Here is a 72089-nt window from a genome sequence, read left to right as displayed (position 1 = left end):
CGTCGTAGAAACAGTGATTTCATGTTAATCACTGTTTGAAATATAGTGTAATTGAGGTGATATTAAAAGAAAATTCTCTGTCATGAATAAATAATTGTCCTATATATTAAAACAATACATACCAGTGACAACTAACAGTACGACCTTCGTTGTATTCGGCAGGCTGTACTACTTCTCCTCAGTCATTTATAACCACTACCACTTTTTTAAGTCCCGCTGGCAATAACTTAGGCTGTAATACTTATTCGGTTATGTTTCATTGTTATTATTCTATTTCCCTTGGTAGCATGAAGTTCAGCAGACTACCCGTGAAATTAACAGAAAAAGACCTTCATCTACAGAAGTCATCCACCACAGCCAAGAGGAGTTACGATAAGCTGGCAGGTCACACGCGTGTAAGGGCAGTAGTTGGAACTGGTTGATTTCGCACACCTCCATTAATTTGCTAATGGCATTTCTGAACTCAGTGAAGTCAGTTAAATCTCCACGTAAATAGCAAATTACCTTGAGAAGTTTTACTCCTAATGTATCGAAAGATAATCAAAACGCTTAGATATTCGTTAAACACAATTTAGACAGAAACTTGAAAGTGAGATGTTGTTTCTACAAACAAAGCTGAATTTTCCAGTAAAACAAAGTTCAAATCATGGTGGATATTGATCATGCATTTCCTTCATTTTATGAATAATATTTCTACCATTTAGATTCATGGAAACCATCAGATAATTTCACGGAATTAGAAAATCACTTTCCTACAGCCCAGTGTATTTGGTACAGGTAGCTGCCAATATACAGATAGTTCACCAAAGCAGTTACAACCTACTGGGGCCTTCGTTATGGCCATACAAGGAGGAAACGTTGCGCCAATGGTTTGCTCTTTAGAAACGGAGCATCATTTCAGTCTAAAGAAAAGGAACTAAACGTAGCCTAGTCATAATAACCACCGTAGTGAAACTACGAAAATAGTGAATTCACGTGGCTGGACGAGCATGTGAGCATCGTCCGTGCATTAGTTACTGAACCAGTTTGCATGTCTCCACTGGCTGTCAAATGCAAAAATTATGCAGATTGTTCTTCATTCTATATCGTATTATTGATTTTGAGCATTAACAACCTGTGCTTTTCCTGCTAGACAGACATACCATTAGTTCCATTTATCTGTACTTAAATCTCCTACAGTATAGAAATTTTCGATGTAAGAGAGATCGTTTGAATAAATTCTTTGTATTTAAAATAAGTTATTACAGAGCATTGCCTTTCAGGTTCATTAAAGCAGTTTCCACAGCTCGTCGATCCTATTGGCCTCTGTAGTTTATGTTCAGCTGTTGTTGCTTCTGACGAACGTTAATGACAACGAGAAATAAGGATGAACACCGTCAGTCTTGTAAATTCTTCATGTCTGAGCATCCTATCTAACACAGTTTCTATCATCTACAACCTGACTTCACTATAGCTACGTACCCAGCACGAGTAACAGTAGCCATATGGAACTCGTTTTTCTTGTTCCATAAAATGACATTATTGTCAGTTTGAACACAAAACGTTGATGAATATCGTTAGATAGGCCCAAAGACAGCACAATAATTTCACTTACATGTCTTTTCATTATACCAGGTCAAGTTTTAATATTAGGGCTTGTTGAAAAGTAATAGTTCCGAATTTTTCATGTGCAAACTCAAGCTTTCTAATTAAAACAAACTTTATTAACGTTCTATATGTTTATTCTTCATATCTACACTTTTACTCCTCAACATAGTCGCCCTGACGACAAACGCATTACTCGTAACGGAAACCGGGATGTTGATACTGTCACTGTAGAATGTCTGACATTGTCGGAGTTATTACAATTTTTCCTGCACCACTTCATTGCTATGAAAGTGAAGTGCACAAAGATGTTCCTTTGGCTCTGGAATCACATGAAGACAGGATGGGACAAAGTCGGAACTGAATGTACGATGATCGATGACAACGAGCCCGAGGCGTCGGCATGTTGCAGACGTCGCTACGCTCGTGTCTGGTCTGGCACCGTCACGATGAAGGGGAGGGTGCTCCGCGTGTCGACGAACACTTGGAATTTGTGATTTCATTTTTCTGAATTGTTGATCAGGCACTGACGAGGTTATGTCAGACAACGCCCTGTTACACATCACACTTCTTTGTCCTCTAGGGGCAGAAGGATGTGATTTCCATCAGCGAAGAGGAAAAGTTGACTAAATAGTATTCGTGAGGTGTATTTCTTTAGCTGATGTAGAGAATAGAATAAAAATTCTGGGAAATTACTTTTCAGCATGCCTTCGTAGCTGAGATTTATTGTCCATCTAAAGAAGGGTTACCATTCTGAGACGTTCTGCACTAGTTGGGTTGAATTTCGTAAATTCATTTTTCAATTTATAGCGCGACTTCTAATACAGTCTTCGAATACTGTGTACTCTCTCTGGGTTTCTTGTCTGTTTTATATACCGAATAAATCAAAACTGTTAGTAATCTGTCTTACATATGTTCAGCATTTATCTCCGACAACATTACTCAGCACGTGTTTAGCCAATTAGTATCTTCTTTCATTCATGGATTACAGCACTATTTTTAAACGTGTATTTCTGCTTTCTAAGTCTATAATTCAGGTCTACTTCATTTTTGACTGCTTTTAGTTATGTCTCACTCACATTAGAAACAATTCTTCACATACAATTTTCCACCTGTCATAGAATGCTGTGCTTTAGTCATCCAGTTTATGACTGTGATGCAGCTGTGATTGGTTCCGTATTTGTCCAATGGCCTTTAATTAAATAACAGCTGAAGAGTTGACAGAGATCCGTTATAAATACAACTGCATTTAAGTTTTCGTTAATTTCATAAACTGTCATTTAAGTATAGTACTTAAACACATGTGAAATGTAAAGAGAGAAATGCTAACTGGACCGCGTTCCCTGCCAAGGATGGGGGATGTGGAGAAAAGAAGAGGCGGGTCCTGTTGAAGATACAACGACTCTTTGTTAGATTTTTACTAATTCATAGAGCACAGACATTCTTATATATATACGCTCCATTTTCTGGCATGGTCCGGCGTTCACTCGAAATATTCCGGCATCTTAGCTGCATGTGTATACGTCTGCAGTTTGGGAGGCGACTTCTGATGGCAGGATGTGGCCACGTTGCTATCACGGGTGGCGACCAGGGGTTCTGTGACGCTGAAGATGGCGGCGTTCCAGTGGCACGGCGATGGCGTTGCCCAGAGTGCAGGTCTGGCCATCGGTGAGGAGCAGGAGCAGTCGGATGGCCGCCCAGAGAAGACACCATTTTTCTGGCTTTCAACTATTTCATGTGTTATCCAGGAAAGGCAAGGCCAAGCCACTGTGTCAGTCATAAGTCTCTGCTTTGACCATCGGCGTCATCGTTCCAGTCAACGTGTGAAGGCAGGAACCGGGTATCACATCCAAAGAAGTCATAATATCCCTGGTTGTAATTAAAGACAAGAGCAGTAAAAATACCATGCAATGGAAATTCTACCCCTAAACACAGAGAGAAGAGCGGGTGATGGAAAGACTATATTTAACCCCCGAGCAGGTGCGCCTATTTATAAAGTGTGCAAGGACAAATAATATTGTTTTGTACGACCCATTCTTGTTTTATAATTGAGAGCCCATACCCTTTCCTTCATTATTGCTTCACATAACACAGTGATAAACTATGTTGTCCTACGTCCAAGAGTGGGATTGAAATTTAAGACGAAACGATATCAATGACAATATTCACCAATTTCATTGCTATCCTGAGTGAAAGAGCAGGGGATTTACAAGATCAGTTGAACGGAATGCACAGTCCACTGCGTGTAGAATATGGATTGAGAGTAGACCGACGAAAGACTAAAGTAATGAGGAGTAGGAGAAATGAGATTTGCGATTATTTTCACATCAGAATTGCAGACTACAACGTAAAGAATCTGAAGGAACTTTGTTATGTGGAAGGATATAACAAACGACAGACAAAGCAAGGAGGACATAAAAAGTTGAATCGTATAGGTAAGGAGGGCATTCCTGGCCAAAAGAAGTCTACCAGTACGAAACATTGACCTTAATTGGAGAAAAAATTTCAGAGAGTATATATCTGGATTACAGTAGTTTATGGAATCGAATCATGGAAGATGAGGAAACCGAAAAAGAATCATTTGAGACTTGGTGCTGTAGAAGCACATACAAAATTATGTGTGCTGGTACGGCAAGGAAAGGAATATATGGAGATGGTTCAAATGGCTCTGAGCACTATGGGACTTAACATCTTAGGTCATCAGTCCCCTAGAACTTAGAACTACTTAAATCTAACAAACCTAAGGACATCACACACATCCATGCCCGAGGCAGCATTCGAACCTGCGACCGTAGCAGTCCCGCGGTTCCGGACTGCAGCGCCTAGAACCGCGCGCCACCGAGGCCGGACGAATGTATGGAGAATGCGGACATGAAGGACGATAGGAGATCCGCTATTACATCAGGAAATAACTTCCGCACTTCTAAACTCAGAGAGTAAAAACTTTAGGGGAAGGCAGAAATGTAAAATACAAAACTTCTAATTGATAACTTTGTATGCAAGTAGTACTCCTCAGTTAAAAGTTTGGCATGGGCTATAGAAGGTAAGCATCAAACCGGTTCTAAGACTGATGACCACGAATATACATATGTGTGTTTCGTTAACCGCTGTACTATACATGAAAATGGGTAGTTCGTACTGTTATCGTATCTGTGGTTTCCTATTGCAAGCTAGGGAGAAATGAGAATATTCCCTTGTAGGCATCGCCGGTTTTATCTTGCCGTTATGGATCCTACACAGCTTATATGATGGGGGCCAGACGTACTTCATTGTCTACGTTAGGTATTAGTACAAAAAAAATGTATATCAGTTACGTGGAGTAGTTAGAAACCATATTATGACACTGGCCTGCCCTCTGCCAAGTACACCATGTTCTGCTCAAGACAATTTTATGGAGCAGTATCAGGACATCGCTATAAGTTAACCAACAGTAGTTTACGAATATACCACTGAGTTCCTCATGCGTCCTGTGTATCTGCATATCCTCGGTATGGATTGTCAGGAAATCAAAGACATCCGTTCGTATTTTTTTACGACAGGCCTCACATACACATTCCATTTCAGATATAGATATTACGGTACAGAAACAAGACTAAGATGCCTGAGGCTAGACGCTATAATATGATACGACAGATTTTTTACCACTCCGTTTCCCTTCAGGTATTTATAATTAAGCCGAGATGCCACCAACTCCACAAAGTCAGTTCTTGTTTATATCGATCTGACGTTGTTTATATTATTGGATGGCACAGACAGCTGAACACTCAAAAAACGCTATGAGAGGGTTCTTCACATTGTCTAATGGATGGTTTATGAATTTTGCATTCACACCTCAGTCCTTCGAGTGTTTTGATGTCTCCATAGCTTCACCGTCTCTGCTGCTTATCGCTGGAATCTACCACAACCACACTTTTTATCCTGTTCTGAAACCACTGACATAGACAACAGGCGTGCGCTAAATCTCTGTTCGTTAGCACTGTTACTTTGGGTACAAGTAAGGAGCGTAACTCGCATCGTCCGCTCCCAGTGATCTGTTTTGTCATTAGGTTCTAACTATCGCTTCACTGAGTGTGGCAACTTCAAGTTTTACGTCCAATGTAGAAACAGTCATTTCATGTTTATAGCTGTTTGAAAAGCAGTGTAACTAAGAAGATACTAAAAGAAAATTCATTGTGGTAAATAAACAATTGTCCCATATATTCCGACAATACATACAAGTAAAAACTAGTAGTACGACCTTCGTTCTATTCGGTAACTTCTCCCCAGGAACTTATAACCACTACCACTATTTTAAATCGCTCTGGCATACGTCTACTTTTTTTTCATTGTTACTATTCTGTTTCCCTTGGTAGCATTAAGTGCAGCAGACGAGCTGAGAAATAAGAGCTTCAAACAAAGATGTCATGCACCACAGCCTAGAGCATTTCTGTTGAGCTTCCATGTGACATGCGTGTAAGAGGCCGTAGTTGGAACAGGTTGGTTTCGCAAAAATCGTTAAACTGCTAATGGCATTACTAAACGCAATGAAGTCAGAAGTAGTAAATTATCTTGAGAAGTTTTACTCTTACTGTATAGGAATGATGCAAAAGCTCTTTTTACGATTAACCATTGGTCGCTTATGTTGTCAGCACGTTATATAAATAACTGGGAAATATCCAGCCACTGTTTAAGCCTTATTCATATAATCAGTTATGGAGACTGGGCCCCTCACAAAAAGTAAACAAGAAAAAATGCTATTTGTAATTGAAGCTTTCACCCAAAATTACTGTGGAATGCATAAAAATGCTTTTGATGTCCTTGCACTAACCACACGTATTTGGAACGCAGTTACAACCTACTAGGGCCTTCGTTATGGACATACAAGGAGGAAACGTCACGTCAATGGTTTTCTCATTAGGAACGGAGCGTCACTTCAGTCTATGTTATAAAGGAATGGAACTGAAAGTAGCCTAGTCATAATAACCGATAATAACCACCGCAGTGAAACTATAAAAATCGTGAATTCGCGTGGCTGGACGAGCATTTCAACATCGTCCCTGCATTAGTTACTGAACCGGTTTTCATGTCTTCCACTTCTTGTCAAATGCAAAAATTGTTATGCAGATTGTTCTTCATTCTGTATCGTATTAATGATTTTGAGCATTAATTACCTGTTCTTTTCCTGCCAGACAGAAGCACCGATAGTTCCATTTATCTGTACTTAAATCATCTACAGTATATACATTTTAGATGTAAGAGAGTTCGTTAGATTAAAGAGCGTTGTCTTTCGGCTTCACTAACCAGCTTCCACAGCTCGTCGATCCTACTGGCCTCTGGAGTTTACGTTCAGCTCTTGTTGCTTCTGAGGAACCTGAATGACAAAGAGAAATAAGCACGAACATCGTCATTCTTGTGAATTCCTCATGTCTGAGCATCCTTTCTGACACAGTATGTATCATCTAATACCTGGCTTCCAGATTCGGATTCATTTATTTTACGATGACTCATGGTCCTCTGGAAGAACGGAGTTGACGGCAGGTAATAAGATTTACCCATGTCTTTATTGTAGAACTCGGCGATGCGAAATGTCCGATAAGCGATGATGTCCCGGCTATTAAAACTTTCTAGCCCTGGAACTTTGTCCACTTTTAGTTTACAGACGAGGGCCACGGTAACCAGCCGTTACCATGCTGCAGGTTATCATTGCTGCTAATGGTAAAGTTAAGAACTCCAAGACCGAAAACTGTTGGACCATGCAGGACGACTTGTGCTCCTACGTGGTTAGAGGTATTAATAGCAGTATCGTCTATTGCTTTATAGACTGTAAGGTGCATACGCCCTGTCCTCCAGTAACAGTAGCCATATGGAACTCGTTTTTCTTGCTCCATAAAATGAAATTATTGTCAGTTCGGACACAAAACGTTGATGAATATCGATAGTTAGGCAGGAAAACATGGATACAGCTCAGTAATTTTACTTGTAAGTCTTTTCATTATAGTATATCATCAAAACTTTTAGTATGAGGGCTTGTTAAATAACAATGGCTCCGAATTTTTCATGGGAAAACTGTTAAGCTTTAAAATGAAAACAAACTTTAGTAACATTCTACATTTTTATTATTCATATCTAAACGTTTACTCGTCAACGTAGTCTCCCTGACGACGACCGCATTACTCGCAACGAGAAACCGCTATGTTGATACTGTCACTGCAGAATGTCTGACATTGTTGAAGTTGCTACAATTTTGCCTGCTCCACTTCATTGCTATGAAAGTGAAGTCCACAAAGGTGTTCCTTCGGCTCTGGAAGCAGATGAAGACAGACTCGGACAAAGTGGGAACTGAATGTACGACGATCGATGACGATGAAACCGAGGCGTCGGCCTGTTGCAGACGTCGCTACGCTCGTGTCTGGTCTGGCACTGTCACGGTGAAGGAGAGGATGCTCTGCGTGTGGACGAACACTTGGAATTCGATTTTTCTGAGGCACCGACGAGGTTACGTCAGACAACGCCATGTTACACATTACATTTCGATGTCTTTTACCGGCAGTTTGAATGAGCGAAGCGGAAAACTCGACTAAAGGATACCCGTGATATGTATTTCTTCAGGCGATGTAAACAATAGAATAACAAATTCTGAGGAATTACTCTTCAGCAAGCCCTTGTAACTGAAATTTATTCTCCATCTAGGGAACGGTTACCATTCTGAAATGTGCCGCACTAGTTGTGATGAATTTCGTAAATTCATTTTTTTATTTTTCATTTATATCGCCACATTCACTAAAGTCATAGCATTCTGTCTACTTTGCATGGGTTTCTTGTCTGCTTGATATACCGACTATATCAAAACCGCCAGTAGTCTGTGTGACTTTTTTTTCAGTTTTTATCTCCAATAACATTACTGTCGACGTGGTTCACATCTACCTGAGCGTGTGTTTAACCACTCAGTATCTCCTTATATTCATGGATTGTTAGATGTTTATTTCTATATTCGAAGCTTGTAATTAAGGTCTACCTAATTTTTGTCGGCTTTCAGTTGTCATAAAATGCCTTGCGGCAGACAGCCAACTGAAGATTGTGGTGCAGCTGTGACTGCTTCCGTATTTGTCCAATGGCATTTAATTATATAACAGCTGAAATGTTCACAGACATCCGTTATAAATACAACTGCATTTAAGTTTCCGTTAATTTCATAAATTGTCATTTAAGTGTAGTACTTAAACATATGTGAAATGTAAAGAGAGAAATGCTAACTGGACCGCGTTCCCTGCTAAGGATGGGGGATGTTGACAACAGCAGGGGCGGGTGCTGGTGAAGATACGACGACTCTTTGTTAGATTTTTACTAATTCATAGAGCGCAGACATTCTTCTGTATACGCTTCATTTTCTGGCACTGTGCGGCGTCCCCTAGAAATATTAAGGCATCGCAACTACAGGTGTATACGTCTTTAGTTTGCGAGGCGACTTCAGATGGCAGGATGTGGCCGCGTTGCTATCACGGGTGACAACCAGGGGTTCTGTAACGCTGCAGATGGCGTCGTTCCAGTGGCACGGCGATGGCGTTGCCCAGAGTGCAGGTCTGGCCATCGGTGAGGAGCAGGAGCAGTCGGATGGCCGGCCAGAGGAGACACCATTTATTCTGGCTTTCAACTATTTCATGTGTTATCCAGGAAAGGCAAGGACAAGCCACTGTGTCAGTCATAAGTCTCTGCAGTGTCCATCGGTGTCATCGTTCCAGTTAAAGTGTTAAGGCAGGAACAGGGCATTTCGATGGTCCATGGTTAGCATGAATGGATGTAATGTATTGTGTATAATTAATACGCAGTTATAGTTTGCCACTATTTATGTAAAGCTACAGATTAGGAAATGTATTCTACAACTGAAATATAACAGTTGACCACATGAAAGTACAGTTTTATTGTGTCAGAATAAAACTATTACAAGGCCAACAGAAAGATAAAACAGGCAAAACCATGTTTCAAATAATAATTTTTCCACTCAGTTTCTAGCCTGATTGTAAAGCCGAATTATTACATATCGGGTAGCAATCAGAAAGTATCATAAAAGAAGATAAGTTCATTCCACCGGTCTCTGTTACTAGTGAAAGAGGTAAGTTCTAAACTCTCGGAATTTCTTTCTTTCTGTGAAAGTTGTTGATGTCTTCAGTCAGCAGCACAGCCATCTCTCTTCACTCAAGCCAGACGTGTCAGCTCCTCCAGGATGAGCCGACACACTTGCAATACTTCTAGTTCTTGGGACAGTCTGACAGGACTGGTTTACATAGACTCTTGGGTTTCACCACATAAACTACAATAAGCAGAAGGAATATATTTTAATAGAGTTAGAAACTATTAATAGAAATATATACTATTTCACATTTACTACTGATAACACAGTGATAAGTCATTAACTTTTTATGTGGCATGAATTTCATTTTTCGCGCCGTTATGGTCGCAAAACATTGAGCTTGTGGAAGACCTCTGTAACAGATGCACTACAGAGAATGTCGTTTCCACATGTACGAGTGATAGCTCGGTGGGGTCTCGTATTCGTTTAGATGTTCCCAGAACATTAAGTACCTCTTCTTGTCCATGCGTTTTTAATAGGCTTTCTTTCAATGGGCTGGGAAGTAGCTTGTCTGTTCTGAACCCAAATATTTATGAAGACATCTTTTAATAGGCAGCGACTGTTGTTACGAGTACTATAATGCTGGAACAGGTGTCCTAACTGCTGACAAACGCCCTATGCAGCCGCCATCCTATCCTTACTGGCATGATAGTAGAAAGATCTTTGGTAGGTGGACCCTGCGTGTAAATCTGAAGCTTGGTGCATTTCGTGAGAGTTAGGATGTCACTAGAATCAAGTTCTTCAAGGACGGTAATGGACCCCATGTGCACGGCATTCAATAAGATACAAGTCTATCCTCCAACGTGACAAGTCATCACCAAAGCTGGGCCTCAGTTTTGCATGCAAGTAACGGATTTCGCAAACCCGGAATTTGAGAGTTGGGAAATGGTGAGCAGCGACAGCCCCTGCAACCGTACTGCCATGCACTACGTGCTCAACCTAATGTAAGAACCGCGCAGGCTAAGGCTTCACTGACGTTGAAATGAGCCAACGTGTAGCGGTACGAAGCGGTTACTCTGATCTACACATGCAGCACAGCTATTGAATTCCCCCGGCCACACATCTGCCCACCTACTACAGTGTAGATGGACTTAAAATATTTTATATGCAAAATATGTACATAAGGAACATGGCCGACGAAAAATATGTGTAACCAGTAATATATACCTGGAAAAATTTAAGCGTAAAGAATTCCTACTTTCTCTTAACAACTGAAGTGTCACTCCTTACTATTCAAGGGGCAAATTTATTTTCACATGGATACAATTACAATCCAGCAATCTCAGTTCGATAGTCTCAACCTAGTCAAAAAGTGTTTAACTGGACGCTTCTGGATCTCTATAGCTCTTCCCCCTCTAGTCCAAGCGTATTATGATAGTCAAGAGATTTCAGGCATGATCGTTAGAGCATGTGGACTAATCGGTTTTAACATTCCTTTCCCAATGAGGCTGTCGAAGGTGAACGTAATAACTGGCATTACCTTTGACCACGAGTCTCATATTAACAACAAAACTTTTACGCGATTTGAAGACAGTCTCTATATATACGGACTTTTCTGGAAGAGCATACTGAATACCATGTTAACAGAAGTCTGGCAACAGCAGGGCCAAATGTTAAAAAAGCGAAAATTGTCAAGATACTGGCAGTACTCCCGAACTGTTGTGCACAGGAGCTCTGGGTGACATTCCATGCTGAGTTTGCTTTCAATGAATGCTGGATTTTCACATAACTGCTGCCATTCTAGTAGATCCAACTGGACAGTTCTACGTTCCTCACTTCATTAATGACTATAAACTTGTTGTATGGTTCTACTTCCACACTCAGACCTCCTTTTTCTTTTGCTTGGGGGTTGCATTGTTGTACTTGATCTCGAACGACACCTGTCCATTATCCTAAAGATGTTGCAAGAGTCAGTCTGTAGTAAGAACAGTGTCCTGTGCGTGTAATTGTGAGCACTTTATGAGGGAGCTAAGTGAGATTTCTATTTATTTATTAACGTATAACGAGTATTTTTTTATGTACACTACTTATGCTGGAAGTACAACAAGCTACACTGAAAAGAGTGCCTGGTACCAACCAGGCAACACAATTACTGTCAAAGTAAACCACACAGCACGAATATCTGTTGCCTATCAAAGTATCTCTTTGCTAAATGTTGAAACTAAAGGTCATGAAGAACTTCATGTCGCGATATACAACAAAATTCAAATAATAGAACTCAGATTCAACATTGCAGAAAGTTAAAAAATGCAGCACATATTAGAGTCCAATAACAGGAAAAAGAGAATGAAATATATCAGGAAAATGCTCTGAATAGTTTTGGAGAAGAATCTTGATGAGTTGCAATTTCGTTAGTGCAGAATCTTGCATTGTTCAAAGAGAGGCAACAATTTGCCGTTTAAGTGTGAGGTAATGGTAACCACTTTCCCTTGATGTTGTGATTTAACTCATATTCTCACATTCACTTTGGAACCCTTCATAACATATTATACTTAACAGTCTGTGATTATCTTGTGCACAGCAAATGGTGCTATTAGAAGTAACTTACCCTTCGGTAGCAGGTGGTAGCAAGAATACAGCTTCAGTGAATTAGCATACAAGTAGAACTTGTTGTCTGCCTGGACACAAATGGTATCGTCATCTTCTTCCGCGTACGACGCAGCCACCAATGATCTCACAGCCGGGATGGTGGCGGACGGTGGCTCCTCATTCTGGATAGTGACGGTGGTCGACTCTTCTAGTTGTCCGTGGACCACCGCAACTGCGACAAGTGCTATTGAAAACAACGAACATTATTACAGATTGCAACTTCTTCTACTGGCTGCTGGTGCAACTTTACCATCTAGCACTCTAATACTGCTGTATGTCAATGTGACTGTTAGCTTGACAACCCTGAGATATAGTACAATTCAAATGACTAGTGCCACAACTCTGCCACTTGCTAATGTGTCTCCTCTGGATGGTAACGGTACTGAGAGTCCGATAGTCTTTAAATTCGACATGAAGTCCAATGTACTGATTTATGAAAGCTATGGCATGAGGTTACCGCATATTTGTGGCATATGTGTAGAATGTTTTAAGACGTGCTGTACCACAACATGTATCTGTTTTCGGCACGTAATTGCTGATATAACTCAACAAGTCGCTCTTAATGGAACAAAGTCGATACTTGGAAAGATAATGTCAAGCGTATGACGAGGAAGTGTCACATGCCCACTACCGATCGCAATATACTCGCTATAAAACAAAAAGTACTGCATATTTTGAGAGGTTGTAGTTTAGATCAAACCATGTGAAATGTCCAGCACAAGTGGGCTCAAAAACGCTTACCTTTGAGCAGTAGTGGAAACTGTAAACCATATTCATAGTTCTGGGTAAGTGGAGCACATACATTAGCCATAACTCAACCAGTACGTATTGTGAACAGCTTGTGAAAACCATTTACATTGTAATATTTTCTCTGCATTTGCCAGCATAATGGGAGCCTCTCATCACAAAAGGTGAATAGCAAACATCATATTGAGCACATCCTTTAGCGACGACTCACAAATGCAGGTCATATGTGATACCTGATGTCTCATGTGTTTTTCAGCTACTTCCATTCATGAGTTTGGAACCATTTCTCGTAACTATGTATTTATGAATTTTGTCATGAATTAAATATCATCCAAATATAGATTATGCCGAATGAATAAATAAGAAATAATTATGCTGATAGCTGTAGTAAATACGCCGTCAGTGACAAAGAAATTATGTTCAACTAACATAAAGAACATATTTCAAGGAGAAATACATCGTTGTCGCGAACCCATGCAGTCCTAGAACAGAGGGTAGAGATGTGTTGCGAAGCGTCTGTAGTGTGGTAGAGACACGTGTGTCGGCCCGCTAATGCCAAATGGAGATTGTTGTCGAAATGGTGTTATCATATACAAGTGGTATGGCAAAATAAATATACTCCAGGACATGTATGGACACGGAACATGATCGAAAGAAGATGTTGGAATTAATGAAAAGAGCTGTGAGCATAACTTTTATTTAACCTCTTGACTAATCAAGAAGAGCCTACCACCAATAATGAATGTCTTACTAAAGATTACATCGAATCAGAAGCAAAACATATCAAAGTAAGATATAACCAGTATTTTCATAGCTCCGTGACAGGTATGCCACCTTAACTGTAAATTTTTGGGACATTCTTCAGAGCATACTTCCCAGATCCAGTTCGTTAGCCATCAAGAGTGTACTACTCTCAAACCATAGCTTCCGAGAAAGTCGTAAGTAAAAGAAATAATTAAAAGAAATTCGATCCAGTTAGTGTTACAATTGATTTTCAATAAAATATCAGTGTAATTAAAAGCTGTAGTATCTACGGTTGTTCATACAGTTTTCCACAACTACCAGTCACTAAAAATTAAAAGTGATTCAAATGCAACTCATATTTTATTGACAAAAGAATGCTGGCTAACAGATAGTCAAAGAAAGTTTACGATTTTATGTTGCGTTCCGTAAATGCCTTTATTGCATATGTCTAAGTAGCATTAGTATTGGCAAATAACAGTTGCCATAAATGACGGTTGCTATGGCATCATTTGCGAAGTAACCAGTAAAGATTTATACTCTGTTCTGGTCACAATTTAACATATTTTCAAACAGGCAACATTAGATTTAGGTACGTAATACAGTATAGTTTCTATGGAAAGTTCATAGTAGTTGGAGATTTATAATTAACATTATCTCAGGCTAAATTAACGTCTTCAGTGTTCGTGCTACACATGTTTTCGCGACTAAACTGTGTGTATTTCATTAATTTGCCCCATTACCTTTCTTGCCCAGTATTTGCGTGATTAAGTACTTACCAAATTTAATTTTTGGCCGTTTCTGGAGCTGAAGACCACTCTATTCTGGAATCTAAATTCGTTCAGACGAAATTGGCACACCCAACTACGGCTAACGACATCTAAACTTTATTTATTACCATTCTTTTACATTTATATCGGTGTTGCACCCAGTAAATACTCGTGTGTTAACGATCAGGTCGTAACTACCTGCACCTTACCAGTAAACATTTATATGCGGATTACGTATCTCGTTTCCATTTACTATGGAACAGTAGCTACGCGTGTCACAAAAAACGTTTATTTAGTCCTGGGATAATATGAGGAGTACATGCTGCTATAAAACAACAAAATAACGCGATCTCATTTGATTACTCATTACTTTATTACATTATGTGGATGATTCGAGATAGCAAACAGCTTATGTATATTTGAAGTATTTCAAAGTAGTAACGATGAACAAGTGCTCACGCCTATTAAGGTGTGCATTTCATAGTCCATGCCTAAAAGAATTTTTTCTTGTTTCCTTCCATATAACCATCTCTCAAAATTGTGCCAGTGACCAACTCTTCGCCGAGTGTATAAACAGATTTTCACGAGGATAACTATCTCAGAAATCATGTAAAAAAACGTAGCCAAAAAAATGTTTGTGGTGAACGAAAATTTATATATCCTGCCAATACTTACCAGCAACAAAGAACAGAGCAGCCTTCATTGTACTCGATAAAAAAAACTACTGCTCTTGGTCTTACATTTTCATTTATATATGTTTAAACACCCGATGACTTCAACGTATGTTGTCGTACTGTTCCTTTCTGATTTTCCGTTCCAGGAACTGTGTTTGCAGCAGATTGACTTTCCTTGTTTTTGGCAAGATACATTATCGTTTACTCTGTCATATTTATTACCAACGCTATTTCAACAACTACTGTCAAAAAGACGGGTTATCATACTGCACCGGTCACTTTCTTCTTACTCGATGTAGCCGCGCTGGGTAGCCGCGCGATCTGAGTCGCCTTGTCACGGTCCGTGCGGCTCCCCCTGTCGGAGGTTCGAGTCCTCCCTCGGGCATGGGTGTGTGTGTTGTCCATAGCGTAAATTAGTTTAAGCAGTGTGCAGGCTTTGGGACCGATGACACAAGTAGTTTGATCCAAAAGACGTTACCACAAATTTCCAACTTTCATTCGATGTCATTGTAAGAAGACGGGTATCCTTAACCCTTCTCTTATTCGGTGTCATTCTAGTAGGGCCGAGAAAACAAAAAGAGGTGTGTCCACGTAAGACAACTTCAACAGTTCACCAACACAGCTGAGTAGATATCTGACACGCATCTTACAGGCAGTACTTGTTAAATGTGCAGTGAGAAGAAAAAGCTCTAGTAAAAAAGTGAGTTCCTACAAATAACTCATAAAGCTTTCTTTTAAATTAATAATACATAGTTTAGGCACAGGCTCGAAACGAAGATTTTTTTCTGTCAACGAAGCTTCTGATAATGCAGTACGGCTCAAATCCTGAAGAAATTAAATGTACAGATGCCACTGATCGTGCACTTTGCGATCAAAACAGCTTTCCATTTTGAAGGTGAGAGCTCTGTACCTAGAGGATAGTACACCTACGACTGCGCTGCGCTACGATATTAAATACGTACAGTAAAGCGCCAAAGAAACTGACGTAGGCTTGCGTATTAAAACACAGAGATATCTTAGCAGGCAGTACGCAGCGCTGTGGTCAGCAACGCATGTATAAGCCAACAAGTGTCTGGTGGAGTTGTCAGATCGGTTACTACTGTAAAATAGCAGGTTAGCAAGATTTAACTGAGTTTGAAAGCGGTGTCATATAGCCGGCGCTTATGCGGTGGGACGCCGCATCTCCGAGGTAGTGATGAAGTGGGGATTTTCCAGTAAGACCATTTCACGAGCGTACTGTGAATATCAGGAATCCGATGAAAGATCAAATCTCCGACATTGCGGCGACCGGAAAACGGAAACTGGAACAACGACTGAAGAGATTCTTTCAGCGTGACGCCACACTTCGGCAAATTGCTACGGATTTCAGTGTAGGACCATGAACAGGTATCAGTGTGCGAAACATTCAACAAAATTCATCGATAAAGCCTTTTGGAGCAGAAGACCCTTTCGCATACCCTTGTGACTGCACGGCACAAAGCTTTACGCTTTGCCTGGGACCGTCAAAGCTGACATTGGAAGGTTTATGAGTGGAAAAATGATGCTTGGACGGACGAGTCTCGTTTCAAATTGTGTGGAGAGAATCTCATGAATCTATGGAAGCTGCATAACAGCAGGGGACGTTCAAATTGGTGTAGGCCGTGTAATGGTATGGTACGTGGGCAGTTGCAGTGATATGGGACGCCTGATACGTCTAGAAACGACTCAGTCTAATGCCGTGTACTAGTCACCTGCATCCATTCATGTCCATTGTGCATTCCGATGGCCTTGGGAAATTCTAGCAGGACAATGCAACTCCCTACACGTCCAGAATTGCTACAGCAACGCTCCTCTGAGTATAAACACTTCCACTGGCCACCAAATGCCCCAGATATGGATATTATTGAGCATATCTGTGATGTCTTGCAACATGCTGATCAGGAAAGATCTGAACCCTCTGGTACTCTTACGGATTTACGGACAGCCCTGAAGGTTTTACGGTGTCACTTCCATGCAGCAGTACTTCAGACATGCCATGTCGAGTTGAGGCACTTTTGCGTGCGGGGGGGGGGGGGGGTGTCTCCACGATATTAGGCAGAGGTACCAGTTGTTTGGCTCTACACTGTAATATATATATATATATATATATATATATATATATATATATATAGATTAAATCTGTGAGCACTCTGTCAGAGTGTTAGATTCTGTCAGAGTGTTAGATTCTTTTACACACCTATTTTGCCTGTAACGGGAATGAAACAGACGCTTTCTGTCGACACTAAGCGTCGCATGTAAGTAGAGACGAGTACCACTCGTTTAGGCTGATTCCAAGTAAACAATCAAAAACGTAATTGCAAATATCAGTAGAAAAGCCGTAGATAATACTCGTCTGAGATCAGTTACATACAAATTTTAAGCGGCGAATCGATAGAGCGCTCCTAGATTTAATCTAGTGCGACACCTTTTTTAACAATATGTGTTAACAGGGTCTTTGAAACTTGAAGAACAGCAAGTGCCTGAGCAGCGACAGCATGGCCCTGTCATGCTTGCTGGCCGCGGTGGTCACTGGAATGAACGCTCGTAAGGAGACTAGGTTCCTGACCATCGTGTTTGGCGTATGGCTGGGGTATCGAACTGTATGTGCGTCTGCAGCAGCAATTTGATAGTTGGTAATGCAGTGGTACAACGAACTGTTAAAAATCAATTACTTAAAGAACAGCTTCGAGCTAGACGCCCTCTGACGTACATTCCATTGAACCCAAAACACTGTCATCACCGAAATCAGTGGTGTGAAGCGAGAGATAACTGAAAGCAGGATGCAGGTCTATTACGTTTTCTGACGGTGAATGCCGTTGCCAACCGGTATGCATACTAAACGCACTGGGTCTATACTGGGGGTTATGGTCAGGGGTGCGAGTTCGTGTGATAGCGGATGCACTCTCACGATTAGAATGAAAACTTGTAAGTAATTTGTTGATTCGGCCAGTTGTGCTACCATTAATGAACAGCATTCCAGTGTGTGTTTTCCAACAGAATAACGCTCGCCTAGATACCGCTTTTGCACCACAGCATACTATACATACTGTCGTCTAGCCCTGGTCTATCACCATATCCGTCTCCAATCGGGCACCATGAGACACAAACTCCGGCTTCATTCACAGCCAGCATTAACCGTCTCTGTACAGACGAACCAAGAGCATAATGCAAGCACGTTTGCGTATTCGCATTCAACATTCTGGCTGTTACACCGCTTTTTAATGTACCAGCAATGGCATATCTCGCGCTTACGTTAACCTGTGATCATACGAATACAGTCACTTCCATACGTTGTCTATTCAAATGTATTCCAGAATTTTATATACTCTACTTTAAGATTTCGGGGGTTGCGATTTAAGTGTATTCCAGAGTTTTCGATACTCTACTTGAAGATTTATGGGGTTCCGATTTTTTCCCTCACTGTATATTAGATGTTACTCCAATAGTAGATCATTATTTTGTATATAGTTTGGAAAAGCACGGATTTTGTTGATCGCTTATATAAAGGTCTTTCGCATTTCATTTATCGACGGAGCGTAGGCGGATTATTGGTCGTATGAATCTCTGCCAGCAGACACGACCTGCACTTTATGCTCAAAGTATCTGCGGCGATACATATAGGGATGGCAGACATTCACAGATTCTTTTCTATCCCTACATAGGAGTGACTAGGTTTCCACGGAAGTCCTGGCGTCATTTACAGAACATTTGCCAGCGGAGACTAGTGCAGGAGGGTTCTGAAATTCACTGATTATTTACGCCACCTTTCATTTATGTATTATTGACAAAACTCTACCACCTGGTGAGCAAGATGTATGAGACAGGCGAAATACCCTCAGACGTCAAGAAGAATATAATAATTCCAATCACAAAGAATGCAGGTGTTGACAGATGTGAAAATTACCGAACTATCAGTTTAATAAGTCACAGCTGCAAAATACTAACGCGAATTCTTTACAGACGAATGGAAAAACTGGTAGAAGCAGACCTCGGGGAAGATCAGTTTGGATTCCGTAGAAATGTTGGAATATGTGAGGCAATACTGCCCTTACGACTTATTTTAGAAGAAAGATTAAGGAAAGGCAGACCTTCGTTTCTAGCATTTGTAGACTTAGAGAAACCTTTTGACAATGTTGACTGGAATACTCTCTTTCAAATTCTAAAGGTGGCAGGGGTAAAATACAGGGAGCGAAAGGCTATTTACATTTTGCACAGAAACCAGATAGCAGTTATAAGAGTCGAGGGACATGAAAGAGAAGCAGTGGTTGAGAAGGGAGTGAGACAGGGTTTTGGCCTCTCCCCGATGTTATTCAGTCTCTATATTGAGCAATCAGTAAAGGAAACAAAAGAAAAATTCGGAGTAGGTATTAAAGTCCATGGAGAAGAAATAAAAACGTTGAGGTTCGCCGATGACATTGTAATTCTGTCAGAGACAGCAAAGGACTTGGAAGAGCAGTTGAACGGAATGGACAGTGTCTTGAAAGGAGGATGTAAGACGTACATCAACAAAAGCAAAACGAGGATAATGGAATGTAGTCGAATTAAGTCGGCTGATGCTGAGGGAATTAGGTTACGAAATGAGACACTTAAAGTAGTAGAGGAGTTTTGCTATTTGTGGAGCAAAATACCTGATGATGGTCGAAGTAGAAAGGATATAAAATGTAGACTGGCAAGGAAAGCGTTTTTTTAGAAGAGAAATTTGTTAACACCGAGTATAGATTTAAGTGTCAGGAAGTCGTTTCTGAAAGTATTTGTATGGAGTGTAGCCATGTATGGAAATGAAACATTTCGATAAATAGTTTGCACAGTAAGAGAATAGAAGCTTTCGAAATGTGGTGCTACAGAAGAATGCTGAAGATTAGATGGGTACATCACATAACTAATGAGGAGGTATTGAACAGAATTGGGGAGAAGAGGAGTTTGTGGCACAAATTGACAAGAAGAAGGGACCGATTGGTAGGACATGTCCTGTGGCATCAAGGGATCACCAATTTAGCATTGGGGACAGCGTAGAGGGTAAAAATCGTAGAGGGAGACTAAGAGATGAATACACTAAGCAGATTCAGAAGGATGTAGGTTGCAGTAAGTACTGGGAGATGAAGGAGCTTGCACAGGATAGAGTAGCATTGAGAGCTGCATCAAACCAGTTTCAGAGCTGAAGACCACAACAACAACATTTGGTTAGACGTCGTCTGGTAGGACGACCTGATATGAACAAGTGCTCATGCCTATTAAGGTGTGCATTTCATAATCCATGTGCAAAGGAATTTTATTATTGTTTCCTTCCATATAACCATCTCTCAAATATGTGGCAATGACCAATTCTTTTCCCCATTTCCTCCACTTGGGAAATACCGCAGACTTCCTGTATACCCCTTCACATACCCCTCTTGTCTCCAATCAGGATATTAGTGGGAAAAAGACTCACTTTGTCCTGAGAGAGGGATGTAAGATAGCGTGTTTATTTGTTTGCTTTATTTTGGGGGTGTTGGGTTGTCATCCACAATCCTCAGCCCCTCAACCCCATCCTCACATATTCCAATCATTTGTGTATCCGGAACCTCAGATATGAATGCAACACCCCCTTCCACCACCACATGTGAATAGGCGGTAAATTGGATGGAGTGGAAGGTACTGTCTTTACTTTTGGTGGGAAATGTGTTCAGTTAAGATGTTGGTGATGGACAGAGTGGATTTTAATACGTGTATTACCAGTAAGCATACAACTGCATTCTAAAGTCTTCTACGGAACGGATGGAAGGAACCGATAATGAATGAATATAGTGGGAATACCTTTCAAGAGGAATAGGACGATAGACTGAGAATGTATTTCGCAACTCATAAAGAATACTGACTGTGCTAGAACTGCTCGTGTTTTTTAAAATGGCCGGTCAGTTCACAGTGTTTAAGACAGATTTGTCCTTTTCCACTACCACAGACTGAATGAAGCTCGGGTGCTCACCTTGGAGTGTGGGCTCAACTGGGGACGCTTGAAACGGATTTTCTCTCAATTTCGTGTGAATATACGTTCACTTTGCTGTGGACTCTAATCCACAATACTAGTCGAAATTGGCGGGGAAGTCAGAATAATTATCTCCAAACGATCTAAAAATGTGTATCGCCTAGGGAAGTTGTATACAGACCCATACATACGTGGTAAGATCGGACAGGACATCAAAAAGCCACTAAAGTGTAGGAGAGTAGCTTCCTACCGATCTACAATTGTATAGCTACTCAGAAACTTGTACACAGACACATGTTAAGAAGGGATAGAATAGCTGACTATCATTGAAGTGTAAGAACGCCAATACACACTACCACAACTCTTAGAAATAGTTCACTTCTCAAATTACTAACAGAAATTGTAATAAAAAAATCGTCACTTGTGAACAATATGTCATAGTGCAACATATGCACTAATTGTTGAGTAAAATCGTTGCAATAACACATCTACTATAATAACTGAGCGTAAAATATATCGCCAGGACAGATACGGTTTAGTTGCACATGTGTTCACCCGAAAGTGTTCATACAATCCAACCACCTGTGCTACAATTTTCCTGTTGCTGAAGGTACACGAAGATGTTGCAGTGAGACTCTTTATAAATACGTAATGTGTGAATACCCAAGCACAATCCAACACTCCCATTTCGCACGTCAATCGACCGCAAAGCTCCAAGTGCTAAATATATTCATGATGTTGTAAGGATTGACATTTGAGAATTGAAGCGCAGTACACACACCTCACATACGAGCTTCTGTCGCTGCACAATCAGCATACTTGCTAGATCGCTATTCAGCTATCCAGAGGTCTCTGTGAGCACAGCCGAGAGGATTTGACACCAAAATTGCACCCAACAGCCGACTAGCTGGATTCTCTCCTTGTACCCGTCTGTTGCACGACATTAAGCACAACTTCCGATCGCATAATACGTGAAGACGACTTTGGTCCTCTGGCCATGGCACACTGCATGACAAGCAGGTGTGTCATGCAGTTACACCCTGGGACAGACCCTCCAGGAGATGCTCTTTTCAAGGAACACTATGGAGAACTGATATTTGAAGATGACTACTAAATGATTCTACTTGTACCAACACATATTTCACGTAACGACCACAAAGACCAGCTACAAGATACTAACGCTCCCATAGAGGTTTATAGCAGTCTTTTTCTCTCTCGCTGTTTTTGCAAGTGGGATCGGAAAGGAAATGCCTAGTAGTGATACAAGCACATCATCTGCCAAGGCTTGCGAAGTATACCGATATAGATGTAAATTTAGCCTACTTATTAAGATGTCGGTCCCACCATTTATAGACAGACAAACCTCATGTTGCCCGTTATTTGTCAAGGAAGCAAAAGAACTTCTCCTGCTGATTGTCTCTCTATAAAAACCTTTGGGTTATAATATTCATAACAATACAGAAACATAGCACCTAAATTTCTTTGCTATCTAATGATTGTCTATACATATTCCCAGCACTTGTCCTACACTGCTTTTTCACAGTTCTACGATTACTGTGCTAGAGATACGAAAGTATAAGGGTGTCAGAATCATTTATGACAGCATAGTGTTCCGTGAGAGAAATGTCACTTTTCTTCAATTTGTGCATAACTCCATAATACGAATCTATCAGTAACACAGAGCTTCCATTAAACTGTTGCACGAAAACTACAGTATCACACATCATACACTGATCAGCCAGAACATTATGACCACCTAGTTAATAGCCAACTTTATCATGGATAACAATTGTTACGTTTCATGGCATGAAAGCAGTAAGGCGTTTGTAGGTAAATGGATAGAGTTGGCACAACTTCTGCCCATACAAGTCACCTAATTCCTGCAAATTAGGGTGATGGGGGCAATGAGATCTGACGCCTTGTTCAGTCACGTCCCAGACTTGTAAGATTGGTTTCAGACCTGGCACGTCGGTGGGCCGGCACTTCAACTTGATCTCGCCACAGCGTTCCTGAAACCACTCCATCACACTCCTAGCATTGTGACATGGCGTTTTATCTTGTTGAAGTGTGCCAATGCAGTTGTAAAACATGATCGTCATGAAGGACTGTACATGGTCAGCAACCAGTGTGGTTACTCCTAGGCCATCATGGTGCCTAGCACGAGCTCCACTGAACCCATGGATGCCCACGTGAATGTTTCCCAGCATAATGGAGCCGACACGGCTGGGCTCCAGCCCACAGTACAAATGTCAACGAGCTGGTACTCTCGAAGACGACTGATTCGTGTACTTCCATCAACATGATGAAGGTTATCGGGATTCATCAGACCAAGCAACCCTCTGCCACTGCACCAGCGTCAAGTGCCGGTGGTCACATGCCCATTTCAGTCGTAGACGCTGATGTAGTGGTGTTAACTCTGGAACATGCATGAGTTGTTGGCTGCAGAGGTCCACAGTTAGGAGCTTGTGTACAAGATCGCCAATCTAGGAGATCTCGTGTTCCTTTAACTTTAGCATGCTTTTTTCGTTGTTTCTGCAACAGGGTTCTAATTCGTTTTATCTACCAAGCGTTATCGGCACCGTCCTTTGTTAAATTATTTGGCACGAATTTTTAAATTTCTCTCGAACTATTTCTTTGAATTCAAGACACATCTGGTCTACACTTACAATGTTAATTTGGAACAAGTGAAGATCGACTCTGAGGAAGGCATTGAAAAAAGGTGACATATTTGTCATGAGACACCGTGCTGTCTATGAAAACTCTGTCACCATTACACTGTCATATTTCTGGCGTAGTAACCATAGAAACATAATAAAGGAGATTAGGCCACGTACAGGGTGACATTTGCAGGCACTCATTCGATATCGATGAATTGTAGGTGCTATGTGTCTGAATTCCTTTGTGGAGTGCACATATAATTTACATGGCTGTGACTATCATCCTATAAGACAGTGCAGTAGTTTTCTAGTTGTGTTAGCTTTCTACATAGTCAGTGATGGGCAGAGGACTAGACAGCCTGCTGAAATGGTTCAAATGGCTCTGAGCAATGTGGGACTTAATTTCTGAGGTCTTCAGTCTCCTAGAACTTGGAATAACTCTTACTCGTTTACTCGTTGAAATCAGGTGGATTCAAACGTTATATATCAAAGACAAGAAGAAACTTGAGCTCTATACCGCGAGAAAACTGGAGGTTCACATAACGTTTTCATTGAGAGACGATCTGCAGCAGGTGTTCTGTCTTTTGTATTCTTGATAAATAGGAGACAATATATTTCCATTGGTTTCTATTGATCTGACGAAGACTTAGGCAATACTTCCTTAATAGGTTTTACAAACACAGCAGGATGATTTTTTCATGGGTTGTGATAACCTCGAACTGTCGCTGCTTCAATAGACATTCTTCTAACAAAACGGCAACTCCCACCCTGTATGGAACACAGCTATGTGACACATTTATTTCACCACTTTGCATTCTTTCAGACAGCGCCAGACTAATATAGTCACCACGCCCTACTAACTGATAGCGGCATGTCATGAACCATTTCTTTGACAGCAGACAATACTAGCTTATATCACTAATTTGAGAAGTGGTATTGAAAAGCCATTCAGGCAACTCTTTACTTAAATTAGCTTTGATTTCATTTAACTTTGACCTGAGTGGTTCATCTGAAGTTCCTCTCTCAGATAACAGATCAGAAGAGGACCTTTGCCCAACAAGCTGTAATTCTTAATATAGTTTTTCATTCATCTGAGTGCCTATATGCAAAATCAACTTTTAAAAGTACTGTGAATAATTTTTCCCTCTGCATGTGAAACTGTTTCTTTAACTTATAACTTTCCCTCTACTGTTCTAACTGTTTCTTTAACATAACGTCTTTTCCAGAAGTGAACTTATCGGCTTTTCCATTTACCTCCTGAACATATCCTTTTATATAACTTATTCCACCTATTAATTTTCGTATGGCCTTGGTATTGCCATGGTATTCAAAAATCGTTTTCACCATTGCCTTTAAACTTCGACATATTGCCGTAAATGGGTACTGAGTATGGCTAGCCAATTTGTTCTCTCTCAGCCTTTGACTCCAATTCATGCCCCTGACGAGACAATATTTTTGCCGGTCGCATCAACGAATTCACTTCCTTCAGGGTATGATTCTATGTGATTATGTTTTTCAGATTAAATTTTTATTTTTTTTCTATTTTTACCATAATACGGAGATGGCTATAATTACATGGGCAAATTACATATATTAGTGTAATAACAGCACACAAGAGATGTTAATTAAAAATGGGCACCTTTCACTAAGAATTTCAAACAATGTAACAGCACTGTACCATGTTGCATATTCGCTACACATAGTCAGCTAATTTGCACAACATAACTATGTAACAGTGGCAATTAATTCACAAATAACTCAAATAATCCAAGTTTGATTGAATATGGGCTGTCAATGATTAATTATATAATTAATTATATGCATAAATTAAGTAAATAAGTAATGTTGTCCTTACCTCGAACGTTTTGACGTAAAGAAAAACACATAATTTCAAAAAATTATAACATCTTTTTCTTCGACTTCAGTCCATTTCCGCCAATATTTTAGAGTTTTCGTTCAGTACAAGAAACAGAGAAAAACAAGTTTTAATAACGTAATGGCAATAAAAATTCGTATACATAATATTTATAAACTGTGCTGTAAGACGGTCGACAGTGTAATATATCACCTCTCTTCCCCCCCCCCCCCCTGGGTATTGTTATTTTAAGATTGTTCGTTAGACCTAAATGTTAATAAGAATAGCATACATCACACTGCGAAGAAGAAAAGAGAAAATGCAATTATAAAATTTAGGAAGATGACGTTGATTCTTTCACTTTTTTCTTACTGTCTAATAGATCCTGTAAGATATTGCGAGTTTGATTTCATTTTCATGAACAATTAGCAGCAGACCAAGAAGTAGTCGATGGAATGAAAAGAGTTTGATGACAACATATCGTCTTGGTGTTAACTGACAAAGTAAAGTGATAGTTTTTGTAATAATAACGAAACTTCGTTTACAAACATAGATTGCAGTTTCAACTTACTATGTTGAGTTCACAATACGATAGAGCGCTTACTGGGTCCAATCGTCATGTTACTAAACAGGCTGCTTCAATCTGAACAGAATGCAGGACTATGCACTATACTGCAAAGTAAATAGGAAATAAATCAAGTGGAATTACTGTGTCACAGTATAACTCAAGTTACGGGAATGACACAACCCTCTGGCAGCAAGGAAGAAAGAAACCACTATAATCTATTACTTTAGCAAAACAAAGTATCAGAATGTTTTTCTCAGGCAAAGTGTGTACAAAGATGACATTTATCATCACCGATTTCACTGTTAGGCTAAATAATTTACTGCAGATGCTAACAGAAAAAAAAATCAAGGGACAAACCCTCACAAGAGCTTACTACCGAAATTAACTGACGACATTGCAGGACATTCTCAAGACAAAACTTCGCAGGGTGGATTTACATAGGTATCTTCTTTTAGTTAATACAACTTCGCTCTCCTCTGGTAAAATCCTGATATGGTAAGCAGTGTCATGTTTCTCTTCGTTCGGATGCAGAAACCGTTTTGCTGCAGGCATTTCCAGAGATACGACGAGAGGATTTTCGAGGTGTTACCGTTTCATGAACAGCCAAAATGCAGACTTCTGCAACCATACATCCTAGGGCACACTGTGTCGCAGATGTAGAAGACGAACACAAAGTTCGAAATCGCAGCATGACTTGTGCTCTTCTTGTAGCGAAGGATTGTCGCGCTGTCTTGGGAGCCTTGTCACGGTCCATGCGGCTCCACCCGTCGGAGGTTCGAGTCCTCCATCAGGCATGGGTGTGTGTGTTGCCCATAGCGTAAGTTAGTTTAAGTTAGTAGTGTGTGTGCTTAGGGACCGATGACCACAGCAGTTTGGTCCCATAAGACCTTACTACAAATTGCAAATTTTCGACTTTGTATCTGATAACTGTACTATCGTAGTTGCTGTATCCTGCGTGGAAACCAATAAATATCGAGACAGTTCAATTGCTGTAATATAGGCTGTATGCTATTTGTAAGAGTATATGTGGATGCTTTGTTACAGTAAGAAAATATTCCTGTCTTTGTGCCAATACAAACAGAAAGAAGTATGCTAGCAAATGAATGGACAACAGAAGTAGCGTTATATAGTAAGAAATGATATCAAGTGTCAGTTTACATTTCACACATTTTAGATACAGTACATATTCATTCCAAAGACGTATTACAAGTTCTGTTAGCTTCCTGTCACAAATCCCACTATAATATTCGATGTTGCACACAACGACACATGTATTTTCACCGTTCCCAACTGGTGGACTGCGTGTCTGTGTGAGACAGTGTTGTCTCCTGGATAGTTAGCCTTGTGGGTCTGTTTCGTAAAGTAGGTCAGTGACTTTGTGTTGTGTTAAGATGCCAAATTACCCATTGGAATATTTGTGCGTTTGTGTACATCACATTCCCATTCAATGAGCACAATTACGTTTTCGGTGCGACTGTAAGGTTACATAATAAAATATTTTCAAATCATTGGAATTTCCTTGTTTTTATGTTCCAGTGTTAACCATTTTACACCGAGCTGTTCTTTGTTACTGGTAGCAATTCATTCCACTTTGATTCAGAAATGATGTTCATGTCGCTGAGTTCTTTCTACGATCCAAAAGACGCTAATTGTACTGTAAGCAATCATCTCTGTTCTTCTCAGCACACCAGGGCACAATATAAGTCAGTTGTTGTTAATGTAGGTGAGGCACCGCTTTATGTTTTCATATAAAGTCTTGTATTGTAAACTACGATAACAATCTGAATAAAACCTGCCTCGTGCACAAAGATGAGCTATAGCCGCAGTTACGTACATGTACTTCAAGTAAATTCAGGTGTTTATTGCAACTTGTCGGTTCTGTGCATATCAATTAATTCGTTACCGTGTCCATTATAAATGCGTTGCGCAAAGTGAGTCCCTCTCGTATCAGGTCATGTTTAATTGATGATTAATTGAGGCCACGCTAGCACATAAATTCGTGGGTCTAAGCTTTCTATAAGAGTTTTAGAAGACGAAACTTATACTGTTTAGCAAGTCATCGACTTATCTCTCATATGAGATAATCAAACAAGCCCTAGGCAATGAACATTTTGCCCAGACTGTATTTTCCATAAATGAGAATGAAAATAACTCCAATACTTTGCTTCTGACCGACCGGGTGTTCAGAAGGTTTGCATTTTTCACTACTGGACAACGCTTTGGTACACTTTGTCGTCTCGTGATATTTGTTCTAAGTCAACTCTGCTCCACTGTGTGTTGGATGTCTTACAAACTGCCCACACTACATTGCAGAGAATAAAAACCAAAGGAAAAAAACTACCCTTCCTGGGAGTGAATGAGGCTTTCTTTTTAAAATCTGTCTTCCGTCGTTCTAGATCACTAAGGCCTAGGGGTAGAGATTTTCGCTAGAAATCAAAGTATCATTGGTTCTGGTTTCGAACCCAGTCAGCGAGTAAAATTTTGATGAAAATCATTAGCAGAGACGGCCACAGATTTCCAGTGTAAAAGTCAGCCTAGTTCTGCCAACAGCATTATAAAAAGTGGGCGGAGAAGAAAAGTGAGATCTGGGCAACCTCTTGTGTTTTGGGTGGAAGCTGTCCCTAAAAGGCTGAAGAATCAGCGATGAACAACGGCATAAGAATGGAGAAGCCAATAGAAACCACTACGTTATGTACGTCCACAAACACGTCGCCTGGAATTCAAAGAGTGTCATGATAATCTCTCCATCGGCAAGATGTTCTAGAGCAGTCGCTTATGAGTCGGAGCGTGGAATATCAGAAGTTTGAACATTGTGAATAGGAAGCCTAATTCTAGTTACAGTGAGGATAAGTGAAGAGAATTGCAAACACGAGAACAGTGTCATTTCAGCGGCAGCAGAAAATGTTATCAAGGTAATAGGTTTCATCATGAACAGAAAGGACTATTCTCATCTGAATCAATAGTAATTAAGTGTCAACAAAAATATTTCAGGTATATAAGACGACATCGCAAGAAGAAGAAGGAGAGACAGTAAAAGTATATGAGGACTTTGAACAGGTAATCCAGTATGTAAAGGGAAATTAAAATGTAATAGTCATGGAGGGCAGCACCGCTGTAGTAGGTAAGGAAAGACAAGAAAGAGTTAAAGGAGAATATGAGTGTGGTAGTAAAATAACAGCGAGCTCGGCAAGAAAAAAATTACGGTCCGTGCAAGGAAATGTGCCAGGTACACAGCTAACATCACACTACCATAATGAGACAATTTTCTATGAGATAGTAACTGATTAGGCGTTTGGCTGAGATCTGATGCAATAGCATTGTTTAATGTTCGGAGTGGTTTATTAATGTGGGGTAATTCATGTACGCAGCAACACAATTATAAAATGATAGTTCCTTTTAGTATCGTTAGGCTTAACAGCGATTTATCTCATATGTTTATTTTATCTTTGTTCAGTGAACTAAAATTAAAAAGTGTTTCTGTTCATACTTGTTAACCTGAATAACATAAAACAGATATTCTACACATGTGTACAAAGTTAGCCAAGCACCCCTTTGTCTAATGAAATACAGCATGCCAGCACGAGGGTTAAGGTCAGTAATTCGAGGCAGGATTGTCTGATGTCATAAAAGAAGAGAGGGTAGTCGAAATGGGAGACGAAAACAAAGTTACTTGCTAGACTAATGAACTAAAGAACGGAGATAAAAATTGAGGAACTGTTAGACGACAACCAGTTTGGGTGTAGGGAAGGTAATGGCACCATTAGAAACGATATAAGGAAAGGGTGCGTTCTTTCTCTCCTACTGTTCAGTCTATACATCAAAGATACAATGACAGAAATAGAAGCAAAGTTCAATAGGAGGATTGAAATTTAAGATGAAAGGAAATCAATGCCAATACTCACTAATTTCATTGCTATCATGAGTGAAAGAGCAGGAGATTCACAAGATCAGTTGAATGGAATGCACAGTCTACTGCGTGTAGAATATGGATTGAGAGTAAACCGACGAAAGACTAAAGTAATAAGGAGTGGTAGAAATGAGATTTGCGACAATCTTCACATCAAAATTGCAGACTACAATGGAAACAACCTGAATTAAGTCTGCTATGTGGAAGGATATAACAAACGACAGATAAAGCAAGGAGGACACAAAATTGAATAGTACAGGTAAGGAGGGCATTCCTGTCCAAAAGAAGTCTACCAGTACGATACAGTGGCATTACTTGGAGAAAAAATTTTGAAGAATGTATATCTGGATAACAGCAGTTTATGGAAGTGAATCATGGAAGTTGAGGGAACCGAAAACGAATCATTTGAGACCTGGTGCTGTAGAAGCATATAGAAAATTAGGTGGGCTGTTAAGATAACGAATGAGGATGTTCTACCCAGAATCAGCAAGGAAAGGAATGTGTGGAGGACGCTGACATGATGGACTATACGAGGTCTGCTATTACATCAGGAAATAAATTCCACAGATCTAAATACAGAGGGTAAAACCTTTAGGGGAAGACAGAAATTGTAAAATACACAAAATCTAATTGAGAACTTTGTGTGCAAGTAGTACTCCTCAATAAAGATTTTGGCATGGGCTATAGAAGGTGTGCATCAAACCGGTTCTAAGGCTGATGACCACAAAAATATGTGTTTCGTTAACCGCTGTACAATACATGAAAAGGGGTAGTTCCAACTGTTATCGTGTCTGTGGTTTCCTATTACAAGCTAGGGAGAAATGAGAATATTCCCTTATAGGCATCGCCTGTTTTATTTTGCCGTTATGGATCCTACACAGCTTATATGATGGGGGCCAGACGTACTTCATTGTCTACGTTAGATATTAGAACAAAAAATTATAAATCAGTTACATGGAGTAGTTAGAAACCATATTATGACATTGGCCTGCCTACTGCCAAGTACACCATGTTGTGCTTAAGACAATTTTATGGAGCAGGATCAGGACATCGCTATGAGTTAACCAACAGCAGTTTATGAGTATACCACTGAGATCCTCAAGCGTCCTGGGTATCTGCATATCCTCGGTATAGACTGCCCGGAAATCAAAGACATCCGTTCGTATTTGATACGACAGGCTTCACATGCGCATTCCATTTCATATATAGAAATTATGGTACAAAAACAAGACTAAGATGCCTGAGCCTAGACTTTATAATATGATAGGGCATATTTTTTACCATTACGTTTCCCTTCAGGTATTTATAATTAAGCCGAGATGCCACCAATTGCACAATGTCAGTTGTTGTTTATATCGATCTGAAGTTAGTTGTTGTTTATATCGATCTGAAGTTGTTTATACTATTGGTCGGCACATACAACTGAACACTCAACAGACGCTATGAGAGGGTTCTCCACATTGTCTAAAACATGGTTTATTAATTTTGCATTCAGACCTCAGTCTTTCAAGTGTGTTGATGTTTTCCATAGCTTCATCGCCTCTGACGCTTGTCGCTCGAATCTACCAGACTTTATTAACATTCTACATCATTATTCTTCATATATACACGTTTACTCCTCAACATAGTCGCCCTAAAGACGAACACAGTTCTCGCAACGAGAAACCAGTATGCTAATACTATCACTGTAGAATGTCTGACATTGTCGACGTTAATACTACCTTGCCTGCACCACTTCATTGCTATCAAAGTGAAGTCCTCAAAGGTGTTGCTTCGGCTATGGAAGCAGATGATAGCAGACTGGGACAAAGTCGGAATTGAATGTATGATGATGGATGACGATAAACCTGAGGCGTCTGCTTGTTGCAGACGCCGCTACGTTCGTTTCTGATCTGGCTCTGTCACGCTGAAGGGGAGGGTGCTCTGCGTGCGGACGAATACTTCGAATTCGTGATTTTAATTTTCTGAGTTTTTTCTCAGGCACCGACGAGGTTAAGTCAGACAACGCCATGTTACACTTCACAATTCGATGTCTTTTACCGGCAGTTTGAGTGATCGATCCGGAAAAGTCGACTAAATGCGTGATATGTATTTCTTCAGCAGATGTAGACAATAGAATAAAGAATTGTGAAGAATTTCTTTTCAGCAAGCCCTCGTAGCAGAAAATTATTCTGCATCTAGGGAACGGTTACCATTCTGAAATGTTCCGCACTACTCGCGATGAATTTCGTAAATTCATTTTTTTTATCATTTACATCGCCATATTCAATAAAGTCTTAGCATTTTGTCTACTTTGCATGGGTTTCTTGTCTGCTTGATATACCGACTATATCACAACCGCCAATAGTCTGCGTTATATTTTTGTTCGGTTTTTATCTCCAATAACATTACTGCCCACGTGGTTCAGAACTACCTGAGCATGCGTTTAAGCAGTCTATATCTCCTGATATTCATGGGCTATCAGATGTGTATTTCTATATTCTAAGCCTGTAATTAAGGTCTACTTCATTTTTGTCAGCTTTCAGTTAAGTGTCACTGAAATTACATACAATTTGTTCATATACAGTTACAGTTGTCATAAAATGCCTTCCAAGAGACAGCCAACTGAAGATTTTTGATGCAGCTGTGATTGCTTCCGTATTTGTCCAATGGCATTTATTTATATAACAGCTGAATTCACATAAATCCCTTAAAAATACAACAGCATTAAGTTTTCGTTAATTTCATAAACAGTCATTTAAGTATAGTACTTAAATATATGTGAAATGTAAAGAGAGAAATGTAAACTGGACCGCGGTCCCTGCCAAGGATGGGGGATGTGGACAACAGCAGGGGAGGGTCCTGGTGAAGATACAACGACTCTTTGCTAGATTTTTACTAATTCATAGAGCGCAGACATTCTTATATATATACCCTCCATTTTCTGGCACGATGCAGCGTCCCCTACAAATATTACGGCATCGCAACTGCAGGTGTATACGTCTTTAGTTTGCGAGGCGACTTCAGATGGCAGGATGTGGCCGCGTTGCTACCACGGGTGGCAACCAGGGGTTCTGTAACGCTGCAGATGGCGTCGTTCCAGTGGCACGGCGATGGTGTTGCCCAGAGTGCAGGTCTGGCCATCGGTGAGGAGCAGGAGCAGTCGGATGGCCGGCCAGAGAAGACACCATTTTTTCTGGCTTTTAACTATTTCATGTGTTATCCAGGAAAGGCAAGGACAAGCCACTGTGTCAGTCATAAGTCTCCGCAGTGTCCATCGGTGTCATCGTTCCAGTTAAAGTGTTAAGGCAGGAACAGGGTATTTGGATGGTCCATGGTTAGCATGAATGGATGTTGTGTATTTTGTATAATTAATATGCAGTTATACTTTGCCACTATTTATGTAAAGCTACAGATTAGGAAATGTGTTCTACAATTGATATATAACAGTTGAGGACATGAAAGAACAGTTTTATTGTGTCAGAATAAAACTATTAAAAGTCCAACAGAAAGATACAACAGGCTAAACCATGTTTAAAAAATAATTCTTCCACTCAGTTTGTAGCCTGGTTGTAAAGCTGATTTATTGCATATCTTGAAGCAATCAGAAAGTATCACAAAACAAGATATGCTGATTCCACCAGTTTTTCTTGCTAGTGAAAGAGGTAAGTTCTACACTCTTGGAATTTACTTCTTTCTGTGAAAATTGTTGATGTCTTCAGTCAACAGCTCAGCTATCTCGTCTTCACTCAATCCTAGATGAGTCAGCTCCTCCAGGATGAGCCGACACACTTGCAGTACTCCTAGTTCTTGGGACAGTCGGACAGGACTGGTTTACAAAGACTCTTTGGTTTCACCACGTAAACTACAATAAATAGAAGAAATATATTTTAATAGAGTTAGAAACTATGAATAGAAATATATACCATTATACATTTACTACTGATAACACAATGATATGTCATCAACTATTTACATGGCATGAATTTCATTTTTCGCTCTCTTATGGTGCCATAACAGTGAGATTGTGGAAGACCTCTAGGTACCAAACAGGCAACACAGTACTGTCAAAATAAACCCCACAGCACGAATATCTATTGCCTATTAAAATATCTCTTCGCTAAATGTTGAGACCAAAGCCCATGGAGAACTTCATGTACCTTTATATAATATAATTCGGATAGTAGAATGTCTGGCATTTGCAGATGATTTAGCCATACGCAGCAATAATACACAGGAGGCAAAGGAAGCATTGGAATGCTTGCATGAAATAGCTGCCAAAACAGGTCTGCAGGTATTTTACGAGAAGACACAATATATGGAACGACAGACCAACAAAATACACACCATGCATACGGTATATGGATCCGTAGAAAGAGTCGAAAAATTTAAGTATTTAGGGGAGTACATACAAATGGGAGGATCAAACAAGGCGGCTAACATGGAACGAACGAAGAAACTCCAGAAGGCATACAAACTCACATGGTCACATTATAATAAGAAAAGCATATCGAGGCAGGCCAAACTTAGGCACTACAAAACAGTTGTATTACCAGAAGCATTGTACGTGTCAGAAACAACCACAATTGGAGCATCAGGCATCATAGACACAGAAAAAATAGGACGCAAAATTCTCAGAAAAATATTTGGACCAATTCACAGAGATGGCATATGGATGAAGCGACCTACCAAAGAGCTGTACCAGCACACTGACAGACTAACAGACGCGATCAGAAAACGCAGATTAACTTTCTATGGGCACATACAGAGAATGGACAACAACCGACTTACAAAGAAAATTTTTGATGTAGTAAACAGCTCAAGCAAGAAAACAAATTGGTGTCATGAAATAGACGAAGACTTAAGGCAGATAGGGATCAACAGGCAAATGATAGGAGACAGGAAATACTTCAAAAACAAAGTTAGGAGTGCAAAATTTATTGTAAAGGAGAGAAAGAAGAAAGGAACATTATGGACAGAGCAAAGGAAACAGGAGCACAGCCAAAGGATGAAGAGATTTTGGGAAGAGAAGAGGAAGAAAGGAAAGAAGTGAAAATTGTGTCATCATGTGATTTTCGAGTTCAAACACTGTCCATAAGGGCAACAATGAAATGAATGAATGAATGAATAATTCGGATGGTAGAACTCAGATTCTACATCGTAGAAAGATAAAAAATGCATCACATTTAAGAGTCTAACAAATAACTGGAAAACAGGATTAAATATGTGCTGGAAATTGCTCTGAATAGTTTTGGTGAAGAATGTTAATGAGTTGCATTTTCGTAATGTGGCGTATCTTTCATTGTTCACGGAGAGGTAACATTTTACCGTTAAAGTGTAACGTAAGGATAAACATTTTCCCTTGATGGTTTGATCTAACTCATATTCTCACATTCACTTTGGAACCCTTCAAAAATTTTATAGTCAGCAGTTTGTGGTTATCTTGTCAACAATGGATACAAAATCGTGCTATGGAAAGTAACTTACCCTTCGGTAGTAGGTTGTAGCAAGAATACAGCTTCAGTGAATTGGCATACAAGTAGAACTTGTTGTCTGCCTGGACACAAATGGTATCGTCGTCTTCTTCCGCGTACGACGCCGCCACCAATGTTCTCACAGACGGGATGGTGGCGGACGGCTGTTCCTCACCCTGGATGGCGGCAGTGGTCGACTCTTCTGGTCGTCCGTATACCGCCGCAACTGCGACCAATGCTATAGAAAACAATGAACATTATTACAGATTGCAGCTTTGTCTACTGGCTGTTGGTGCAACTTTACCATCTAGCGCTCTGATACTATTGTCAGGTAATCTGATTGCCATGTGCTAGCTTGAATATACGCAGATAAAGTGCAACTCAAATGACTAGTGCCACAATTCTGCCACTTGCAAATCTATCTCCTCTGGATGGTAATGGTACTCTGTTGTCTGGTAGACTCTAAGTTGTACATATATCCTAAGTAATTGTTATTAGGAAAGCTGTAGCAGCAGATTACGGCATATTTGTGACACTTGTGTAGAATGCTAAAAGATGTTTTGTACCACAACACGAGACTGTTTTGGTACCTAATTGCTGATATAACTCAACATGTTGCTCTTAACAGAACAAAACGGATACTGGGAAAGATAATGTCAAGGGTACGACGAGAAAGTCTCACATGCCCACTACTGATCACAATACACTCGGTATAAAAGAAGTGCTGCATACTTAGAGAGGTAGTTTGGATCAAGCCATTAGAAATGTCCAGTACAAATGGGCTCAAAACGCTTTCCGTAAGAGCTATGAGCAGTTTGGGAAACTGTAAACCGTATTGATAGTTCTGGGTAGGTGCAGCACATACATTAATTCTAACTGAACCAGTATGTGTTGTGAACAGCTTGTGAAAACCATTTACATTGTGGTTTTTTCTCTACTTTTGCCATAATAACGGTAGCCTCTTATTACAAAGGCCAGTTCCAAACACCATATTGAGCATGACCTTTAGCGACGACTCACAAATGCAGGTCATATGTAATCCCCGAAGTCTCATGTATTTTTCAGCTACTGCCTTTGATGAGTTTATAACCATTTCTCGTAACTACATCTACTTATGAATTTTGTCATTAATTAAATTTCATCGAAATATAATGTATGCTGCATGAATAAATAAGAAATAATTACATAGATCGTTGTAATAAATAAGCTGCCAGAGACAAAAAAATTATGTTCAACTAACGCAAAGAATATATTTCACGGAAAAATAACATCGTTGTCGCGAACGCACGCAGTCCTAGAACAGAGGGCAGAGATGAGTTGCGAAGCGTCTATGGTGCGGTGGAGACATGTGTGACGGTCCGCAAATGCCAAATGGAGATTGTTATCGAAATGGTGTTACAATATGTATGTGGGCAGGCAAAATATAATTAAGTCAGGACGTGTGTGGACACACAACATGATCGCAAGAAGATGTTGGAATTAATGAAGACTGCTGTACGCATAAATTTTATTCAAGCTGCTGACTAATCAAGAGGAGCCTACCGCCAATACTGAATTTCGTAATAAGCATTACATCAGAAGCAACGCATCGCAAAGTAAGATATAGCCAGTATTTTTATAGCTCCATAACAGGCATGACAGCGCAATAGTAACTTTTTGGGACATTCTTCAAAGCAAACTTTACAGACCCAGGTCGATCAAACTATCTGACAATAAGATCAAACTGGAAGTGATTCAAATTCAATTCATATTTTATTGACAAAAGTATGCTGGCTAACTGACAGTCAAAGAAAGTTTACGAGTTTATGTTGTGTTCTGTAAATGACTTTATTGCATATGTGTACGTAGCATTAGCATTAGCAAATAACAGTTGGCATAAATGACGGTTTCTATGGCATCATTTTCGGAGTAACCGGTAAAGAACTGTACTCTGTTTTGGCCACGATTTAACATATTTTAAAACAGACAGCATTATAACGAATTACGTAATACAGCATAGCTTCTATGGACCGTTGCTAGTCGTTGCAGAATTATAATTAACATTATTGCATGTTAGATTTCAGTGTTCATGTTACACGTGTCTTCGCATCTGAGCTCACGCGAGTTCACTTCATTTTTTTGCCCCATTACCTTTCTTGCCCGGTACTTTCGTGATTAGCTGTTTATCAAATTTAACTTTTGCCCCTTTTTGTTGCTGACGACCTTTCTACTCAGCAATCTAAATTCGTGCAGACGACATTGGCATACCCAGTTACGGCTAACTAAAGCAAAACTTTATTTATTCACATTCTTTTAATTTATATCGTTGTTGCACTCAGTAATCACTCCAGTGTTAACGATCAGGTAGTAACTCACTACGATCTATCAGCAAACATTGATATTCGAATTAGGTGCCTTGTTTCCATTTACTATGGAACAGTAGGTACACCTGTCACAAAAAATATTTTTCTAGTTCAGGGACAATATGAATAGTACATGCTGCTACAAAACAACAAAATAACGACATCTCATTTGATTACTCATTACTTTATTACATTCTGTGGATGATTCGAGATAGCAAACAACTTATGTAGACATGATGTGTTTCAATTGAGCCAAGATGAACAGGTGCTCATGCCCATTAAGGTGTGCATTTCATAGTCCATGTGCAAAGGAATTTTTTCTTGTTTCCTTCCATACAAGCATCTCTCAAAATTGTGGCAGTGACCAATTCTTCTCCGAGTGTGTAAATAGATTTTCAAGCGAATTGCTGTCTTAGAAATCATGTAAAAAGAAGGTAGAAAAAAAATGTGTATCGTGAAAGAAAATTTATATATTCTGCCAATACTTACCAGCAACAAAGAACAGAGCAGCCTTCATTGCACTCGATAAGAAATACTACTGCTGCCGGTCTTAGATTTTCGTTTATATATGTTTAAACACCCAATGGCATCATCGAATGTTATCGTACCGTTCCTTTCTGATTTTCCGTTCCGGGAACTGTGGTGCAGCAACAAGCAGCAGATTGACTTTCCTTGTTTTTGGCAAGCTGCATTATCGTTCGCTCTGCCTTATTTATTACCAACGCTATTTCAACAACCGGGATAAAAAAGACGGGTTATCATACTGCACCGTTCACTTCCTTCTCATTCGACGTAGCCGCGCGGGGTAGCCGCGCTGTCTGAGTCTCCTTGTCACGGTCCCTGCGGATCCCCCCGTCGGAGGTACGAGTTCTCCCTCGGGCATGGGTGTATGTGTTGTCCATAGCGTAAGTTAGTTTAAGTACCGTGTAGGCTTAGGGACAGATGACCTCAGTAGTTTGGTCCCATAAGACGTTACCACAAATTTCCTAGTTTCATTCGATGTCATTGGAAGAAGACGGGTATCTGTCACTTCTCTCTCAATTCGGTGTCATTGTAGTAAAACCGAGAAAACAAAAAGACGTGTTTCCACGTAAGTTAAATGCCACAGAGCATCAACACAGCTGAGTTGATATGTCACACACGTCTTGTGGGCAGTCCCCGTTAAATGTGGATTGAGAAGAGAAAGCTCTAGTAAAAAAGTTAATTCCTAAATCAGCTCATAACGCTTTTTTTTTTAAATTAATACAAGACAGTTTACGCACAGGCTCTAAATGAAGATTCTTTTTCTATCAACGAAGCCTCTGATAATGCAGTAAGGCTCAAATCCTGAAGAAATGAAATGTATAGATGCCACCGATCGTTCATGCTATGTACTTTGCAATCCAAACAGCTTTCCATTTTGAAGATGAGAGACCTGTGCCTAGAGGATAGTACACCTACGAAATAAGTGCGGTGCGGTTATAAATATATGCACTGAAGCGCCAAAGAAACTGACGTAGGCATGCGTGTTAAAACACAGAGATATCTCAGGAGGGAGAATGCTGCGTTGCGGACAGCAACGCCTGTATAAGACAACATGTGTCTAATGCAGTTGTTAGATCGGTTACTACTGTTGAAATGGCAGGTTATCAAGATTTAAATGAATTTTAAAGCGGTGTTATATAGCCGGCGCTTATGCGGTGGGCCACTGCATCTCCGAGGTAGCGATGAAGTGAGGATTATCCCGTGCGACCATTTCACGATCGTACAGTGAATTTCAGGAATCCGATAAAACATCAAATCACCAACATCGCGACGGCTGGGGAACTGGGACAACAATGACTGAAGAGAATGTTTCAGCGTGACAGAACTGCAACACCTCCGCAAATTGATGCAGATTTCAGTGTAGGGCCATGAACAAGAGTCAGTGTGAGAGTGATTCAACGAAACTTCATCGACTTGGGCTTTCGGAGCCAAAGATCCATTCGCGTACACTTATGACTAAGCGGCTCAAAGCTTTGCGCTTCGCCTGGGACCGTCACCACCGACAGTGGAAGGCTTATGAGTGGAAATATGTTGCCTGGTCGGACGAGTCTCGTTTTACATTGTATGGAGTGGATGGACGTGTACGGGTACGGAGAAAATCTCATGAATCAATGGAACCAGTATGACAGCAGCGGACGTTCAAATTGATGGAGGCTCTGTAATGGTGTGGGACGTGGGCAGTTGGAGTGATATGGGAGGCGTGATACGTCTAGAAACGACTCTGACGGGTACCACGTACGTAAGCATCCTGTCAGATCACCTGCATCCATTCATGTCCATTGTGCGTTCCGATGGACTTCGGCAATTCTTTGGCTCTCCACTGTAATATATATATGACTAGATGAAATCTGTGAGCGCTCTGTCAGAGGGGCATGTTAGATTCTTTTACACACTCATTTTGCCTGTAACGGGTATGAAACAGACGCTTTCTGGCGACACTAAGGGTCGCTTGAAAGTAGAGACGAGTACTACTTTTTTCGGCTGATTCCAAGTAAACAATCAAAAACGTAATTGCAAATATCAGCATAAAAGTCGGAGCAAATGCTCCTCACGACTCTTCGGAGATCAGTTGTATACACATTTTAAGTGGTGAATCGATAGAGCGTTCCCATATTTAATCAAGTGCGACATTCGTTTTAACGAAATGTGTTAACAGGTCAGTGAAACCCGAGCTCCGAGCTAAACGCCCTCTCACCCCAAACCACTGACATTTCGATTTCAGTGGTATGAATCGAGAGCTAATAGGAGGTCAGGAAGTATGTCTTTTATGTTTTCTGATGAAAGTTGGTTGTGCATCACTGACAATGATGGCCGCTGAGGGCCTGCAACCAATTTGTGTGAATGCTATACACCCTGGACCTATACCGGGAGCCATGGTCATGGGTGCGATTTCGTATGTTGGCAGGAGCACTCTCGCGGTTATCCCAAGCAGCCTGAATCAAAATTTGTATGCCGATCTGTTGATTCGCCCTGTTGTCTTGCTATTACTGAATAGCATCCCATGGGTGATTTCCAACAGACTAACGCTAGCCTACACAGCACTATTGCAATATAACATGCTCTACAGAGTGTCGACATGTTGCCTTGGCCTGGTCCACCACCAGATCCGTCTCCAGTCGAGCACCATGAGACGACAACTCCGGATTCATTCACAGCCAGTATTAACCGTCCCTGTACAAACGAACCAAGAGCATAATGCATACACGCTTGCGTATTCACATTCAACATTCTGGCTGTTCCACCGGTTTCTAACGTATCAGCAATGGCTTGTTTCGCGGTTACGTTAACCTGCGATCGTACGAAGACAGACACTTCCGTACGTTGTCTAGTCAAATGTATTCCAGAATTTTCAATCCTCTACGTCAATAATTTCTGGTGTCGCGACTTTTTTCCCCAGTGTATATTAGATGCTACTCCAGTAGTAGATCAGTACTTTGTATATAGTTTGGATAAGCACGGATTTTGTTGATTGCTTATATAGAGGTCTTTCCCATTTCATTCATCTATGGAGTGTAGGTGGATTATTGGTCGTATGTATCTCAGCCAGCAGGCATGACCTTCATTTTATGCTCAAAGTATCTACGCCGATATATAAAGGGATGACAGACATTCACAGATTATATTGTATCCGTGCATAGGAATGACTAGGTTTCCACGGAAGATCTGGCGTCATTGACAGAACATTTGCCAGTGGAGACTCGTGGATGAGGTTTTTGGAATTCACTGACTATTTACACCACCTTTCATTTATGTAGTCTATGGATTAGACGTCGTCTGGTAGGACGACCTGATATGAATTCTGCTGGCTTGTGCGGTATTTTAGTACACATTGTACAAGATTTCTGTGAGCAATCAAAAGCATACACAACAATGGACCAATAATTAAAACTCCAGAAATGAGCCAACGAGACAGACCCGCTTCAAATTCGTACAGGTTCTACTATTGACATATTTATAGCACATCAGAGACGCATATTATAGCCCATTAAGTGTGTAGTCTAGAACTGCGTTTTGTGAACTGCATTCCCAAGAGGGCTCACAACCCTTTTGTGAAAAAATGGTATGCAAACATCGCGACCTGAGCCCTTGCAGTACTACCGTTACCTCTGGCAAGCTTCCGTTTGCTCGACAGCCGAGTGTTGTTGTAAGGTTGTTACTTTGATTTGCTATGACAGGTGTACAGATATTCAATAATAGTGGGTTAAAAGCTGTGAGCTGTCTGGGGAAGTTAATCTTGCATTACTAAGCAACTGTTTCACCAGACATCTAGTCTAGGTTTACCAAATTCCCAAACAGACTAACATTAATTATAATCTTTTAATAGTCATACAACAACCGGTAATATATATATATATATATATATATATATATATATATATATATATATATATATAACACTCCTGGAAATGGAAAAAAGAACACATTGACACCGGTGTGTCAGACCCACCATACTTGCTCCGGACACTGCGAGAGGGCTGTACAAGCAATGATCACACGCAGGGCACAGCGGACACACCAGGAACCGCGGTGTTGGTCGTCGAATGGCCCTAGTTGCGCAGCATTTGTGCACCGCCGCCGTCAGTGTCAACCAGTTTGCCGTGGCATACGGAGCTCCATCGCAGTCTTTAACACTGGTAGCATGCCGCGACAGCGTGGACGTGAACCGTATGTGCAGTTGACGGACTTTGAGCGAGGGCGTATAGTGGGCATGCGGGAGGCCGGGTGGACGTACCGCCGAATTGCTCAACACGTGGGGCGTGAGGTCTCCACAGTACATCGATGTTGTTGCCAGTGGTCGGCGGAAGGTGCACGTACCCGTCGACCTGGGACCGGACCGCAGCGACGCACGGATGCACGCCAAGACCGTAGGATCCTACGCAGTGCCGTAGGGGACCGCACCGCCACTTCCCAGCAAATTAGGGACACTGTTGCTCCTGGGGTATCGGCGAGGACCTTTCGCAACCGTCTCCATGAAGCTGGGCTATGGTCCCGCACACCGTTAGGCCGTCTTCCGCTCACGCCCCAACATCGTGCAGCCCGCCTCCAGTGGTGTCGCGACAGGCGTGAATGGAGGGACGAATGGAGACGTGTCGTCTTCAGCGATGAGAGTCGCTTCTGCCTTGGTGCCAATGATGGTCGTATGCGTGTTTGGCGCCGTGCAGGTGAGCGCCACAATCAGGACCGCATACGACCGAGGCACACATGGCCAACACTCGGCATCATGGTGTGGGGAGCGATCTCCTACACTGGCCGTACACCACTGGTGATCGTCGAGGGGACACTGAATAGTGCACGGTACATCCAAACCGTCATCGAACCCATCGTTCTACCATTCCTAGACCGGCAAGGGAACTTGCTGTTCCAACAGGACAATGCACGTCCGCATGTATCCCGTACCAACCAACGTGCTCTAGAAGGTGTAAGTCAACTACCCTGGCCAGCAAGATCTCCGGATCTGTCCCCCATTGAGCATGTTTGGGACTGGATGAAGCGTCGTCTCACGCGGTCTGCACGTCCAGCACGAACGCTGGTCCAACTGAGGCGCCAGGTGGAAATGGCATGGCAAGCCGTTCCACAGGACTACATCCAGCATCTCTACGATCGTCTCCATGGGAGAATAGCAGCCTGCATTGCTGCGAAAGGTGGATATACACTGTACTAGTGCCGACATTGTACATGCTCTGTTGCCTGTGTCTATGTGCCTGTGGTTCTGTCAGTGTGATCATGTGATGTATCTGACCCCAGGAATGTGTCAATAAAGTTTCCCCTTCCTGGGACAATGAATTCACGGTGTTCTTATTTCAATTTCCAGGAGTGTATATTCATGATGTTGTAAGGATTGACATATGAGAATTGAAGCGCAGTACACACACCACACATACGAGCTTCTGTCGCTGCACAATCAGCATACTTGCTAGATCGCTATTCAGCTATCCAGAGGTCTCTGTGAGCACAGCCGAGAGGATTTGACACCAAAATTGCACCCAACAGCCGACTAGCTGGATTCTCTCCTTGTACCCGTCTGTTGCACGACATTAAGCACAACTTCCGATCGCATAATACGTGAAGACGACTTTGGTCCTCTGGCCATGGCACACTGCATGACAAGCAGGTGTGTCATGCAGTTACACCCTGGGACAGACCCTCCAGGAGATGCTCTTTTCAAGGAACACTATGGAGAACTGATATTTGAAGATGACTACTAAATGATTCTACTTGTACCAACACATATTTCACGTAACGACCACAAAGACCAGCTACAAGATACTAACGCTCCCATAGAGGTTTATAGCAGTCTTTTTCTCTCTCGCTGTTTTTGCAAGTGGGATCGGAAAGGAAATGCCTAGTAGTGATACAAGCACATCATCTGCCAAGGCTTGCGAAGTATACCGATATAGATGTAAATTTAGCCTACTTATAAAGATGTCGGTCCCACCATTTATAGACAGACAAACCTCATGTTGCCCGTTATTTGTCAAGGAAGCAAAAGAACTTCTCCTGCTGATTGTCTCTCTATAAAAACCTTTGGGTTATAATATTCATAACAATACAGAAACATAGCACCTAAATTTCTTTGCTATCTAATGATTGTCTATACATATTCCCTGCACTTGTCCTACACTGCTTTTTCACAGTTCTACGATTACTGTGCTAGAGATACGAAAGTATAAGGGTGTCAGAATCATTTATGACTGCGTAGTGTTCCGTGAGAGAAATGTCACTTTTCTTCAATTTGTGCATAACTCCATAATACGAATCTATCAGTAACACAGAGCTTCCATTAAACTGTTGCACGAAAACTACAGTATCACACATCATACACTGATCAGCCAGAACATTATGACCACCTAGTTAATAGCCAACTTTATCATGGATAACAATTGTTACGTTTCATGGCATGAAAGCAGTAAGGCGTTTGTAGGTAAATGTATAGGGTTGGCACAACTTCTGCCCATACAAGTCACCTAATTCCTGCAAATTCGGGTGATGGGGGCAATGAGCTCTGACGCCATGTTCAGTCACGTCCCAGACTTGTAAGATTGGTTTCAGACCTGGCACGTCGGTGGGCCGGCACTTCAACTTGATCTCGCCACAGCGTTCCTGAAACCACTCCATCACACTCCTAGCATTGTGACATGGCGTTTTATCTTGTTGGAGTGTGCCAATGCAGTTGTAAAACATGATCGTCATGAAGGACTGTACATGGTCAGCAACCAGCGTGGTTACTCCTAGGCCATCATGGTGCCTTGCACGAGCTCCACTGAACCCATGGATGCCCACGTGAATGTTTCCCAGCATAATGGAGCCGACACGGCTGGGCTCCAGCCCTCAGTACAAATGTCAACGAGCTGGTACTCTCGAAGACGACTGATTCGTGTACTTCCATCAACATGATGAAGGTTATCGGGATTCATCAGACCAAGCAACCCTCTGCCACTGCACCAGCGTCAAGTGCCGATGGTCACATGCCCATTTCAGTCGTAGACGCTGATGTAGTGGTGTTAACTCTGGAACATGCATGAGTTGTTGGCTGCAGAGGTCCACAGTTAGGAGCTTGTGTACAAGATCGCCAATCTAGGAGATCTCGTGTTCCTTTAACTTTAGCATGCCTTTTTCGTTGTTTCTGCAACACGGTTCTAATTTGTTTTATGTACCAAGCGTTATCAGCACCGTCCTTTGTTAAATTATTTGGCACGAATTTTTAAATTTCTCTCGAACTATTTCTTTGAATTCAAGACACATCTGGTCTACACTTACAATGCTAATTTGGAACAAGTGAAGATCGACTCTGAGGAAGGCATTGAAAAAAGGTGACATATTTGTCACGAGACACTATGCTGTCAATGAAAACTCTGTCACCATTACACTGTCATATTTCTGGCGTAGTAACCATAGAAACATAATAAAGGAGATTAGGCCACGTACAGGGTGACATTTGTAGGCACTCATTCGATATCGATGAATTGTAGGTGCTATGTGTCTGAATTCCTTTGTGCAGTCCACATACAATTTACATGGCTGTGACTATCATCCTATAAGACAGTGCAGTAGTTTTCTAGTTGTGGTAGCTTTCTACATAGTCAGTGATGGGCAGAGGACTAGACAGTCTGCTGAAATGGTTCAAATGGCTCTGAGCAATATGGGACTTAACTTCTGAGGTCTTCAGTCTCCTAGAACTTGGAATAACTATTACTCGTTTACTCGTTGAAATCAGGTGGATTCAAACGTTATATATCAAAGACAAGAAGAAACTTGAGAATATAGTATGTATGTTATACTCTGACGAAAGGAGAAAATTGAGCTCTATACCGCTTTATTCGAGGTTTGTGAGTAAACTAATTACAGCCTCTGACATACCTCTCATGAACTGACTGCAGCGAGAAAACTGGAGGTTCACATGACGTTTTCATTGAGAGACGATCTGCAGCAGGTGTTCTGTCTTTTGTATTCTTGATAAATAGGAGACAATATATTTCCATTGGTTTCTATTGATCTGACGAAGACTTAGGCAATACTTCCTTAATAGGTTTTACAAACACAGCAGGATGATTTTTTCATGGGTTGTGATAACCTCGAACTGTCGCTGCTTCAATAGACATTCATCTAACAAAACGGCAACTCCCACCCTGTATGGAACACAGTTATGTGACACATTTATTTCACCACTTTGCATTCTTTCAGACAGCGCCAGACTAATATAGTCACCACGCCCTACTAACTGATGGCGGCATGTCATGAACCATTTCTTTGACAGCAGACAATACTAGCTTATATCACTAATTTGAGAAGTGGTATTGAAAAGCCTTTCAGGCAACTCTTTACTTAAATTAGCTTTGATTTCATTTAACTTTGACCTGAGTGGTTCATCTGAAGTTCCTCTCTCAGATAACAGATCAGAAGAGGACCTTTGCCCAACAAGCTGTAAGTCTTAATATAGTTTTTCATTCATCTGAGTGCCTATATGCAAAATCAACTTTTAAAAGTACTGTGAATAATTTTTCCCTCTGCATGTGAAACTGTTTCTTTAACTTATAACTTTCCCTCTACTGTTCAAACTGTTTCTTTAACATAACGTCTTTTCCAGAAGTGAACTTATCGGCTTTTCCATTTACCTCCTGAACATATCCTTTTATATAACTTATTCCACCTATTAATTTTCGTATGGCCTTGGTATTGCCATGGTATTCAAAAATCGTTTTCACCATTGCCTTTAAACTTCGACATATTGCCGTAAATGGGTACTGAGTATGGCTAGCCAATTTGTTCACTCTCAGCCTTTGACTCCAATTCACGCCCCTGACGAGACAATATTTTTGCCGGTCGCATCAACGAATTCTCTACCTTCAGGGTACGATTCTACGTGATTATGTTTTTCAGATTAAATTTTTATTTTTTTTCTATTTTTGCCATAATACGGAGATGGCTATAATTACATGGGCAAATTACATATATTAGTGTAATAACAGCACACAAGCAATGTTAATTAAAAATGGGCACCTTTCACTAAGAATTTCAAACAATGTAACAGCACTGTACCATGTTGCATATTCGCTACACATAGTCAGCTAACTTGCACAACATAACTATGTAACAGTGGCAATTAATTCACAAATAACTCAAATAATCCAAGTTTGATTGAATATGGGCTGTCAATGATTAATTATATAATTAATTATATGCATAAATTAAGTAAATAAGTAATGTTGTCCTTACCTCGAACGTTTTGACGTAAAGAAAAACACATAATTTCAAAAAATTATAACATCTTTTTCTTCGGCTTCAGTCCGTTTCCGCCAATATTTTAGAGTTTTCGTTCAGTACAAGAAACAGAGAAAAACAAGTTTTAATAACGTAATGGCAATAAAAATTCGTATACATAATATTTATAAACTGTGCTGTAAGACGGTCGACAGTGTAATATATCACCTCACTTCCCCCCCCCCCCCCCCCCTCCCCCCTTGGGTTTTGTTATTTTAAGATTGTTCATTAGACCTAATGTTATTAAGAAAAGCATACATCACACTGCGAAGAAGAAAAGAGAACACGTAATTATAAAATTTAGGAAGATGACGTTGATTCTTTCACTTTTTTCTTACTGTCTAATAGATCCTGCAAGATATTGCGAGTTTGATTTCATTTTCATGAACAATTAGCAGCAGTCCAAGAAGTAGTCGTTGGAATGAAAAGAGTTTGATGACAACATATCGTCTTGGTGTTAACTGACAAAGTAAACTGATAGTGTTTGTAATAATAACGAAACTTCGTTTACAAACATTGATTGCAGTTTCAACTTACTATGTTGAGTTCAGAATACGATAGAGCGCTTACTGGGTCCGATCGTCACGTTACTAAACAGGCTGCTTCAATCTGAACAGAATGCAGGACTATGCACTATACTGCAAAGTAAATAGGAAATAAATCAAGTTGAATTACTGTGTCACAGTATAACTCAAGTTACAGGAATGACACAACCCACTGGCAGCAAGGAAGAAAGAAACCACTATAATCTATTACTCTAGAAAAACAAAATATCAGAATGTTTTTCTCAGGCAAAGTGTGTACAAAGATGACATTTATCATCACCGATTTCACTGTTAGGTTAAATAATTTGCTGCAGATGCTAACAGAAAAAAAAATCAAGGGACAAACCCTCACAAGATCTTACTACCGAAATTAACTGACGACATTGCAGGACATTCTCAAGACAAAACTTCGCGGGGTGGATTTACATAGGAATCTTCTTTTAGTTAATACAACTTCGCTCTCCTCTGGTAAAATCCTGATATGGTAAGCAGTGTCATGTTTCTCTTCGTTCGGATGAAGAATCCGTTTTGCTGCAGGCATTTCCAGAGACACGAGAGGATTTACGAGGTGCTACCGTTTCATGAACAGCCAAAATGCAGACTTCTACAACCATACATCCTAGGGCACACTGTGTCGCAGATGTAGAAGACGAACACAAAGTTCTAAATCGCAGCATGACTTGTGCTCTTCTTGTAGCGAAAGATTGTCGCGCTGTCTTGGGAGCCTTGTCACGGTCCATGCGGCTCCACCCGTCGGAGGTTCGAGTCCTCCATCAGGCATGGGTGTGTGTGTTGCCCATAGCGTAAGTTAGTTTAACTTAGTAGTGTGTGGGCTTAGGGACCGATGACCTCAGCAGTTTGGTCCCATAAGACCTTACTACAAATTGCCAGTTTTCGACTTTGTATCTGATAACTGTACTATCGTAGTTGCTGTATCCTGCGTGGAAACCAATAAATATCAGGACAGTTCAATTGCTGTAATATAGGCTATATGCTATTTGTAAGAGTATATGTGGATGCTTTGTTACAGTAAGAAAATATTCCTGTCTTTGTGCCAATACAAACAGAAAGAAGTATGCTAGCAAATGAATGGACAACAGAAGTAGCGTTATATAGTAAGAAATGATATCAAGTGTCAGTTTACATTTCACACATTTTAGATACAGTACATATTCATTCCAAATACGTATTACAAATTCTGTTAGCATCCTGTCACAAATCCCACTATAATATTCGATGTTGCACACAACGACACATGTATTTTCACCGTTCCCAACTGGTGGACTGCGTGTCTGAGTGAGACAGTGTTGTCTCCTGGATAGTTAGCCTTGCGGGTCTGTTTCGTAGAGTAGGTCAGTGACTTTGTGTTGTGTTAAGATGCCAAATGGTTGTGCAAACATCAAGTACAATTGATATCAGGGTCTCCTCAACATTCGGAAACGGTGTAAGGATCACGAGAGTCTATTTTAATGTTTTGAGCTACAAGGCTTTGTAGTCGTGAATTTCAAAACAGTTTGAGAACTTTACGACGAATTTTTCTTCCTGAAATGTTACGCTCGTGGCTTTGTGAATTCAGTGGTCTACAGTGCACGGTACAGAATCACTCTTTTACCCATTGGAATATTTGTGCGTTTGTGTACATCACATGCCCATTCAATGAGCACAATTACGTTTTCGGTGCGACTGTAAGGTTATATAATAAAATATTTTCAAATCATTGGAATTTCCTTGCTTTTATGTTCCAGTGTTAACCATTTGTCACCGAGCTGTTCTTTGTTACTGGTAGCAATTCATTCCACTTTGATTCAGAAATGATGTTCATGTCGCTGAGTTCTTTCTACGATCCACAAGACGCTAATTGTACTGTAACCAATCATCTCTGTTCTTCTCAGCACACCAGGGCACAATATAAGTCAGTTGTTGTTAATGTAGGTGAGGCACCGCTTTATGTTTTCATATAAAGTCTTGTATTGTAAACTACGATAACAATCTGAATAAAATCTGCCTCGTGCACAAAGCTGAGCTATAGCCGCAGTTACATACATGTACTTCAAGTAAATTCAGGTGTTTATTGCAACTTGTCGGTTCTGTGCATATCAATTAATTCGTTACCGTGTCCATTATAAACGCGTTGCGCAAAGTGAGTCCCTCTCGTATCAGGTCATGTTTAATTGATGATTAATTGAGGCCACGCTAGCACATAAATTCGTGGGTCTAAGCTTTCTATAAGAATTTTAGAAGACGAAACTTATACTGTTTAGCAAGTCATCGACTTATCTCTCATATGAGATAATCAAACAAGCCCTAGGCAATGAACATTTTGCCCAGACTGTATTTTCCATAAATGAGAATGAAAATACCTCCAATACTTTGCTTCTGACCGACCGGGTGTTCAGAAGGTTTGCATTTTTCACTACTGAACAACGATTTGGTACACTTTGTCGTCTCGTGATATTTGTTCTAAGTCAACTCTGCTCCACTGTGTGTTGGATGTCTTACAAACTGCCCACACTACATTGCAGAGAATAAAAACCAAAGGAAAAAAACTACCCTTCCTGGGAGTGAATGAGGCTTTCTTTTTAAAATATGTCTTCCGTCGTTTTAGATCACTAAGGCCTAGGGGTAGAGATTTTCGCTAGAAATCAAAGTGTCTTTGGTTCTGGTTTCGAACCCAGTCAGCGAGTAAAATTTTGATGAAAATCATTAGCAGAGATGGCCACAGATTTCCAGTGTAAAAGTCAGCCTAGTTCTGCCAACAGCATTATAAAAAGTGGGCGGAGAAGAAAAGTGAGATCTGGGCAACCTCTTGTGTTTTGGGTGGAAGCTGTCCCTAAAAGGCTGAAGAATCAGCGATGAACAACGGCATAAGAATGGAGAAGCCAATAGAAACCACTACGTTATGTACGTCCACAAACACGTCGCCTGTAATTCAAAGAGTGTCATGATAATCTCTCCATCGGCAAGATATTCTAGAGCAGTCGCTTATGAGTCGGAGCGTGGAATATCAGATGTTTGAACATTGTGGATAGGAAGCCTAATTCTAGTTACAGTGAGGATAAGTGAAGAGAATTGCAAACACGAGAACAGTGTCATTTCAGCGGCAGCAGAAAATGTTATCAAGGTAATAGGTTTCATCATGAACAGAAAGGACTATTCTCATCTGAATCAATAGTAATTAAGTGTCAACAAAAATATTTCAGGTATATAAGACGACATCGCAAGAAGAAGAAGGAGAGACAGTAAAAGTATATGAGGACTTTGAACAGGTAATCCAGTATGTAAAGGGAAATTAAAATGTAATAGTCATGGAGGGCAGCACCGCTGTAGTAGGTAAGGAAAGACAAGAAAGAGTTAAAGGAGAAAATGGGTGTGGTAGTAGGAACGTGTCAAGTGAAAGCCCGTCTGACTTCTGCAATCAATATCAGTTTGTAATAGCTAATACCCCGCTCAAGAATCACAAGTGGATTGACTCTAGTTGAATTACTCATGGTACGTTGAGAAGCTCCAGAAATCAGGTATTAGATTCGAAGTGTACACAGGAGCAGATATACATTCAGGCCGTAATTTAATAATGGTGGATAGCGCATTGTACTTTAAGCGTATTGGTCGCAGAAATCGAGGTTGAAACAAGTGGGCTACTGAAGTACCGGTAGTGAGGAATGGTGTGGGTTTGGAGTCAGTGAGCAATGTATAGTTCTAAAGTTGGCAAACGCGGAAGTAGCACCAACATAGATACAAACAAGGGAACTGTAAAGAGACCGTAGGTAAGACAAAAAAAACTTCTTCTGATCAACGGAAAAACAAAGTACATAAATGATCTGGGAATGGCCACACTGTAGCAAAATTACTGATTTAGCAATGAAAGAAATGGCAAGTGCCGGGGAACTGCGGAGAAATGTCTGCAAGAAATATGTGGAGAAATTGGAAAAGAAAATGTCGTCAGAAGGACAGCTGCCACATCCAAAAAACTCATAACACCCCTTGTTGTAATTAAATACAATACCAGTAACAATAACATGAAACGGAAATTCTACACTTAAACACAGAGAGAAGAGCATGTACGTCGAAAGACTACATTTATCCCTCGAGCAGGTGCGCCTGTGTATAAAGTGTGCCAAGGACAAATAATATTGTTTTGTACGACCCATTGTTGTTTTGTAATTGAGAGACAATACTTTTTCCTTCATTCTTGCTTCACGTAACACAGTGATAAACTATGTTGTCCTACAACCAAGTGAGGAGTATTAATAAAAAATAACAGCGAGCTAGGCGAGAAAAAAATTACGATCCGTGCAAGGAAATGTGCCAGATACACAGCTAACATCACAATACCATAATGAGACAATTTTCTATGAGATAGTAACTGATTAGGCGTTTGGCTGAGATCTGATGCAATAGCATTGTTTAATGCTCAGAGTGGTTTATTAATGTGGGGTAATACATGTATGCAGCAACACAATTATAAAATGATAGTTCCTTCTAGTATCGTTAGGCTTAACAGCGATTTATCTCATATGTTTATTTTATCTTTGTTCAGTGAACTAAAATTAAAAAGTGTTTCTGTTCATACTTGTTAACCTGAATAACATAAGACAGATATTCTACACATGTGTACAAAGTTAGCAAAGCACCCCTTTGTCTAATGAAATACAGCATACCAGCACGATGGTTAAGGCCAGTAGTTCGAGGCAGGATTGTCTGATGTTATAAAAGAAGAGAGGGTAGTCGAAATGGAAGACGAAAACAAAGTTACTTGCTAGACTAATGAACCTAAGTACGGAGATAAAAATTGAGGGACTGTTAGACGACAACCAGTTTGGGTGTAGGGAAGGTAATGGCACCATTAGAAACGATATAAGGAAAGGGTGCGTTCTTTCTCTCCTACTGTTCAGTCTATACATCAAAGATACAATGACGGAAATAGAAGCAAAGTTCAATAGGAGGATTGAAATTTAAGACGAAAGGAAATCAATGCCAATACTCACTAATTTCATTGCTATCATGAGTGAAAGAGCAGGAGATTCACAAGATCAGTTGAATGGAATGCACAGTCTACTGCGTGTAGAATATGGATTGAGAGTAAACCGACGAAAGACTAAAGTAATAAGGAGTGGTAGAAATGAGATTTGCGACAGTCTTCACATCAAAATTGCAGACTACAATGGAAACAACCTGAATTAAGTCTGCTATGTGGAAGGATATAACAAACGACAGATAAAGCAAGGAGGACACAAAATTGAATAGTACAGGTAAGGAGGGCATTCCTGTCCAAAAGAAGTCTACCAGTACGATACAGTGGCATTACTTGGAGAAAACATTTTAAAGAATGTATATCTGGATAACAGCAGTTTATGGAAGTGAATCATGGAAGTTGAGGGAACCGAAAAAGAATCATTTGAGACCTGGTGCTGTAGAAGCATATAGAAAATTAGGTGGGCTGGTAAGATAACGAATGTGGATGTTCTACCAAGAATCACCAAGGAAAGGAATGTGTGGAGGACGCTGACATGATGGACGATACGAGGTCTGCTATTACATCAGGAAATAAATTCCACAGATCTAAATACAGAGGGTAAAACCTTTAGGGGAAAACAGAAATTGTAAAATACACAAAATCTAATTGAGAACTTTGTGTGCAAGTAGTACTCCTCAATAAAGATTTTGGCATGGGCTATAGAAGGTGTGCATCAAACCGGTTCTAAGGCTGATGACCACAAAAATATGTGTTTCGTTAACCGCTGTACAATACATGAAAAGGGGTAGTTCCAACTGTTATCGTGTCTGTGGTTTCCTATTACAAGCTAGGGAGAAATGAGAATATTCCCTTATAGGCATCGCCTGTTTTATTTTGCCGTTATGGATCCTACACAGCTTATATGATGGGGGCCAGACGTACTTCATTGTCTACGTTAGATATTAGAACAAAAAATTATAAATCAGTTACGTGGAGTAGTTAGAAACCATATTATGACATTGGCCTGCCTACTGCCAAGTACACCATGTTGTGCTTAAGACAATTTTATGGAGCAGGATCAGGACATCGCTATGAGTTAACCAACAGCAGTTTATGAGTATACCACTGAGATCCTCAAGCGTCCTGGGTATCTGCATATCCTCGGTATAGACTGCCAGGAAATCAAAGACACCCGTTCGTATTTGATACGAAAGGCTTCACATGCGCATTCCATTTCATATATAGAAATTATGGTACAAAAACAAGACTAAGATGCCTGAGCCTAGACTTTATAATATGATAGGGCATATTTTTTACCATTACGTTTCCCTTCAGGTATTTATAATTAAGCCGAGATGCCACCAATTGCACAATGTCAGTTGTTGTTTATATCGATCTGAAGTTAGTTGTTGTTTATATCGATATGAAGTTGTTTACACTATTGTTCGGCACAGACAACTGAACACTCAACAGACGCTATGAGAGGGTTCTCCACATTGTCTAAAACATGGTTTATTAATTTTGCATTCAGACCTCAGTCTTTCAAGTGTTTTGATGTTTTCCATAGCTTCATCGCCTCTGACGCTTGTCGCTTGAATCTACCAGACTTTATTAACATTCTACATCATTATTCTTCATATATACACGTTTACTCCTCAACATAGTCGCCCTAAAGACGAACACAGTTCTCGCAACGAGAAACCAGTATGCTAATACTATCACTGTAGAATGTCTGACATTGTCGACGTTAGTACTACCTTGCCTGCACCACTTCATTGCTATCAAAGTGAAGTCCTCAAAGGTGTTCCTTCGCCTATGGAAGCAGATGATAGCAGGCTGGGACAAAGTCGGAATTGAATGTATGATGATGAATGCCGATGAACCCGAGGCGTCTGCTTGTTGCAGACGCCGCTACGTTCGTTTCTGGTCTGGCTCTGTCACGCTGAAGGGGAGGGTGCTCTGCGTGTGGGCGAACACTTCGAATTCGTGATTTTAGTTTTCTGAGTTTTTTCTCAGGCACCGACGACGTTACGTCAGACAACGCCATGTTACACTTCACAATTCGATGTCTTTTACCGGCAGTTTGAGTGATCGATCGGGAAAAGTCGACTAAATGCGTGATATGTATTTCTTCAGCCGATGTAGACAATAGAATAAAGAATTGTGAAGAATTTCTTTTCAGCAAGCCCTCGTAGCAGAAAATTATTCTGCATCTAGGGAACGGTTACCATTCTGAAATGTTCCGCACTACTCGCGATGAATTTCGTAAATTCATTTTTTTTATCATTTACATCGCCATATTCAATAAAGTCTTAGCATTTTGTCTACTTTGCATGGGTTTCTTGTCTGCTTGATATACCGACTATATCACAACCGCCAATAGTCTGCGTTATATTTTCTTCGGTTTTTACCTCCAATAACATTACTGCCCACGTGGTTCAGAACTACCTGAGCATGCGTTTAAGCAGTCTATATCTCCTGATATTTATGGGCTATCAGATGTGTATTTCTATATTCTAAGCCTGTAATTAAGGTCTACTTCATTTTTATCAGTTTTCAGTTAAGTGTCACTGAAATTACTTACAATTTGTTCATATACAGTTACAGTTGTCATAAAATGCCTTCCAAGAGACAGCCAACTGAAGATTGTGATGCACCTGTGATTGCTTCCGTATTTGTCCAATGGCATTTATTTATATAACAGCTGAAGAGTTCACATAAATCCCTTATAAATACAACAGCATTAAGTTTTCGTTAATTTCATAAACAGTCATTTAAGTATAGTACTTAAATATATGTGAAATGTAAAGAGAGAAATGTAAACTGGACCGCTGTCCCTGCCAAGGATGGGGGATGTGGACAACAGCAGGGGAGGGTCCTGGTGAAGATACAACGACTCTTTGCTAGATTTTTACTAATTCATAGAGCGCAGACATTCTTATATATATGCCCTCTATTTTCTGGCACGATGCAGCGTCCCCTACAAATATTACGGCATCGCAACTGCAGGTGTATACGTCTTTAGTTTGCGAGGCGACTTCAGATGGCAGGATGTGGCCGCGTTGCTACCACGGGTGGCAACCAGGGGTTCTGTGACGCTGCAGATGGCGTCGTTCCAGTGGCACGGCGATGGCGTTGCCCAGAGTGCAGGTCTGGCCATCGGTGAGGAGCAGGAGCAGTCGGATGGCCGGCCAGAGAAGACACCATTTTTTCTGGCTTTTAACTATTTCATGTGTTATCCAGGAAAGGCAAGGACAAGCCACTGTGTCAGTCATAAGTCTCCTCAGCGTCCATCGGTGTCATCGTTCCTGTTAAAGTGTTGAGGCAAGAACAGGGTATTTGGATGGTTCATGGTTAGCATGAATGGATGTTGTGTATTTTGTATAATTAATACGCAGTTATACTTTGCCACTATTTATGTAAAGCTACAGATTAGGAAATGTGTTCTACAATTGATATATAACAGTTGAGGACATGAAAGAACAGTTTTATTGTGTCAGAATAAAACTATTAAAAGTCCAACAGAAAGATACAACAGGCTAAACCATGTTTAAAAAATAATTCTTCCACTCAGTTTGTAGCCTGGTTGTAAAGCTGATTTATTGCATATCTTGAAGCAATCACAAAGTATCACAAAACAAGATATGTTGATTCCACCAGTTTTTCTTGCTAGTGAAAGAGGTAAGTTCTACACTCTTGGAATTTACTTCTTTCTGTGAAAATTGTTGATGTCCTCAGTCATCAGCTCAGCCATCTCGTCTTCACTCAATCCTAGATGAGTCAGCTCCTCCAGGATGAGCCGACACACTTGCAATACTCCTAGTTCTTGGGACAGTCAGACAGGACTGGTTTACACAGACTCTTTGGTTTCACCACGTAAACTACAATAAATAGAAGAAATATATTTTAATAGAGTTAGAAACTATGAATAGAAATATATACCACTATACATTTACTACTGATAACACAATGATAAGTCATCAACTATTTACATGGCATGAATTTCATTTTTCGCTCTCTTATGGTGCCATAACAGTGAGATTGTGGAAGACCTCTAGGTACCAAACAGGCAACACAGTACTGTCAAAATAAACCCCACAGCACGAATATCTATTGCCTATTAAAATATCTCTTCGCTAAATGTTGAGACCAAAGCCCATGGAGAACTTCATGTAGCTTTATATAATATAATTTGGACCTACTACGGTGTCGTAGCAGGCGGAGAGGTGATACTCCGACGTGGCGCGTCCCAGGTGGCGGATAGGTGGGTCCTCACCGGCTTGCCGGCGGACTTGAGCGAAATAAAATAGCTCTCGCGGACCAAACACGCAACGTCAAGAAATCCATTAGTGTCTGTTCTGGTATCCAGCGACTAGTGGTCTGCGTCTGTTTACCTAGTTGGTGCGGCTGTGAAATATGGCTTGATCTCAACAATCAAGTCTGCAATTACCGTGATCTTGTTGAAGGTCACCACAACCAACTTCAACTTGAAGTAATCATGATGGAACAAATGGAAAGAAATCCGCTACCCCAGGCCCCAGTCAACGGACTGGACTTTCCTGGTCATCGGATTCTGGGGGACCAGGAACATCATGAGGAGAAGAGTCGGAGCTTCTCAAAACCTCTTCGCAAGCACTACCTTGGCACTCTCAATGCAAACACTCTGTTCAAACTTGGAAAACTAAAACAACTGACAGACATGCTAGATAAATTTCACATCAAAATTCTTGCCATCCAAGAGACGCGCTTCGTAGATGAAAACCATTTCGACACAGAACATTACAGGATTTACAAAGGTAAACCTGCTGTCAGAAGAGGAACACCATTATTGTTTGGTACAGGGTTTGCAGTACACAAATCAGTCATGGATAACATCATAGACTTCAATTCAATATCAGAACGTATCTCGACACTGTCCTTCAAATCAGGTAATAAAGCATACACAATTATCAACGCACATGCACCTACAAATGACCATAACAGAAAGAAGCCACAAGAAATTGAAGACTTCTGGGAAGACATGGAGGAAGTAACTAACAACGTACCAGAAAGACATGTGAAAATTGTAATGGGTGATTTCAATGCGCAGCTTGGTAAGGAGAGAAAATTCAGAGAAATAACAGGCCCATACTCAGCACATATTCGCACGAACAGAAATGGGGAACACCTCATAAAATATTGTCAAAACTTTAACCTCAAAATCATGTCAACACAATTTCAAAAACCAAGACGAAAACTTACAACATGGAAAGCACCCAACACAGTGTGGGGAGAATTTCAGATTGATCATGTGGCCATATCCAAGAAAAATTCGCGGGAAATTCTAAATGTCAGAACACGTAAAGGAGTCTTCGAGTCTGATCATTATTTGCTACAAGTTAAGATTAGGCCAATCCCAAGACTGAAACAGACAGCGCAAAACAAAATAGTCAAACCTGGTCCGGAATACTTGAAGATAAACAGGGATAAAATCGTTGAAGAAATTAATAGGCGCTCAATAGACACATGGACAGATCTGGCGAAGGCAGTTCAGAAGACTATGTGCTGGGGACAACCACTTAGAAAACGCAAACATAGGTGGTGGAACGCAAAGTGTGATGAAGCTGTTGAGAGAAGAAAGCAAGCATGGGACAAGTTCAGTAGCTACAGAAATTCAGAAACATGGAAAGAATTTCACGAAGTTCAGAAACTAGCATCGAAGGAAATCAGAAGGGAAAAACGAGCATATGACAATAACAGACTAAAAGAAATTGAGGAAGATTTCAAAAGAAATAACACAAGAAATTTTTACAGAACTTTCAAAGAAAATATTAAGGGCTATCAACCCCCTAGCCTCTGCTTCCGAAGAACAGATGGATCCCTGGAAACAAACACAAAAGAAAACTGTAAAATTCTCAAACACTACTTTGATAAACTTCTTAATTGCAAAAAACCTACAGGAAAATTAACATTCCAAAAGACCACATCTAATGCCGATTCTGATCCACCCACAATAGAAGAGATAGAGGAAATCATAAAACAAATGAAAAATAACAGAGCTGCCGGAGAAGATGGTATTATCGCCGAGATCTGGAAACTCCAAGATGAAAACATCACCAAAAAAATCCATAAGATTATCTCCGAAATTTGGATCACAGAGAAAGTGCCAGAGGAATGGAAATGTGCATTGATCCATCCATTACATAAAAAGGGTGATAAGTCAGATCCAAACAATTACAGAGGCATTTCGCTAGTACCAGTTACATACAAAATTTTCTCTAAGGTGCTATTAAACAGACTAGAACCACAAGCAGATCTGCAAATTGGGGAATACCAGGTAGGCCTCAGAAAAGGGAGATCATGCATCGAACAGATCTGGAACTTGAGAACACTTTTGAAAGTCAGACAGGCAAGAAACACTGTAGTTACCTTTGTGGACTTTAAAAAAGCATATGATTCCATAGACAGACAGACACTCTTTGACGTACTGGAAGAATATGGTATCGACAGAAAAACCAGGGCACTTATACAACAGACGCTTACAGACACTACCTCCAAGATTAAGTTCATGGGAGAAATTTCGGAACCCTTCCACACACACGCAGGTGTCCGACAAGGAGACGGGCTCTCACCAATCCTGTTCAACATGGTGTTAGACAAAATTATCAAGCAGTGGGAGGAACAAGTTAAAGGAATACAGCTGGGAAGAACACGTGAAACCAAAACAATCATAAAATGTCTGGCATTTGCAGATGATTTAGCCATACGCAGCAATAATACACAGGAGGCAAAGGAAGCATTGGAATGCTTGCATGAAATAGCTGCCAAAACAGGTCTGCAGGTATTTTACGAGAAGACACAATATATGGAACGACAGACCAACAAAATACACACCATGCATACGGTATATGGATCCGTAGAAAGAGTCGAAAAATTTAAGTATTTAGGGGAGTACATACAAATGGGAGGATCAAACAAGGCGGCTAACATGGAACGAACGAAGAAACTCCAGAAGGCATACAAACTCACATGGTCACATTATAATAAGAAAAGCATATCGAGGCAGGCCAAACTTAGGCACTACAAAGCAGTTGTATTTCCAGAAGCACTGTACGTGTCAGAAACAACCACAATTGGAGCATCAGGCATCATAGACACAGAAAAAATAGGACGCAAAATTCTCAGAAAAATATTTGGACCAATTCACAGAGATGGCATATGGATGAAGCGACCTACCAAAGAGCTGTACCAGCACACTGACAGACTAACAGACGCGATCAGAAAACGCAGATTAACTTTCTATGGGCACATACAGAGAACGGACAACAACCGACTTACAAAGAAAATTTTTGATGTAGTAAACAGCTCAAGCAAGAAAACAAATTGGTGTCATGAAATAGACGAAGACTTAAGGCAGATAGGGATCAACAGGCAAATGATAGGAGACAGGAAATACTTCAAAAACAAAGTTAGGAGTGCAAAATTTATTGTAAAGGAGAGAAAGAAGAAAGGAACATTATGGACAGAGCAAAGGAAACAGGAGCACAGCCAAAGGATGAAGAGATTTTGGGAAGAGAAGAGGAAGAAAGGAAAGAAGTGAAAATTGTGTCATCATGTGATTTTCGAGTTCAAACACTGTCCATAAGGGCAACAATGAAATGAATGAATGAATGAATAATTCGGATGGTAGAACTCAGATTCTACATCGTAGAAAGATAAAAAATGCATCACATTTAAGAGTCTAACAAATAACTGGAAAAAAGGATTAAATATGTGCTGGAAATTGCTCTGAATAGTTTTGGTGAAGAATGTTAATGAGTTGCATTTTCGTAATGTGGCGTATCTTTCATTGTTCACGGAGAGGTAACATTTTACCGTTAAAGTGTAACGTAAGGATAAACATTTTCCCTTGATGGTTTGATCTAACTCATATTCTCACATTCACTTTGGAACCCTTCAAAAATTTTATAGTCAGCAGTTTGTGGTTATCTTGTCAACAATGGATACAAAATCGTGCTATGGAAAGTAACTTACCCTTCGGTAGTAGGTTGTAGCAAGAATACAGCTTCAGTGAATTGGCATACAAGTAGAACTTGTTGTCTGCCTGGACACAAATGGTATCGTCGTCTTCTTCCGCGTACGACGCCGCCACCAATGTTCTCACAGACGGGATGGTGGCGGACGGCTGTTCCTCACCCTGGATGGCGGCAGTGGTCGACTCTTCTGGTCGTCCGTATACCGCCGCAACTGCGACCAATGCTATAGAAAACAATGAACATTACTGCAGATTGCAGCTTTGTCTACTGGCTGTTGGTGCAACTTTACCATCTAGCGCTCTGATACTATTGTCAGGTAATCTGATTGCCAAGTGCTAGCTTGAATATACGGAGATAAGGTGCAACTCAAATGACTAGTGCCACAATTCTGCCACTTGCAAATCTATCTCCTCTGGATGGTAATGGTACTCTGTTGTCTGGTAGACTCTAAGTTGTACATATATCCTAAGTAACTGTTATTAGGAAAGCTGTAGCAGCAGATTACGGCATATTTGTGACACTTGTGTAGAATGCTAAAAGATGTTTTGTACCACAACACGAGACTGTTTTGGTACCTAATTGCTGATATAACTCAACATGTTGCTTTTAACAGAACAAAACGGATACTGGGAAAGATAATGTCAATGGTACGACGAGGAAGTGTCACATGCGCACTACTGATCACAATTCACTCAGTATAAAGGAAGTGCTGCATACTTAGAGAGGTAGTTTGGATCAAACCATTAGAAATGTCCAGTACAAATGGGCTCAAAACGCTTTCCGTAAGAGCTATGAGCAGTTTGGGAAACTGTAAACCGTATTCATAGTTCTGGGTAGGTGCAGCACATACATTAATTCTAACTGAACCAGTATGTGTTGTGAACAGCTTGTGAAAACCATTTACATTGTGGTTTTTTCTCTACTTTTGCCATAATAATGGTAGCCTCTTATTACAAAGGCCAGTAGCAAACACCATATTGAGCATGACCTTTAGCGACGACTCACAAATGCAGGTCATATGTAATACCCGAATTCTCATGTATTTTTCAGCTACTGCCTTTCATGAGTTTATAACCATTTCTCGTAACTACATCTACTTATGAATTTTGTCATTAATTAAATTTCATCGAAATATAATGTATGCTGCATGAATAAATAAGTAATAATTACATAGATCGTTGTAATAAATAAGCTGCCAGAGACAAAAAAATTATTTCAACTAACGCAAAGAATATATTTCACGGAAAAATAACATCGTTGTCGCGAACGCACGCAGTCCTAGAACAGAGGGCAGAGATGAGTTGCGAAGCGTCTATGGTGCGGTGGAGACATGTGTGACGGTCCGCAAATGCCAAATGGAGATTGTTATCGAAATGGTGTTACAATATGTATGTGGGCAGGCAAAATATAATTAAGTCAGGACGTGTATGGACACACAACATGATCGCAAGAAGATGTTGGAATTAATGAAGACTGCTGTACGCATAAATTTTATTCAAGCTGCTGACTAATCAACAGGAGCCTACCGCCAATAATGAATTTCGTAATAAGCATTACATCAGAAGCAACGCATCGCAAAGTAAGATACAGCCAGTATTTTTATAGCTCCATAGCAGGCATGCCAGCGCAATAGTAACTTTTTGGGACATTCTTCAAAGCAAACTTTACAGACCCAGGTCGATCAAACTATCTGACAATAAGACCAAACTGGAAGTGATTCAAATTCAATTCATATTTTATTGACAAAAGTATGCTGGCTAACTGACAGTCAAAGAAAGTTTACGAGTTTATGTTGTGTTCTGTCAATGACTTTATTGCATATGTGTACGTAGCATTAGCATTAGCAAATAACAGTTGGCATAAATGACGGTTTCTATGGCATCATTTTCGGAGTAACCGGTAAAGAACTGTACTCTGTTTTGGCCACGATTTAACATATTTTAAAACAGACAGCATTATCACGAATTACGTAATACAGCATAGCTTCTATGGACCGTTGCTAGTCGTTGCAGAATTATAATTAACATTATTGCATGTTAGATTTCAGTGTTCATGTTACACGTGTCTTCGCATCTGAGCTCACGCGAGTTCACTTCATTTTTTTGCCCCATTACCTTTCTTGCCCGGTACTTTCGTGATTAGCTATTTATCAAATTTAACTTTTGCCCGTTTTTGTTGCTGACGACCTTTCTACTCAGCAATCTAAATTCGTGCAGACGACATTGGCATACCCAGTTACGGCTAACTAAACCAAAACTTTATTTATTCCCATTCTTTTAATTTATATCATTGTTGCACTCAGTAATCACTCCAGTGTTAACGATCAGGTAGTAACTCACTACGATCTATCAGCAAACATTGATATTCGAATTAGGTGCCTTGTTTCCAATTACTATGGAACATTAGGTACACCTGTCACAAAAAATATTTTTCTAGTTCAGGGACAATATGAATAGTACATGCTGCTACAAAACAACAAAATAACGCCATCTCATTTGATTACTCATTACTTTATTACATTCTGTGGATGATTCGAGATAGTAAACAACTTATGTAGACATGATGTGTTTCAAAGTAGTCAAGATGGACAAGTGCTCATGCCCACTAAGGTGTGCATTTCATAGTCCACGTGCAAAGGAATTTTTTCTTGTTTCCTTCCATACAAGCATCTCTCAAAATTGTGGCAGTGACCAATTCTTCTCCGAGTGTGTAAATAGATTTTCAAGCGAATTGCGGTCTTAGAAATCATGTAAAAAGAAGGTAGAAAAAAAATGTGTATCGTGAAAGAAAATTTATATATTCTGCCAATACTTACCAGCAACAAAGAACAGAGCAGCCTTCATTGCACTCGATAAGAAATACTACTGCTGCCGGTCTTAGATTTTCGTTTATATATGTTTAAACACCCAATGGCATCATCGAATGTTATCGTACCGTTCCTTTCTGATTTTCCGTTCCGGGAACTGTGGTGCAGCAACAAGCAGCAGATTGACTTTCCTTGTTTTTGGCAAGCTGCATTATCGTTCGCTCTGCCTTATTTATTACCAACGCTATTTCAACAACCGGGATAAAAAAGACGGGTTATCATACTGCACCGTTCACTTCCTTCTCATTCGACGTAGCCGCGCGGGGTAGCCGCGCTGTCTGAGTCTCCTTGTCACGGTCCCTGCGGATCCCCCCGTCGGAGGTACGAGTTCTCCCTCGGGCATGGGTGTATGTGTTGTCCATAGCGTAAGTTAGTTTAAGTACCGTGTAGGCTTAGGGACAGATGACCTCAGTAGTTTGGTCCCATAAGACGTTACCACAAATTTCCTAGTTTCATTCGATGTCATTGGAAGAAGACGGGTATCTGTCACTTCTCTCTCAATTCGGTGTCATTGTAGTAAAACCGAGAAAACAAAAAGACGTGTTTCCACGTAAGTTAAGTGCCACAGAGCATCAACACAGCTGAGTTGATATGTCACACACGTCTTGTGGGCAGTCCCCGTTAAATGTGGATTGAGAAGAGAAAGCTCTAGTAAAAAAGTTAATTCCTAAATCAGCTCATAACGCTTTTTTTTTTAAATTAATACAAGACAGTTTACGCACAGGCTCTAAATGAAGATTCTTTTTCTATCAACGAAGCCTCTGATAATGCAGTAAGGCTCAAATCCTGAAGAAATGAAATGTATAGATGCCACCGATCGTTCATGCTATGTACTTTGCAATCCAAACAGCTTTCCATTTTGAAGATGAGAGCCCTGTGCCTAGAGGATAGTACACCTACGAAATAAGTGCGGTGCGGTTATAAATACATGCACTGAAGTGCCAAAGAAACTGACGTAGGCATGCGTGTTAAAACACAGAGATATCTTAGGAGGGAGAATGCGGCGTTGCGGACAGCAACGCCTGTATAAGACAACAAGTGTCTAATGCAGTTGTTAGATCGGTTACTACTGTTGAAATGGCAGGTTATCATGATTTAAATGAATTTTAAAGCGGTGTTATATAGCCGGCGCTTATGCGGTGGGCCACTGCATCTCCGAGGTAGCGATGAAGTGTGGATTATCCCGTGCGACCATTTCACGATCGTACAGTGAATTTCAGGAATCCGATAAAACATCAAATCACCAACATCGCGACGGCTGGGGAAATGGGACAACAATGACTGAAGAGAATGTTTCAGCGTGACAGAACTGCAACACCTCCGCAAATTGCTGCAGGTTTCAGTGTAGGGCCATGAACAAGAGTCAGTGTGAGAGTGATTCAACGAAACTTCATCGACTTGGGCTTTCGGAGCCAAAGACCCATTCGCGTACACTTATGACTAAACGGCTCAAAGCTTTGCGCTTCGCCTGGGACCGTCACCACCGACAGTGGAAGGCTTATGAGTGGAAATATGTTGCCTGGTCGGACGAGTCTCGTTTTACATTGTATGGAGTGGAAGGACGTGTACGGGTACGGAGAAAATCTCATGAATCAATGGAACCAGTATGACAGCAGCGGACGTTCAAATTGATGGAGGCTCTGTAATGGTGTGGGACGCGGGCAGTTGGAGTGATATGGGAGGCGTGATACGTCTAGAAACGACTCTGACGGGTACCACGTACGTAAGCATCCTGTCAGATCACCTGCATCCATTCATGTCCATTGTGCGTTCCGATGGACTTCGGCAATTCTTTGGCTCTACACTGTAATATATATATGACTGGATGAAATCTGTGAGCGCTCTGTCAGAGGGGCATGTTAGAATCTTTTACACACTCATTTTGCCTGTAACGGGTATGAAACAGACGATTTCTGGCGACACTAAGGGTCGCTTGAAAGTAGAGACGAGTACTACTTTTTTCGGCTGATTCCAAGTAAACAATCAAAAACGTAATTGCAAATATCAGCATAAAAGTCGGAGCAAATGCTCCTCACGACTCTTCGGAGATCAGTTGTATACACATTTTAAGTGGTGAATCGATAGAGCGTGCCCATATTTAATCATGTGCGACATTCGTTTTAACTAAATGTGTTAACAGGTCAGCGAAACCCGAGCTCCGAGCTAAACGCCCTCTCACCCCAAACCACTGACATTTAGATTTCAGTGGTATGAATCGAGAGCTAATAGGAGGTCAGGAAGTATGTCTTTTATGTTTTCTGATGAAAGTTGGTTGTGCATCACTGACAATGATGGCCACTGAGGGCCTGCAACCAATTTGTGTGAATGCTATACACCCTGGACCTATACCGGGAGTCATGGTCATGGGTGCGATTTCGTATGTTGGCAGGAGCACTCTCGCGGTTATCCCAAGCAGCCTGAATCAAAATTTGTATGTCAATCTGTTGATTCGCCCTGTTGTCTTGCTATTACTGAATCGCATCCCACGGGTGACTTCCAACAGAATAACGCTAGCCTACACAGCACTATTGCAACATAACATGCTCTGCAGAGTGTCGACATGTTGCCTTGGCCTGGTACATCACCAGATCCGTCTCCAGTCGAGCACAATGAGACGACAACTCCGGATTCATTCACAGCCAGTATTAACCGTCCCTGTACAAACGAACCAAGAGCATAATGCATACACGCTTGCGTATTCACATTCAACATTCTGGCTGTTACACCGGTTTCTAACGTATCAGCAATGGCTTATTTCGCGCTTACGTTAACCTGTGATCGTACGAAGACAGTCACTTGCGTACGTTGTCTAGTCAAATGTATTCCAGAATTTTTAATACTCTACGTCAATAATTTCTGGTGTCGCGACTTTTTTCGTCAGTGTATATTAGATGCTACTCCAATAGTAGATCAGTACTTTGTATATAGTTTGGATAAGCACGGATTTTGTTGGTTGCTTATATAGAGGTCTTTCCCATTTCATTCATCTATGGAGTGTAGGTGGATTATTGGTCGTATGTATCTCAGCCAGCAGGCATGACCTTCATTTTATGCTCAAAGTATCTACGCCGATATATAAAGGGATGACAGACATTCACAGATTATATTGTATCCGTGCATAGGAATGACTAGGTTTACACGGAAGATCTGGCGTCATTGACAGAACATTTGCCAGTGGAGACTCGTGGATGAGGTTTTTGGAATTCACTGACTATTTACACCACCTTTCATTTATGTAGTCTATGGATTAGACGTCGTCTGGTAGGACGACCTGATATGAATTCTGCTGGCTTGTGCGGTATTTTAGTACACATTGTACAAGATTTCTGTGAGCAATCAAAAGCATACACAACAATGGATCAATAATTAAAACTCCAGAAATGAGCCAACGAGACAGACCCGCTTCAAATTCGTACAGGTTCTACTATTGACATATTTATAGCACATCAGAGACTCATATTATAGCCCATTAAGTGTGTAGTCTAGAATTTCGTTTTGTGAACTGCATTCCAAAGAGGGCTCACAACCCTTTTGTGAAAAAATGATATGCAAACATCGCGACCTGAGCCCTTGCAATACTACCGTTACCTCTGGCAAGCTTCCTTTTGCTCGACAGCCGAGTGTTGTTGTAAGGTTGTTACTTTGATTTGCTATGACAGGGGTACAGATATTCAATAATAGCGGGTTAAAAGCTGTGAGCTGTCTGGGGAAGTTAATCTTGCATTACAAAGCAACTGTTTCACCAGGTATCTTGTCTAGGTTTACCAAATTCCCAAACAGACTAACATTAATTATAATCGTTTAATAGTCATACAACAACCGGTAATATATATATATATATATATAAAAGAAAATTTAAACAAAAAGAAAGAAATCAGTTTATATTTGGAAATTTATTTTAAGATTGATCATTGAAATTTCAGCATATTAAACGTGAGTTATAACTGAGCTGGTGCCTTGTTTAGGACTGTGAAAATGTGAGTTTGTAATCTTACGGAACACATCAAATATAGAGCCAAGATTGGGAGTCTGCATACAACACTGCATTCATAAAACAACACACAAAGAACATTGAAACACATGCAACAGAAAATTAACCACTACCAACAGATTCAAATTTTCACCCAAAGAAATTACGTTCGTAGCACAATCCTGTCCGTCATGTAATTACCACACACTGGTACACTAAAGTCATATTAACTCTTTGTGAAATCTTCGCAAAAAGAATAGCTGAGGGGTACTTTGATGATTACACCACATGCTTCACGTGGTCAACTTGGTTTACACAAAGAGTGTCACTCCACAATAATTTTGATAATTATAACAAATTAGATCGAAAAGCAATTTACAAAAGAAAAACCTCGAACTGGATACTAACGTCTTACTATTAACCTGATGGGTCAAACAGTTATATAAGCACGTGGTACTGGTCTCGCAAAGTACACCCCACGTGGGTTGAACATAAAGAAAAGTTGCTATATTGAAAAATATTGTCAAGACGAGACGTTATAATCACACAAGCATTCGCATTTAAGATTGATCTTAGTTAGAGTTACTGATCAACACGTGGTTCCACTTTACGCACAAAGTAGTGACAAAGCAACTACCGGAAAATAATCTGAACTTCACACGAGAATTACACTGCGCAGCAATTTAAGATAACATTAGATATTTTAGAGCTAAACCTGAAATAAAGGTGATTAAATTTTCAGTTAGGCTGAACTTAAGAAATCCATTGTCCTACGGACTTAGCAGACACGCGCTTAGCCGGAGATCTTACCACTTCAGACGCTCGCCACGGACGGACTGCTTGGTCCCTTCCTGAGGGGTGGCTCACAAATACAAACGGAAGTGGCCAGAGGGGCAGCTTCCTATACCAACATGACAACGGACGGACAGGACTATACTAAGAATAGAAACCTCTCTGCTTTAAGAAAGCGTAGCTACCTGTTCCGACGTTGGTCCTACCGTTCTCTAGCAGACAGGCTTGTCTGCTACCCTCAAGCATGCAACTAGAAATACATTTGCTCATTCATCCTCTCACACAGAAGGAAAGGGGGATGACAGTATCTTATCATATACAGTATATAAAAGAAAGCGGATGTAGGTTCCGTATGAGACTGTGTGACATGAATTACATATAAACTCTGTTTTAAAGTGTAGTAGTGTGACAGATCGTTCTTGTTTATGTGTAAAAGTAACACGTTCCACTACTCAGTCCCCTCCCAGATAGTCAGAAACGCCACAGTAAATTTAGAAGAGGTATTTATGCCGTAAATGGCAACAGATTTAAGAAATTAAACATGAAAGGAATCCAACAGAGACCTTTCATTGTATGCCACACACTAAGCAGACAGCTATTTAACCGAATGGATAGCAAAGTAAATACAAACCTATACAAAAAGTCGATTTAAATATGTCGATGAGGTAGGTGAACGTTGAAGCGAAACATTCGTTGGTGAGCAACAGTGTGGAACTTGTCCATTTCAGTTGCATAACACACACCCAGGTACATTGGGCTCTGCCTATGTGTACTCCGTGTTTTCATATGTATTCTTGGAAATAATGTGGGTCTCGATTTCTCAATCAGCAACACTCCCAGCAGAATGTGAACACCTCAGTGAGTAGAAACATTCAACACAATCGTAAAGTTACACTATACAGTTCTCCTTACCAAGCTTCTCTTAGAGATGGCAACAGGACACGTCCTATAATTCATATAATGTTAACAGCAACAACACGTGAAAATTATCTTTTCTTACACCGTTCTATAGAACCAAAGATTTTGAAGGTCTTCTTATCGTTTATTACACCGTTCTATACAAACAAAGATTTTGAGGATCTTCCTAGTGTACTTAATTAAATTTGTTAACTGACCAAGAGCTGGTCTCTAGCTTAGCGGGAACAAATCAACTGGCAATGAACTTTGAAAGTATTCTGTTAATCGCTACTGGCATTAAAACGTATTTCAAAAAAATGTTTTGTGACGTTTTACATCTTCAGGCAAACTTCATTTGACAGATAGAAACGTGTTTGATTCCAAACTCCTCTAGAAAGTTTTAATTAGCGTACTGTTTCACAACACAAAGCTGTTAGAAATGCGGAACATCTAGTGTCTCTGTCCATGAACAACCAGGAATGCCTAAGAGAAGAAAATCCAAAAATTTAAAGTAAATTATTCCGTAGCGTAGAATATGCGTAACATAACAACTCGCCTCCATCACGTCATAAGCATCGACCTTCATTAGATCTGCAATGGCCACAAATGCTTCAAATCCAGCAAAGAGGGTTACCTTGCCACGTACACATATCTGTACAAATACAAATGTCAGGTTGCATCTGTTAAAAATCCGGGTAAAACTCTACACTAAGGCAGGGAACTGCGAGATTCGTCAGTCCACGGCTACAGCTCTACCCATCCCCTTCCTATCCCGCCAACTATTCCCCTCAACCCTCCCCAACACCATCGTCACAATACCTGATGATGGTCGAAGTAGAGAGGATATAAAATGTAGACTGGCAATAGCATGGAAAGCGTTTTTTAAGAAGAGAAATTTGTTAACACCGAGTATAGATTTAAGTGTCAGGAAGTCGTTTCTGAAAGTATTTGTATGGAGTGTAGAAATGTATGGAAGTGAAACACGTCGATAAATAGTTTGCACAGTAAGAGAATAGAAGCTTTCGAAATGTGGTGCTACAGAAGAATGCTGAAGATTAGATGGGTACATCACATAACTGATGAGGAGGTATTGAACAGAATTGGGGAGAAGAGGAGTTTGTGGCACAAATTGACAAGAAGAAGGGACCGATTGGTAGGACATGTCCTGTGGCATCAAGGGATCACCAATTTAGCATTGGGGACAGCGTAGAGGGTAAATATCGTAGAGGGAGACTAAGAGATGAATACACTAAGCAGATTCAGAAGGATGTAGGTTGCAGTAAGTACTGGGAGATGAAATAGCTTGCACAGGATAGAGTAGCATTGAGAGCTGCATCAAACCAGTTTCAGAGCTGAAGACTACAACAACAACATTGGTTTAGACGTCGTCTGGTAGGACGACCTGATATGAACAAGTGTTCATGCCTATTAAGGCGTGCATTTCATAATCCATGTGCAAAGGAATTTTATTATTGTTTCCTTCCATATAACCATCTCTCAAATATGTGGCAATGACCAATTCTTTTCCCCATTTCCTCCACTTGGGAAATACCGCAGACTTCCTGTATACCCCTTCACATACCCCTCTTGTCTCCAATCAGGATATTAGTGGGAAAAAGACTCACTTTGTCCTGAGAGAGGGATGTAAGATAGCGTGTTTATTTGTTTGCTTTATTTTGGGGGTGTTGGGTTGTCATCCACAATCCTCAGCCCCTCAACCCCATCCTCACATATTCCAATCATTTGTGTATCCGGAACCTCAGATATGAATGCAACACCCCCTTCCACCACCACATGTGAATAGGCGGTAAATTGGATGGAGTGGAAGGTACTGTCTTTACTTTTGGTGGGAAATGTGTTCAGTTAAGATGTTGGTGATGGACAGAGTGGATTTTAATACGTGTATTACCAGTAAGCATACAACTGAGGACTGCATTCTAAAATCTTCTACGGAACGGATGGAAGGAACTGATAATGAATGAATATAGTGGGAATACCTTTCAAGAGGATATGGGACGATAGACTGAGAATGTATTTCGCAACTCATAAAGAATACTGACTGTGCCCTCAACCCCATCCTCACATATTCCAATCATTTGTGTATCCGGAACCTCAGATATGAATGCAACACCCCCTTCCACCACCACATGTGAATAGGCGGTAAATTGGATGGAGTGGAAGGTACTGTCTTTACTTTTGGTGGGAAATGTGTTCAGTTAAGATGTTGGTGATGGACAGAGTGGATTTTAATACGTGTATTACCAGTAAGCATACAACTGAGGACTGCATTCTA

General features: G+C 40.5%; 3 protein-coding genes across 3 annotated transcripts; all 3 read right to left on the bottom strand.

Moving 5' to 3' along the window:
• Nucleotides 1–9457: 9457 nt before the first annotated feature.
• Nucleotides 9458–15253, bottom strand: LOC124595934. The gene is made up of 3 exons (XM_047134853.1): nucleotides 15214–15253; nucleotides 12240–12464; nucleotides 9458–9871 (listed from the first exon to the last, which is right to left on the bottom strand). The coding sequence occupies exons 1-3, from the start codon at nucleotides 15239–15241 to the stop codon at nucleotides 9810–9812; spliced, it is 315 nt and encodes a 104-aa protein (XP_046990809.1). The 5' UTR covers nucleotides 15242–15253; the 3' UTR covers nucleotides 9458–9809.
• An 18641-nt stretch (nucleotides 15254–33894) lies between these two features.
• On the bottom strand, nucleotides 33895–38579 carry LOC124595933. Its single transcript, XM_047134852.1, has 3 exons — nucleotides 38464–38579; nucleotides 35646–35870; nucleotides 33895–34023 (listed from the first exon to the last, which is right to left on the bottom strand). Exons 1-3 carry the CDS (start codon nucleotides 38489–38491, stop codon nucleotides 33962–33964), a joined length of 315 nt encoding a protein of 104 aa, XP_046990808.1. The 5' UTR covers nucleotides 38492–38579; the 3' UTR covers nucleotides 33895–33961.
• Nucleotides 38580–56892: 18313 nt separating this feature from the next.
• LOC124596310 lies at nucleotides 56893–64202 on the bottom strand. Its single transcript, XM_047135412.1, has 3 exons — nucleotides 64087–64202; nucleotides 61270–61494; nucleotides 56893–57137 (listed from the first exon to the last, which is right to left on the bottom strand). Exons 1-3 carry the CDS (start codon nucleotides 64112–64114, stop codon nucleotides 57076–57078), a joined length of 315 nt encoding a protein of 104 aa, XP_046991368.1. The 5' UTR covers nucleotides 64115–64202; the 3' UTR covers nucleotides 56893–57075.
• Between the last annotated feature and the right edge of the window lie 7887 nt (nucleotides 64203–72089).

This window comes from Schistocerca americana, chromosome 2, assembly GCF_021461395.2.
Source record: "Schistocerca americana isolate TAMUIC-IGC-003095 chromosome 2, iqSchAmer2.1, whole genome shotgun sequence".
NCBI classification, from domain to species: Eukaryota; Metazoa; Arthropoda; class Insecta; order Orthoptera; family Acrididae; genus Schistocerca; species Schistocerca americana.
This window is presented reverse-complemented; position numbering and strand designations above follow the sequence as displayed.

What these genes read in the sequence shown, in the direction of transcription:
- LOC124595934 (XM_047134853.1), bottom strand. Translation starts at nt 15,241, where the DNA reads ATGAAGGCTGCTCTGTTCTTTGTTGCTG. An exon ending in TGCTCTGTTCTTTGTTGCTG is followed by an intron (nt 12,465 to 15,213) that starts GTAAGTATTGGC and finishes TGTTTTCAATAG; the next exon opens with CACTTGTCGCAGTTGCGGTG. An exon ending in CTACCACCTGCTACCGAAGG is followed by an intron (nt 9,872 to 12,239) that starts GTAAGTTACTTC and finishes TGCTTATTGTAG; the next exon opens with TTTATGTGGTGAAACCCAAG.
- LOC124595933 (XM_047134852.1), bottom strand. Translation starts at nt 38,491, where the DNA reads ATGAAGGCTGCTCTGTTCTTTGTTGCTG. An exon ending in TGCTCTGTTCTTTGTTGCTG is followed by an intron (nt 35,871 to 38,463) that starts GTAAGTATTGGC and finishes TGTTTTCTATAG; the next exon opens with CATTGGTCGCAGTTGCGGCG. An exon ending in CTACAACCTACTACCGAAGG is followed by an intron (nt 34,024 to 35,645) that starts GTAAGTTACTTT and finishes TATTTATTGTAG; the next exon opens with TTTACGTGGTGAAACCAAAG.
- LOC124596310 (XM_047135412.1), bottom strand. Translation starts at nt 64,114, where the DNA reads ATGAAGGCTGCTCTGTTCTTTGTTGCTG. An exon ending in TGCTCTGTTCTTTGTTGCTG is followed by an intron (nt 61,495 to 64,086) that starts GTAAGTATTGGC and finishes TGTTTTCTATAG; the next exon opens with CATTGGTCGCAGTTGCGGCG. An exon ending in CTACAACCTACTACCGAAGG is followed by an intron (nt 57,138 to 61,269) that starts GTAAGTTACTTT and finishes TATTTATTGTAG; the next exon opens with TTTACGTGGTGAAACCAAAG.